The sequence below is a fragment of the Oncorhynchus clarkii genome, chromosome 22 (genome assembly GCF_045791955.1).
Source record: "Oncorhynchus clarkii lewisi isolate Uvic-CL-2024 chromosome 22, UVic_Ocla_1.0, whole genome shotgun sequence".
Classification (NCBI taxonomy): Eukaryota; Metazoa; Chordata; class Actinopteri; order Salmoniformes; family Salmonidae; genus Oncorhynchus; species Oncorhynchus clarkii.
In genome coordinates, this window is record NC_092168.1 from 14,161,953 (window position 1) to 14,234,041 (window position 72,089).

At 38.0% G+C, this 72,089-nt stretch overlaps 1 protein-coding gene across 6 annotated transcripts; it reads left to right on the plus strand.

Moving 5' to 3' along the window:
- Positions 1 to 4,137: 4,137 nt before the first annotated feature.
- Positions 4,138 to 41,142, plus strand: LOC139380559 (extended synaptotagmin-like protein 3). 6 transcript variants are annotated; one of them, XM_071123323.1, is made up of 23 exons: positions 4,140 to 4,700; positions 9,552 to 9,593; positions 9,909 to 10,043; positions 13,111 to 13,187; positions 13,443 to 13,512; positions 13,818 to 13,907; positions 14,157 to 14,212; positions 14,381 to 14,501; positions 14,922 to 15,098; positions 15,283 to 15,365; positions 15,673 to 15,721; positions 16,285 to 16,374; positions 16,588 to 16,650; positions 21,408 to 21,467; positions 23,695 to 23,766; positions 25,657 to 25,764; positions 32,557 to 32,706; positions 33,430 to 33,773; positions 34,361 to 34,459; positions 35,302 to 35,433; positions 35,663 to 35,768; positions 37,429 to 37,478; positions 40,981 to 41,142. In XM_071123323.1, exons 1-23 carry the CDS (start codon positions 4,305 to 4,307, stop codon positions 41,018 to 41,020), a joined length of 2,610 nt encoding a protein of 869 aa, XP_070979424.1. In that variant the 5' UTR covers positions 4,140 to 4,304; the 3' UTR covers positions 41,021 to 41,142. The 6 variants fall into 6 exon arrangements, 4 of the variants coding, with proteins under 4 accessions (XP_070979426.1, XP_070979424.1, XP_070979427.1 ...); XM_071123324.1 differs by having other exon boundaries at positions 4,141 to 4,700; positions 25,657 to 25,743; XM_071123325.1 differs by lacking the exon at positions 23,695 to 23,766 and having other exon boundaries at positions 4,139 to 4,700.
- The last annotated feature ends 30,947 nt before the right edge of the window (positions 41,143 to 72,089 follow it).

Consider the following 72,089-nt stretch of genomic DNA (forward strand, 5'->3'; position numbering starts at 1 on the left):
TCTTTGGAGTATGATCATTTAATTCTGGCTGAACTCCAAACTCCCCCCTCAGCCCTGCTACCTCCTCACATAACTTTTCCAGTGTTGCATGGATTCCAGCCAGAGCCCCAGCATCTACCTCAATGGTAAGTAAATTGTCCGTGTCTGTAGATTAATCTGTTTTTCTTTTTTTTGTCGGGTTAAAGTTATTTTGTGAGGTTGTCGGATCTTTCCATGATGGAGCATGTTGTTCCTCCATAGCGTAAAGCTGTTGGTACTCATCGATTTCCCTCAGGATCTCCTTAGCTCTTTACTGCAACCAGTTGTCTCACGAAAAGATAACAATGAGTCTTTCCCACGACGATGACAGGTGTCTGTAGTACAGCCAGCTAGCACTTGCGGAATCCACACAAAAAAAAGGAACATCAACTTGCAGTCCCAGCCGTAAAGGCTAACCGCGTTGTGAAATCCTTAGCAACAAAACTTTAGTTCAGATTAAAATGTATTTAATGAAAAGGTTTTAATATAAACAACAAACCGTGTGTAGACATTTCTTACTTTTATTTCTTATTCTTATTTTTGGGGGGTATTTTTTATTTTTTTTAACTGCATTTTTGGTTAGGGCTTGTAAGTAAGCATTTCACTGTAAGGTATTTGGTGCTTGTGACAAATAACATTTGATTTGATTCGAAATTCCACTGCAGGGCTACCAGTTAACTTGTTATGGCTACAATCCCCCAATCGGGATAAGGGTCATCAACAACCGCTGAATAGCATAGCGCTACATTCAATAAATATTACTACTAATATTTATATTCACAAGTGCAATATAGGAAAGCAGAGATTAGCCTTTTGTTAATCCACCTGTCATGTCAGATTTTGAAATTATGCTTTACAGCGAAAGCAATCCAAGCGTTTGTGTAAATTTATCGATCGCACGACAAAACATTAAGTACACTTAGCATCAGGAAGCTTGGTCACAAAAAATCAGAAAAGCAATCAAATGAATCGTTTACCTTTGATGATCTTCGGATGTTTTCACTCACAAGACTCCCAGTTACACAACAAATGTTCCTTTTGTTCCCTAAAGATTATTTTTATGTCCAAAATACCTCTGTTTGTTTGTCGCGTTATGTTCAGAAATCCACAGGAAAGAGTGGTCACGACAACGCAGACGAAAATTCCAAATAGTTTCCATAATATCCACAGAACCATGTCAAATGTTTTTTATAATCAATCCTCAGGTTGTTTTTAAAATATATAATCGATAATATATCAACTGCAAATGTCTTTCACAGTAGGAGAGGGAAAAGCAATACCTATCCAAACTCTGTTGCGCGAGCAAAACTCATGTGACCACTTGACGCGATGTTATCGTTCTGGCTCATTTTTCAAAATAAAAGCCTGAAACTATGTCTGAAGACTGTTGACACCTTGAGGAAGCGATAGGAAAAGGAATCTGGTTCATATTCCTTTAAATCCAGCAAAGGGAGGCTATGGAACATGGAGTTTTCAAAATAGAAGCCACTTCCTGTTTTGATTTTCCTCAGGGTTTCGCCTGCAATATCGGTTCTGTTATACTCACAGACAATATTTTGACAGGTTTGGAAACTTTAGCGTGTTTTCTATCCAATACTAATAATAATATGCATATATTAGCAACTGAGAGTGAGGAGCTGGCTGTTTACAATGGGCACCTTTTCATCCAAGCTACTCAATACTGCCCCTGCAGCCATATGAAGTTAAGGGCAACAGACCATGCATACTGTATGCGTTAACCAATCAAGCGCAGTTACACCTGAAATATATGTCTGTGTCTATGTCACAGTCACATGCGATTGAAGGAGCCACAAGAAGTCCAAGTGAAATGCCTGAGTGGCACTCCTTGAGGAGTGACTGCTTCTACTTTTAGGGAAGTCAGCCATGTGAGAGTGCAAAGCACAGCTGAAAACATAGCTGAGAGGAACTAGTCAAATGGCACAGATAAAGAGAATACTGTAAATGGAGACAGAGGTGTTGAGGGACTATTCAACTATGAACAACCTGAACTACAGGAAGTGTGGACTGGTTATCCACCCAAATGCACCATGGCTAGGTGCATCTGTTATATTACCCACTTGAGAGACCTTCATTCGGGCTTATAGAAGAAAAAGGCCCAAATGCAACAAGCTACATTGACTGTAGATACCTCAAAGTTGAGCATGGCACACACAAGTTGAAGGAGCGCCATTAACATTATTGAGTTCAGGAGCAGTTGATTGTCACAGGTATTGAATGGTGGGATTGTGTTGTCCTGTGCCCACAATGACATGTTTGTGGAGCGCATTTACAAAGATACAACTCTCTTCAATAAACTAAAGCAAAAATGTGATACCTTCTTTTACACATATTAAATCTGATTAACATATTACATTTGATTAAATAACAGCGCACTCTTTCACTACACAGCATGTAGGATTATTTTGAAATAAGAATACAAACGGTTAGAAGGCTGGCTAGAGTGACATTAAAATGGCAGAAGCATGGTGTACACTCAATGGCGCTGCCCATGCTAAAATTGCCTTTTGGTCACTAGAGAACTCTATCATTCTCTATGGCGAGTACACACTAGCTATCTAGCTTGTAAACACATGCTACCTAGCTACTACACCCTATCTATCTAGTACAACTCTAGCTAACTAGCTAGTACACCAACAAGGGGTTACGCCTAGATCACACCAACAGCTTGATTGCGCAAAATTGAACACAGCATTGTCTGGATATATGTGCAACAAAGGTTCAACATTCCCCTTCTGCTGCCATTTCTGTCAAGCCATCTACACATACAGTTTGATGCATACTATCGATAAATCCAATATATATGTAACCGATGTGAAATGGCTGGCTAGTTAAGCTAATAGCTTTTCAATTGGTGACATCACTTGCTCGGAGACCTTGAAGTAGTTGTTTCCCTTGCTCTACAAGGGCAGTGGCTTCTGTGGAGTGATGGGTAATGATGCTTCGAGGGGGGCTGTTGTTGATGTGTGCAGAGGGTCCCTGGTACAAGCCCAGGTAGGGTAGAGGGATGGAAGCTAAACTGTTACATTGATGCTGTTGACCTGGATCACTGGTTGCTGTGGAAAAGGGGGGTGAGTGTAACTGGTGTGAAATGGTTAGTGGGGTGTGTTTCAATCAGTGATGTCACTTGCTCTGAGACCTTGAAGTAGTTGTTTCCCTTGCTCTCCAAGGGCTGTGGCTTTTGTGGAGCGATGGGTACCAATGCTTCGAGAGTCACTGTTGTTGATGTGTGCAGAGGGTCCCTGGTTCGAGGAGCGGGACGGAAGCTAAACTGTTACACATAGAACGCACTGCAACTGCCTCTGCAACGCTGCAGGGCGAACACAGTGTTGCATTGAAATTAATGTACTTCTGGTATACCAAAATGGAATAAGTCTGTTGGTGTGATCGAGGCATTAGGCTGTAATGACAGACTACATTTGTGTAGAAATTGCGGGCATTGCAAGTGTGTGCTTGCACGCTTGTAGCAGGTTTTGTACCATTCTTTTTTGGGGTAGTGGGTCAAAAGGTTTGAACCCCACTGGAATACATGATAGTGGAAACAAATGTTGGGTTGGATATATTAATGGTAGGCCACAATATTTTTTATATATGTTTTAGCACATACCCCCACAAGGTCAATGCACAGCCCTTGTGTGACATGTTGCCAAGGCATAGTTACCTAGATTAGACATTGCAGAAAAGAGAGGTCTCTTGAAATGGAAAACCAGTTTTACTACATTCTTTGTCAAGTGAAATCTAAGAGCTATGTTTTTAGACAGGGGCTAGTTTTAATGACTGGCTGCAGGGGCATCAGCTGGATTGCATTCAGTACGTTTGTACGTTTTGAAACGTTCAATTTAACGTAAATGGTGGTGTACTGATCGACCAGTTGAAATTTGGGGAGGGGTTGGGGAACGCTGTCAGCATGGCCACCGCCCTTTAAACACGTCACTCGTTGCTTCAAGACACACCCACCAAACACACATCAAAGTATTTTCAATAACATTTGGTGAAAACGTGTCATTCAGTACAAACTGTTCAGCAACGTAGCAAACTTTCAAGCGAACTGAATGCCTCGAGGTGTCAGGTTAGGAGAGGTTTTTGGGCGTAGCCACCTGTGCAGGTACAAATACGGAAGTTCCCAACTACTAGATTTGACTCAGATATATCAGTCAACAGCCAATGCTACCAAATCAATAGATTTGATTTGACTTCAACAGTCAGGACATTGCAATGCAGCGTAACACATTTTTTTAGGAGCGCAAAAGGACTTCAGTAGGGCCCATATGGCCGAACAGCTACCCGTACCGACTACTACATCCAGAGCTTCACCTACTGACAAAATGTATTCAGGCGATTCAAAAGGAACCGTCCAGGGAGAAGGATTCGGCGAGCGCACTGTCCCGGGAAGCACGGGGACGTTGAGCCCGAGCGTGGTCAACCAACTCTTGATGGAATTTCTGATGTACTTCGGGAGAGCGCTATTGGTCTTTTATCCTGTGTATTTGACAGGGTACCTCGGCCTCAGCGTCATCTGGATCCTCTTGTGTATGATGCTGATCATTTGGTGGAAGAAAAACCGCAAGTGGAAAGATATCCGAATTGGAACGGCTATGAACTTTCTGGATAACGAAACACAAGTGATCCACAACGAGTTGAAAACATTGAATATGGCAACTTGGGTATGTATTGGTATGCTGTTGATGTAGGCAGAGGTTGTCCCCCATATGTGGAAAAAAGTTATGTTATGTGGTACTCTGGCTGGCATAAGATGAAAAATATGCATATACACACGCACTCAGTCACACACACAATGAAATTTGTCCTGCTGGATCAGTAGGCGTTTCTACACATTTTACATAATGAATGAACTCATCTAGGCTACAGCTGTTCATGTCCTTGGGGGAGTTCATGTCTGGAAGGTTTTGTTTGACTTAAAGCAAAGCACTCTTAAGAATAGAGCCTACATAGGCCTATTTTAAATGTGTGTATGAGCATACTAATTACCCACTAAGACCAGATGCTCAGCACTAGCCTACTTGTATGATTGTTATAGCAATATAGCGTTATGGTCAAACCTGTAGAATAGTAATTTGTCATCATCTTCCAGCCAGTTTCTGCCTCAATAATAGTAATACCTAACATTGCATTCCATTGTTGGGAAATAACAAAGTAGTGGCAGTGGCTGTATTGTTTGGGAGTGTAATATGCAAGTGCAGAAGCTTTCACCCCCGTATTCTTTCTTGCGTTTGAATCAAGCTGTGGTTTATTGCCAAATTGCAGTGAATGTTGGGCCTCTGTGTTTTGCCAAAGGCAGTCGTCAGTGCCACATTGACTACTGTGTCCCCAAATAACTGTAGGCTATAGAGCAGTGTTCTTAATCCATTCCTGTGGACACATTAATATTTAGAGACATCATGGGAATATTTTTGGTGATTTGAAGTGTTGACATCATAGTTGTGTGATTATGCTGCAGGAGGTTTCATTCATCCATGCCTTACCACACCCATGCCTAATAGGAAACATTGACAAAGATAATAAAGTGCCACTGCTGAGGCTGTTGTACATTTAGAATAGTATTTTGTGAACATGTTGAGTAAAGTTGAAGTAGTAGTTGTCATTGTTAAAACAATATAGTGGCTATTTTGTATTTCGCAATGTTCCCGTTTTGTTTTTGGGGTTGTGACCTTCATCTCCTGCTCTCCCACAAGGTTTGGGATTACAATCCCTTGATTAGTCATCAGGTCCTGCCAAACCAGTATTTTTCATTTCAATATCAGAACCCCACACTGTGGTAGATTAAGACGACGCAGTTCTATATTCAACCACTCTGACTGGTCCCAGATCTGTTTGTGCGGTCTTGCCAACTCATATTCTTTGTTTAGCATTACAATAGCCATAAGAGTTGGCAATACGGCACAAACAGATCTGGTACCAGGCTACTCTGACACAAAAAAAATATTAAAAAGGGAAGTTTACAGTGCCTTCAGAAAGTATTCACACCCCTTGACTTTTTCCACATTTTGTTATAGCCTGAAATAAAAATGGACTAAATGTTTTTTCTGTTGTCCTACAAACAATACCCCATAATGTCAAAGTGAAATTATGTATTTTAAAATGTATACAAATTAATTAAAAATGAAAAGCTGAAATGTTTTGAGTGAATAAGTATTCAACCCCTTTATTACTGCAAGTCTAAATAAGTTCAGGCGTAAAACATTGCTTAACAAATCACATAATAAGTTGCATGGACTCACTCTGTGTGTAATAATAGTGTTTAACATGATTTTTTTAAATTAGTAACTCATCTCTGTACCCCAAACATACAATTATCTGTAAGGTCGATCACAGATTCAACCTCAAAGACCAATGAGGTTTTCCAATGCCTCGCAAGGGCACCTATTAGTAGATGGATAAAAATAAAGCAAAGATTGAATATCCCTTTGAGCATGGTGACATTATTACACTTTGGATGATGTATTGATACACCTAGTCACTACAAAGATACAGGCGCCCTTCTTAGGAAGGCTCCCTTCTCAATTGCCAGAGTGGAAGGAAACTGCTCAGGGATTTGACCATGGTGGCCAATGGTGACTAAATCAGTTACAGAGTTTAATGGCAATGAGAGGAGAAGACTGAGGATGGAGCAAAATAACCTAATTGAAAGGGTGAAAAGAAGGGAGCCTGTACAGAATTTTTATTTTCCAAAACATGCATCATGTTTGTAACAAGGCACTAAAGTAATACTGAAAAAAAAGTGGCAAATCAATTAACACTTTTGCGTTCAGGACAAAAAGTTATGTTTGGGGCAAATCCAATACAACACCTTAGTACCACTCTCCATATGTCCAAGCATAGTGGTGGCTGCATAATGTTTTTGGGTATGCCTGTAATCGTTAAGGTCTGGGGAGTTTTTCAGGATAAAAAATAAATGGAATGGAATGGAGCTAAGCACAAGCAAAATTCTAGAGGAAAACCTGGTTCAGCCTGCTTTCCACCAGACACTGGGAGATGAATTTTCCACCAGACAGTGGGAGATGAATTTTCCACCAGACAGTGGGAGATGAATTTTCCACCAGACAGTGGGAGATGAATTTTCCACCAGACAGTGGGAGATGAATTTTCCACCAGACAGTGGGAGATGAATTTTCCACCAGACACTGGGAGATGAATTTTCCACCAGACACTGGGAGATGAATTTTCCACCAGACACTGGGAGATGAATTTTCCACCAGACACTGGGAGATGAATTTTCCACCAGACACTGGGAGATGCATTTTCCACCAGACACTGGGAGATGAATTTTCCACCAGACTCTGGGAGATGAATTTTCCACCAGACTCTGGGAGAGGAATTTTCCACCAGACTCTGGGAGAGGAATTTTCCACCAGACTCTGGCAGAGGAATTTTCCACCAGACACTGGCAGAGGAATTTTCCACCAGACACTGGCAGAGGAATTTTCCACCAGACACTGGCAGAGGAATTTTTCACCAGACACTGGGAGAGGAATTTTCCACCAGACAATTTTTCACCTGCCTCTGATTGAGAACCAATTCAGACAGCCATAGACTTTGCTAGAGAACCCCACTAAACCACAATCCCAATACCTACGAAAACCCCAAGACAAAACACACCACATAAATATACCCATGTCACACCCTGGCCTGACCAATATAATAAAGAAAACACAAAATATAAAGACCAGGGCGTGCGTGACACAAGGGGTATTAATACTTTCTGAAGGCACTATACAGTGGGGCAAAAAAGTATTTAGTCAGCCACCAATTGTGCAAGTTCTCCCACTTAAAAAGATGAGAGAGGCCTGTAATTTTCGTCATAGATACACTTCAACTATGACAGACAAAATGAGAAAAATCCAGAAAATCACATAGGATTTTTAATGAATTTATTTGCAAATTATGGTGGAAAATAAGTATTTGGTCAATAACAAAAGTTTATCTCAATACTTAGTTATATACCCTTTGTTGGCAATGACAGAGGTCAAAAATGTTCTGTAAGTCTTCACAAGGTTTTCACACACTGTTGCTGGTATTTTGGCCCATTCCTCCATGCAAATCTCCTCTAGAGCAGTGATGTTTTGGGGCTGTTTCTGGGCAACACAGACTTTCAACTCCCTCCAAAGATTTTCTATGGGGTTGAGATCTGGAGACTGGCCACTCCAGGACCTTGAAATGCTTCTTACGAAGCCACTCCTTCGTTGCCCGGGCGGTGTGTTTGGGATCATTGTCATGCTGAAAGACCCAGCCACGTTTCATCTTCAATGCCCTTGCTGATGGAAGGAGGTTTTCACTCAAAATCTCACGATACATGGCCCCATTCATTCTTTCCTTTACATGGATCAGTCGTCATGGTCCCTTTGCAGAAAAACAGCCCCAAAGCATGATGTTTCCACCCCCATGCTTCAAGTTAGGTATGGTGTTCTTTGGATGCAACTCAGCATTCTTTGTCCTCCAAACACGACGAGTTGAGTTTTTACCAAAAAGTTATATTTTGGTTTCATCTGACATTCTCCCAATCTTCTTCTGGATCATCCAAATGCTCTCTAGCACACTTCAGACGGGCCTGAACATGTACTGGCTTAAGCAGGGGGACACGTCGGGCACTGCAGGATTTGAGTCCTTGGCGGCGTAGTGTGTTACTGATTGTAGGCTTTGTTACTTTGGTCCCAGCTCTCTGCAGGTCATTCACTAGGTCCCCCTGTGTGGTTCTGGGATTTTTGCTCACCGTTCTTGTGATCATTTTGACCCCCTCGATTTGGTGCGTGGAGCACCAAATCCAGGGAGATTATCAGTGGTCTTGTATGTCTTCCATTTCCTAATAATTGCTCCCACAGTTGATTTCTTCAAACCAAGCTGCTTACCTATTGCAGATTCAGTCTTCCCAGCCTGGTGCAGGTCTACAATTTTGTTTCTGGCGTCCTTTGACAGCTCTTTGGTCTTGGCCATAGTGGAGTTTGGAGTGTGACTGTTTGAAGTTGTGGACAGGTGTCTTTTATACTAATAACAAGTTCAAACAGGTGCCATTAATACAGGTAACGAGTGGATGACAAAGGAGCCTCTTAAAGAAGTTTACAGGTCTGTGAGAGCCAGAAATCTTGCTTGTTTGTAGGTGACTAAATACTTATTTTCCACCATAATTTGCAAATAAATTCATTAAATATCCTACAATGTGATTTTCTGGATTTTTTTTCTCATTTTGTCTGTCATAGTTGAAGTGTACCTATGATGAAAATTACAGGCCTCTCTCATCTTTTTAAGTGGGAGAACTTGCACAATTGGTGGCTGACTAAATACTTTTCTGCCCCACTGTATATGTCAAACCAAATGTGCCTCTGATTTGTTTCTTTGTCTAATATGTCCATCTCCCTGCATACAATGTTGACCTATTCAAAGTTCAAAAGTAAGTCTTAAATGAGGATGTCTTCATTATCTGGACTCCTGCCAACTCACAGAACCACAAGGGTTTGTGTCAACCAAACTCTCTTGTAAAGTTGTGTCTTCTCTTCCCAAAGGTACACTTTCCCGAAGTTGAGAAGGTTGACTGGCTCAACAAGGTAAAATGTTTTTTCCATTCATGCAGGTCACTCTTTGTCTGTTGTGCTGTTGTCACCTCAGCAATGGAGTTGGCCCGACGGCACAAACAGATCTGTTTAGTGTAGTCTTGGGGATGGTCTGGCCATGAACTGCTTTAAACATTGACATGTTGCCCGCAAAGCTTTCAAAACAACATTGTTTTCAATGACATATCACATACACAACCTCTCAATGTTATGCTCTACATTTGTTTATCCACACAATGATTTGGTTATGCTGATCGCAACTAGTTCTCCTGTCATTCTTTGGTCATATGTCTGTCTGTATGTCTTTAGATTTTGCTGCAGGCGTGGCCTTTCTTTGGCATGTTCATGGAGAAGCTCCTCAAAGAGAAGATCCAGCCATCCATCAGATTGTCCAGCCCATACCTCAAAACATTCACCTTCACAAAAGTCCACTTTGGTCATACAGTGAGAGAGCTTTTGTTGTGTTAGCATATCAGGTTTCACCTCGTGGTTCTAGGTTTGTATAAGTTCTAGTACCTGGGGCCTCATTTATCAACCGTGCTTAATTCCTCACAAAATGTTGCCGTATGTGGAGATCATAGGATTTGTATTCTCAACAAATTTTTCTGATCAAAGCCACATGTAGCAAATAAGCTGTTACATTTTTTGTTAACCAAACTTGAAACGTTCTCATTGAACTCCATACAAAAACTCCATGCTTGGTGAATACAAAACACTACCTGCTGGAGAAGACTGATTATGTGGCCTTTTGTCCCTCTCGTTTTGCCTCTTCCTCTCTGCTAAACTTCAAAACCATTCGATTTTGGGATTGGGGTAAAATTCAAAATTGTGCTATATATTCATTGGTATTGTCATGGATAATTTGTAAGCGATAATTATTAATGCATTACAAGCTCAAACACTTAATCCGCAAAAATAACAAGTTAATTACTGGGCGATAGGTTCTAAAAAATCCCTAAGTGCGGGGCCCACCCTAATCTGATAGTGGAAGTGGGGTGGTAGATGCCTAGTCTCCCTTATGGCTCAAATCAGGTGCCTACATAGTATACACCATAGGCATACATAATTTACACACACACAGTACATACCCCATAGACATACATTATTCTCTCTCTCTCTCTCTCTCTCTCTCTCTCTCTCTCTCTCTCTCTCTCTCTCTCTCTCTCTCTCTCTCTCTCTCTCTCTCTCTCTCTCTCTCTCTCTCTCTCTCTCTCTCTCTCTCTCTCTCTCTCTCTCTCTCTCTCTCTCTCTCTCTCTCTCTCTCTCTCTCTCTCTCTCTCTCTCTCTCTCTCTCTCTCTCTCTCTCTCTCTCTCTCATGACCCTCCATCAGCAGCAGATTTTAATTTAGAATGAAAAATGAATGTGTTTATGCAACATGTTAGTGCATCGCATCGATTTGTTCTCTAATCAAACCGAATCACACCGAATTGTTTCAAACTAAAACGTATTGTTCCTGTATCGTATCAGAGGCCATGCATGTATCTTGATATGTATCGAATCATCTTGAAAGGGAATGATGCACATTCCTAATGAATGGTAAGATTTGTTGTGTAGTAGCGGGAATAAACCAATCAGGAGATAATTAGAATATGAAATAAACATATTAGGCCTACATAAACATATTAGGCCTATTAGCGCCCAGTTATGCAATCTCCTTGCTAACAGCAAATGCATTTTTTTATTACCATTTATGTATTAAATGAATGTTAACAAACACCTCCATTTCCCCAAAAAAACTATATTTGCATGCAAAGCAATTCTTCAAATTCCCATACTATAAAACATATTTTTGCTACTATTTAACACACAAGTATGATTATTCAGACACAGCCAGCATATATTTTTTATATATATACAGTGCCTTGCGAAAGTATTCGGCCCCCTTGAACTTTGCGACCTTTTGCCACATTTCAGGCTTCAAACATAAAGATATAAAACTGGATTTTTTTGTGAAGAATCAACAACAAGTGGGACACAATCATGAAGTGGAACGACATTTATTGGATATTTCTAACTTTTTTAACAAATCAAAAACTGAAAAATTGGGCGTGCAAAATTATTCAGCCCCCTTAAGTTAATACTTTGTAGCGCCACCTTTTGCTGCGATTACAGCTGTAAGTCGCTTGGGGTATGTCTCTATCAGTTTTGCACATCGAGAGACTGAAATTTTTTCCCATTCCTCCTTGCAAAACAGCTCGAGCTCAGTGAGGTTGGATGGAGAGCATTTGTGAACAGCAGTTTTCAGTTCTTTCCACAGATTCTCGATTGGATTCAGGTCTGGACTTTGACTTGGCCATTCTAACACCTGGATATGTTTATTTTTGAACCATTCCATTGTAGATTTTGCTTTATGTTTTGGATCATTGTCTTGTTGGAAGACAAATATCCGTCCCAGTCTCAGGTCTTTTGCAGACTCCATCAGGTTTTCTTCCAGAATGGTCCTGTATTTGGCTCCATCCATCTTCCCATCAAGTTTAACCATCTTCCCTGTCCCTGCTGAAGAAAAGCAGGCCCAAACCATGATGCTGCCACCACCATGTTTGACAGTGGGGATGGTGTGTTCAGGGTGATGAGCTGTGTTGCTTTTACGCCAAACATAACGTTTTGCATTGTTGCCAAAAAGTTCAATTTTGGTTTCATCTGACCAGAGCACCTTCTTCCACATGTTTGGTGTGTCTCCCAGGTGGCTTGTGGCAAACTTTAAACAACACTTTTTATGGATATCTTTAAGAAATGGCTTTCTTCTTGCCACTCTTCCATAAAGGCCAGATTTGTGCAATATACGACTGATTGTTGTCCAGTGGACAGAGTCTCCCACCTCAACTGTAGATCTCTGCAGTTCATCCAGAGTGATCATGGGCCTCTTGTCTGCATCTCTGATCAGTCTTCTCCTTGTATGAGCTGAAAGTTTAGAGGGACGGCCAGGTCTTGGTAGATTTGCAGTGCTCTGATACTCCTTCCATTTCAATATTATCGCTTGCACAGTGCTCCTTGGGATGTTTAAAGCTTGGGAAATCTTTTTGTATCCAAATCCGGCTTTAAACTTCTTCACAACAGTATCTCGGACCTGCCTGGTGTGTTCCTTGTTCTTCATGATGCTCTCTGCGCTTTTAACGGACCTCTGAGACTATCACAGTGCAGGTGCATTTATACGGAGACTTGATTACACACAGGTGGATTGTATTTATCATCATTAGTCATTTAGGTCAACATTGGATCATTCAGAGATCCTCACTGAACTTCTGGAGAGAGTTTGCTGCACTGAAAGTAAAGGGGCTGAATAATTTTGCACGCCCAATTTTTCAGTTTTTGATTTGTTAAAAAAGTTAGAAATATCCAATAAATGTCGTTCCACTTCATGATTGTGTCCCACTTGTTGTTGATTCTTCACAAAAAAATACAGTTTTATATCTTTATGTTTGAAGCCTGAAATGTGGCAAAAGGTCGCAAAGTTCAAGGGGGCCGAATACTTTCGCAAGGCACTGTATATATATATTCTCCTAATTTCAGCCCCTCCGAATCACTGGACTTAAAGTGTACACCCATGAAGTGGACAAGAGGCAGGTGGTTATGGACCTTCACATAAGGTAATAGTAGTAGTCAAAATCGAATCAATAACACACAGTACAGCACAATAAAGACACAATAGGCCTACAATGGCTAGTAGAATCAAGATACATGTTGTAGTTAGGAGTACAGCAGAAGTAGTAGTTTTATTGTCCCAGAAAATCCATAACAAGGTACTGTAGTCCGTTCTATGACTCCCTGTAAACTATTAGGGCTTTGGATTTAGCTTGGTCCCAGATATGTTTGTGCTGTTGACAGTGCTTTTTGCGTCACAGTTACGATGGGGATGTGGACATCGACACAGAGGTGAAGCCGCCCATCACTGCTGGGGTCAAAAGTATTCGGGTAGGCATCCGATGTTCTTGTGTGGCATCCAGCTTGGCTCCATGTCCTACTGGCACATGCAACCACCCTATGCTAGCCTAGGATGACTGTGGTTCAAAATTGAACATTGTTATCATGACAAACAGGTTACGTCACATTATTCCTCTCACATCAAGCCGTGTGTTCAATTTGCATTGTGTGTAATTAGCTTTTTTGGTTTGAAGAGAAATTTCCCCTCTTGAGGAACTGTTTTAAAACTGGTTTTGATCTTTAAATTGATCTATATCAGCCCTTTTCTAATCATGTCAGAATGTTTTATTTTTCAGCTTCAAGGCATGTTGCGTGTCATTCTGGAACCTCTGATTGGAAATGCCCCGTTGGTGGGAGGAGTCACTATGTTCTTCATTCGTCGGCCGGTGGGTTCTGAAAGATGGCTCTGTTTGTTATTTATACCTATGACACCCAGAGATAAAAAAAAAAAAACTTTAGCTACCTTCGTTCACCCTCTTTATTATTGTTATTTAACTAAATGTTATATATTTTTGTTTTCAGGAGGACCAAGGCTAGTAGTATAGGCTATAACTTTTTAAACCCTACCATGTCACTAATGAGTATGGGACCTGTTTCATTTAAAGTTATCAAATTCAAAATGGTTTAATTTTCAGACCCTACAAATCAACTGGACAGGGTTGACCAACCTCCTAGACACTCCAGGTCTAAGGTAATATTTTTTTTGTATGTTTCCATACAAGTACAAAATACATTTTAGCATTTTTTTCCTTGAAAAAGAGTTCTACAAATTCAGATTTTTTTAGGTCTGAATGTATCAGTTTCAAAATCACTATTTTAGATTGAAGTGACTTCTGCCCTTCAACCTTCACCTCCACAGTCACCTGTCTGAGCCAGCCATCATGGACATCATCGCTTCCCTTATGGTCCTGCCCAACCGCATGTGTATCCCCCTCATAGACCAGGTCAAAGTGGACCAGATGAGGTTCCCCCTGCCTCGTGTGAGTACAGTAAACTGATGCTCCACTGTGTTGAGACCTGTGTCAGTGCCAAAGGCCCAGTACAGTAGGTGTTCTGGTCGGACAACACAGGAGAATGGATAGACACAATTTGGGTGTATGGCACATCTATGGCACAGTTCCAATGATTGGAAGTGGCTCCATTAAATTGTAATTTTCTATGAAATGTCAGAACAAGATTTGACACCAAACATTGGTTTTAATGGGGTCTTCAAATATTTCTATATCTCTAAAAATCTGTTAATCAAATCTGGTTCCTGTGTTGCTGGCTAACTTGTGTTCATATTTTGGGGGTCTAAAAATATGCTAGTTCTGTTAAATTTGTATTTTAGTGGGTGTGTGCAGTAAGATCTTGCGTGTTTTGTACTTTTTTTGTAACTACAGTATTTTTTGATGTTTTAGGGAGTTGTGAGGGTACACTTGCTGGAGGCCCGGGATCTGATAGCGAAGGACACTTATATGATGGGAATGGTGAAGGGCAAGTCTGACCCCTACGCGGTGCTTAGGGTCGGCAATATCCACTTTCAAAGCAAGACCATCCAGGAGAACCTGCACCCACGCTGGAACGAAGTTTATGAGGTAGGGACTCCTGAAAATCCTCCTACTGTAAATGTAGTCACACACACTCACGATCGTGCAGTCAACCCATTCTCTCTCCCCTTTGTCTATACAAACTTTGTTTTTATTTATTACCATATAATATATATTTGAATATATGATTTCTTACTCTGTTGTTTTTTATCCCCTTTTTTGTCAACTGCAGTTTGTGGTACACGAGGCCCCTGGGCAGGAGTTAGAGGTGGATGTGTTTGACGAGGACACTGACAAGGATGACATCCTGGGAAAGTGAGGAAACTACTTACTATGTGCACGAGAATAGACACAACCTCCCCATTCTGATTTCTTACGCCCACTTGTCACTGACTGCTGACCTATGTCAAACAGTCAGTAGTGCACAAGTAGGTTGTGGAATGTTCATATAGAAATATGTCATGTAGAACATATGCCTCTGACAATGTAGAGTAAGGTATCATTCCGGCTCTATTCATGACGTTATCTGGAATATTTTCCACAACATTTGTGTGACAAAGCCTATTGAACATGGCCCTGGTTAGATACTTTGACCATTTGAGGGCTTATTTATCCATTGTAGGTTTCGCTTGGACTTTGGAGAAGTGAAGAAGGAAAAAGAGATGGATAAGGTGAGAAGGTCACATTGAATGTTTAAGTTGTGGGATAGGCAACTCAGGTCCTGCAAGGCCAAAATACTTCTGGTTGTCTTTCTCTACCTCTAATTAACTGAGGTGAATGAACCTACAGCAGCTAAGGTGATAATGGATGGGGTCATTTTTGCTGTTCTCCAAATAGAATTTTAACATTTTTAATTGTGTAGAAATGCAGTAAATGAAATTCAACTTTCAAAAAATGTCCAGGGAGGACCTCACTAACTCAAACCCTGGTTATGGCCCTTCACACAACGGAACACATTTTTAAAATGTGGATACAAATAGAAATTATTGTTATTAGCTAAGGTAGTCTCCCGGTTTCAGTGTGTTTTCTACTTTTTGGTATCTAAAGAATGGAATGAGAAGACTCTCTTGCCAATCAGTGATATAAATCAATACATCAACTATCAGGTAGAAAAGAAAACTAGCAGAACTTTTGGCCCTCCATGTCTGGAGTTGACTAGCCTTATTTTGAGAGGTTCTGAGGGTGATAACATCTCGGTTCAGATGAATAAACTCTTCCCATTTCGTTGTCATAGTGGTTCCCCCTGGATGATGTGACGAGTGGAGAGGTTCATCTCAAACTGCAGTGGCTCTCTCTACAAACTGACCCGGGACTCCTAGTGGAGGTAAGCGCTCTTAAGCAGTTTATAACCACTCTTAAGCAGTTTATAAGCATTCTTAAGCGGTTGAGCTGACTCACCCAAACCGTGTTGTGGAAGCTCTGATATGTCTTTTCATATTGTACAGCCCGGGGCGCTAAAGGAAAACAACAAATGTGCTTATTAACCGTATACAACCTTTGACGAATATTGTATATTTCTTTTATTTTTCCGTTATAGAAATCTGATGGCTGTGCTTGTGCTATGCTTGCTGTGTACCTAGACAATGCCTCAAATCTACCAGTAAGTACCTCTGTCAAGCCTGTACAGCCACGGAGACTCACATGTTAACTAGCACAAACAGTCTGCGATGTGAATATAAGATGCGATAATCAAGTTTATTCGGTTATGAAAACATTAGTACACATTCGCTGAGCACTAACAAGACACTCTCCACTCAATCGGAATGCCCCAGGGTGCCTTAGCACATGCATATAACAAAGAGTTAGCAATTTTGCATAAACATCATGTGATAGGCCGATGACAATCAAATATAAATGTTACAATGTAATCCCCTTATTGAAGATTATCATCACCAGTACCATCATTCGTAACCCATCGCAATTGACCCTTCGCAAAGATCTGCCTCAGAATTTTGGGCAACCATTCACAGCGCTCCAATGGATAACAACTGTCGTCGAGTCCTCGGACAAGCTCACATTTAAATCGCATGAAAGCCAGTGAAGGCTATGGCAAATACTGAGAATTTTCTTCAAAAAATACATGTTCAATTATTTAGCCATTTAAACAGTGCACCAGGTGTATTTGCTACTGTGATTCCTGAAATGCAGAGCTTGTTGATGGAGTATTTTTCTAATCTGAAATTAAACCTTTGTTACATTGTTTGCTAGCTCAGCTGGTTATTAACTAGCTCTCAGTTTCTCAAAATGAATGTTAGCTAACTAAGTTAGCAATGTTATGAATACAACTCCCATCTGCTGTCGGCATTAGGATACGATTTGAGCGCACTAGTTATCTCTAAAAGTTGTTATAGCTTTGACTGCATGCTGACAGTGAATTCAGAGCCGTTCAGTGGCTAGCTACACTACAAACAGAACATTACTAGATTCCTGTGAAGCAATTGTAATGACAGTCAATCAGGAAACTATTGGGTGTCTGTTTTAATTTCATTGTATATAAGAAACACAGTTTGAAATCATTGTGGGGATTTCGCCAGTGATGGAATGGGTAATTAGGCTTCCCTGGAAAATGTGACCCATTTCAGGAAGCTAGGTGTATGTCACACTCTTTTTATTTGTATTTTTTTTATATATACAGTGGGGCAAAAAAGTATTTAGTCAGCCACCAATTGTGCAAGTTCTCCCACTTAAAAAGATGAGAGAGGCCTGTAATTTTCATCGTAGGTACACTTCAACTATGACAGAAAAAAATGAGAAAAGAAATCCAGAAAATCACATTGTAGGATTTTTAATGAATTTATTTGCAAATTATGGTGGAAAATAAGTATTTGGTCAATAACAAAAGTTTATCTCAATACCCTTTGTTGGCAATGACAGAGGTCAAATGTTTTCTGTAAGTCTTCACAAGGTTTTCACACACTGTTGCTGGTATTTTGGCCCATTCCTCCATGCAGATCTTCTCTAGAGCAGTGATGTTTTGGGGCTGTTGCTGGGCAACACAGACTTTCAACTCCCTCCAAAGATTTTCTATGGGGTTGAGATCTGGAGACTGGCTAGGCCACTCCAGGACCTTGAAATGCTTCTTACGAAGCCACTCCTTCGTTGCCTGGGCGGTGTGTTTGGGATCATTGTCATGCTGAAAGACCCAGCCACGTTTCATCTTCAATGCCCTTGCTGATGGAAGGAGGTTTTCACTCAAAATCTCACGATTCACGGCCCCATTTATTCTTTCCTTTACACGGATCAGTTGTCATGGTCCCTTTGCAGAAAAACAGCCCCAAAGCATGATGTTTCCACCCCCATGCTTCACAGTAGGTATGGTGTTCTTTGGATGCAACTCAGCATTCTTTGTCCTCCAAACACGACGAGTTGAGTTTTTACCAAAAAGTTATATTTTGGTTTAATCTAACCATATGACAGTCTCCCAATCTTCTTCTGGATCATCCAAATGCTCTCTAGCAAACTTCAGACGGGCCTGGACATGTACTGGCTTAAGCAGGGGGACACGTCGGGCACTGCAGGATTTGAGTCCCTGGCGGCGTAGTGTGTTACTGATGGTAGGCTTTGTTAATTTGGTCCCAGCTCTCTGCAGGTCATTCACTAGGTCCCCCCCGTGTGGTTCTGGGATTTTTGCTCACTGTTCTTGTGATCATTTTGACTCCACGGGGTGAGATCTTGCGTGGAGCCCCAGATCGAGGGAGATTATCAGTGGTCTTGTATGTCTTCCATTTCCTAATAATTGCTCCCACAGTTGATTTCTTCAAACCAAGCTGCTTACCTATTGCAGATACAGTCTTCCCAGCCTGGTGCAGGTCTACAATTTTGTTTCTGGTGTCCTTTGACAGCTCTTTGGTCTTGGCCATAGTGGAGTTTGGAGTGTGACTGTTTTGAGGTAGGAGCCTCTTAAAGAAGAAGTTACAGGTCTGTAAGAGCCAGAAATCTTGCTTGTTTGTAGGTGACCAAATACTTATTTTCCACCGTAATTTGCAAATAAATTCATTAAAAATCCTACAATGTGATTTTCTGGATTTTTTTTCTTCTCTTTTTGTCTGTCGTAGTTAAAGTGTACCTATGATGAAAATTACAGGCCTCATCTTCCTCAAAATTTGCACAATTGGTGGCTGACTAAATGCTTTTTTTGCCCCACTGTAACTACACAAGATGTCTTACTTAGTTAAAGTGGTTCCAGTCTGCCGTGAAACGTTCATCCCATGTAAGAGTCTAGCTACATTTTCAGAAATTATACATTTCTAATTTTGTCGGAAAGTCATTTTCATTTCAAGTCAAGCTAACAAACATTAGCTTGCTGGCTCGCTAGCTAAGGTGTATGATCTGTGTAGTAATATTATTTCTATCTCAGAAACCCATTTGCATTGCCTAATGTTAGCTAGCTAGCAAACGTTGAACCTAGTTGGTTAGCTTTAGCTACCTGCAGATTCATACTACAGCATTTCATGCATGGTGGCTAACTATGACAATCAGTTTGTACTGTTTGGGGGTGATTTTACAGCCATCTATTGTATTTCATGAACATGTGTACATGTCTAGACAATAGTGACCCATCTACTTAGTTTGATGTGTCTGGGGGTTATAGCATTTCTTTCACATGACCCATCAATTTAGACAAGTGTCTCGGGAAGCGTCATCTAATAATTATAAAAACATTTATCTGTACCCTTTCTATTTGTGATATTGCTACTATGCAAATTTTCAAGTTACCATTCCACTGTACCGTTTATAGCTGTATCATGTGCTTGTGACAAATACATTTTGATTGGTAAACACACACTATATCAAATACAGAGACTGTAATGTGAAGAACAACATGACCTGCACCGAAGTCAGATTAGGATATAGGCCAAGAACTAGATAAAGTGTATTTTTACCTGGCGGTTTCCTTATTGTAGGTTACTTATTTCACTATTTTTAGTTTTTGAAATCTTTGGTTGTTCACTACTCTACACTACTCTGTTTAGCACATGGCCTCACATGTGAATCCTTAGAGAGATGGGTGGGACTAAGGCTTAAGAGGGTGTGAACAATGCCGAATTGGTGTAGACAAAGATGTTGGTCGGTCAAATTTTGCAGATGTTGTCCGAGGTTGCAACAGTACCAAGAGGGGCGGGGCTTAGCGAAAGGTCAATTGTGCTCAAGTTTTCTGTCATAAAACGTGGCCTTCTGCATTGAACATTTTAGAGCTCTATTTTATCAAACCTAACGCAATGGTAAATATTAGCACTGGCTGGGTCTGGGGGTGTGTCAGAAATATTGTTGCTATTTTCACTGCAGTAATTGAGTTTATTAAATAGCATAGGCTACAGTAACATGTAATAGCAACATAACAAAAACAATGTTTTCTCAAGATGTTTGGAGTGTTGACAGTCAACATTGTTGTAATTGGCTTCAACGACTATAGGCCTTTACGCATCGCACTTCTCCTCAAATAAAAAATACTAGGCTCCCGTAATATGTTCTCAATAAGCATGATGTAGCCTAGGCCTACCGTTGATATGGTGTTATAGCACTGAATAATTTGAATACAAGAGGCGCTCTTTGGAAATCAGGATGGATATAAACCGACTGGAGTAGCCTATGCGCTGCAGGTAGACCTATGTGAATTGTGAATAATGCAAAAGCATGATGGCAAAAGCCTCACGAGTAGACCATTTAGAAACCTTTTATGGATAGCCTACTTGGCTAATGCATGGCTAGGATAAGAAAGACACCAGATTAATTGCTGTTGAACCTTCTTTCATTATAGTAGGGTAGTTGTAGCCTGTAAGGGCTTTTTTTCTTTATCAAATGAAATGGAAAACAAGCAATTATTACAGGAAAATAAATACCAGTGTCACCAGATCATGTCATCTCTCGTTCCATGATGGGCATATAACCTACATGGAGGGTTTTTTTACGCACATCCAAAATAATAACAGGAACTGGCTCAAATAATGTACAGTAGCCTACATAGATTAGGGGATACTCACAAACTTAATATTTTAATAAAGCTTTGGTGATTTAAGATGTATTTCAAAGCGGTCTCACGAGCCAAAGGACACACCTCAGATATTACCACTTCTCCCACCTCTGCACAGGCGTGCTCATGTACAAAGTAAATTACTAATCCTGGCTCGAGCCCGCTTTAACAGGTCAAAATTGCAAAAAATGTGCATTTGACAACTGCTTAACGCCAGCTGAAAATAGAGCCCTTAAATGTGTTATTTTGATACATGCACTACATTTATTTGTTTTGCTCTATACATGCTCTTCATTCTACTTCATTGCAGGCATATGCCAGTATTTGTTTTTCTATCTGAAATATATATTGTATACTATTAATGTCCATTTATTTGCCTACCACAGAAAGACCACAGTGAGTTCAGCCACTTTAAAAAGGATGGGAAGCACGCCAAAGATGCCAGGGTAAGATTGACCACATGCATGGGTCGTATTTAGTAGGGCACATAAAGGACAACATTTTGAATCATTTTGCAATGGAAACTAAAATGTTTAGTTTCTTATTGGACATGTCCAGGTAGTTCCTCCCTGTTTCAGTCTGTTTTCCATTTGGTGCCTAATGAATATGACTTAGGCAGAGTTGAATGGCCTGCTACTGGTACTCCAGGGTTGTGTTCACTAGAAACCAAATGGAAGCCAACAGCAGCAAACAGAACAAAACAGGGAGGGACCTACATGAATTTGTCCAACAAACTCTTTTCTGTTTGGAGTAAATGGTTTCCGTTGTGCACAATACCTGGTACAGCACTAGTGTTTCCTGTTTTTCTGGAGAAGGCAGGTCATGAGGGTGTGACCTGTTGTATTCATTCCCATACCTGCTTTGTCTGCCCTGTCTTGATCTTTTTGATTCTGCTTCCCCTCCTCTGCTCCCCCTCCTGGTCACTCTGTGACACAGCTGTGAGAATCTTCAGTTTCGCTGATGTCACTCTTTGGGGAAAGTGTTAAACACTGTCATAGAAAATGCCTTTTGCATAAGTAAGGTCCCTTTCTGGACCGTAGGCAGCGAGTTCTGTCTTTGACCTGTGGTAATGCAGAACTTTTTCTGAAGGTTGATTAGTCAGAGGACAATCTCCACTGTCTGTATGTTGTGATGATTAGTCTAGAGCTCCTCTCTCTCTAAAGCATGAAAACATTAACAAGCTGCCAGGTGTAGCACAGTTTATATTATTTCATCTGTTTGTGCATTTGTGTCCTTTTATACAGTATAGTGTAGATCCCCGTGTTAAAGAAGTATTGACATTTCCCTCTCTGAAGTCTGCTAACACTATAGGCTCCCCTCTCTAGGTCATATAGTGTGCGAGCAGCTAGTGTGTGTGTATATACACAGAGAGCACCTTTTCTCTTATGAGCTGATGCATTCCTCTGTTTGCTCACGTGAGCCTAGCTCATATTATTCTCATGTGAGTGGAATGCAGACTCAAGGCAACCAATATGGGAGCTGCATGCAGGTAAACTAGAACATTCCAGAGCGCTCCGCCACTCATAAACCAGACATGTCAGACCTGGCTGAAGCTTGTTTACCTAACTTTTGTGAAATCTCTTGTTTTTCCGCTGAGTGTTCCTGACATTGAAATCTCTGATTTGGAGTTGGACAAGTACAGGTTCTAAGTAATGAAGTGAATATTATGCAGGTTAATTTAAAAATACAGTGAGCTCAAAGTATTGGGACAGTGTTTTGGCTCTGTACTCCAGGACTTTGGATTTGAAATGATACAATGACTGAGGTTAAAGTGCAGACTGTCAGGTTTAAAAAAAAAAAAAAAATGACAGCACTTTTTATACATAGTCCCCTCCATTTTAGGGGAACAAAAGTATTGGGACAAATTCACTTATACTGTACAGTATGAAAGTAGTCAAAAGTTATTATTTGGTGTCCAATAGTAAATAAATAATAAATAATATATATTGTGTTATTTTGGAGTCACTTTTATTGTAAATAAGAATAGAATATGTTTCTAAACACTTCTACATTCATGTGGATGCTAGCATGATTACGGATAATCCTGAATGAATCGTGAATAATGATTCATAACCCCCCAAAAATGCTAACAGCCCCTGTTAATATAATGGTGAGAGGTTAGCATGTCTTGGGGGTATGATATTTGTGCGTCTAACTTTCTCACTCATAATTTATTCATGATTCATTTAGGATTATCTGTAATCATGGTAGCATCCACATTAATTTAGAAGTGTTTAGAACACAGGAGGTTGGTAGCACCTTAATTGGGGAGGACGGGCCCGTTGTAATGGCTGGAGCGGAATCAGTGGAATGGTATCAAATACGTCAAACACATGGTTTCCATGTGGTTTCCATGTGTTTGATGCCATTCCATTTGCTCTGTTCCAGCCATTATTACGAGCTGTCCTCCACTGGTTTAGAAATATATTATAATTTACAATTAAACTAATTTCATTATTTACCATTCAATTCTATTGGGCACAAAATAATCTGAAACACAACCAAAATTTACAGCAAATGCACTTTAACCTCCATTGTATCATTTCGATTCCAAAGTGCTAGAGTACAGAGCCATACCAATAAATACTTTTGGAGCTCACTGTACACACACACACTGACACACTCATATCTGAGCCTCTTTTATATCAATGTTAATGTTCTTTTAATCTATAGTTCACAAGGAGACACAACAATCCAAACTCTTATGTGGAGTTCTCCATTGATGAACAGAATCTGAAAAGCAAGGTATGTTAATACTGAATGCTGCTGCATTGTAGGGATAGTCATGCCAGGTGGATGTGACTTCTATTAATTAAATATAGTATATCCCCCACTGATACGTTTTGGCCATTGCATCATTCAACTGACTGTATCTGCCGTTAACCATTCTATATACAGGTAACTGCCAAAATAATGCAAATACTTTAGTAAATGAGGGATGCAAAGTATATATTGAAAAAAGGTGCTTCCACACAGGTGTGAGTTAATTAAGCAGTTGACATCCCATCATGCTTAGGGTCATGTATAAAAATGCTTGGCTACCATGCCTATGCCCCCATAGGATGACAATGCCATGCGTGGTCTCTGAATGGTTTGAAGAGCATGAAAACTATGTAAACCATATGTCATTGGCTGTCTCAGTCACCAGATCTCAACCTAATTGAGCACTTATGGGAGATTCTGGAGCGGTGCCTGAGACAGCGTTTACTACCACCATCAACACAATTATGGAATTTCTCGAGGAAGAATGGTGTTGCATCCCTCCAATAGAGTTCCAGACACTTGTAGATTATATGCCAAGGTGCATTGAAGCAGTTCTTGCTCATGGTGGTCCAACACCCTATTAAGACAATTTATGTTAGTGTTTTATTTATTTTGGCAGTTACTTGTATCTTACAGGTAGGGCCCCTAAAATCCCCGAAATCCTGAATTTAAGGATTTTCTGCTTCTCCTAGAATTTCCTGCTTCTCCTATCCTGATTCCAGGAATCTTCAGACCTGGGTTTTCTGGGAAAACTTTTTTTTTTTTTTTTTTTTTTTTACTTCCTGGAATTTTGCAATTTTGTAACAGGTGTTTTTCTTCGATTATTTTTTTCCTCAATTGGGTAAAAAATCTGTTCACTCCTCAACTCCTCCTCTCCTCCGTGACCCGGAAACCAATAAGTGGTCACCATATGTAGGAGTTTAAATTCTTTAATAGGTGAAATGAGGAGTTTCCTTGTTTGCCCCCTCCGGCAAAGGATGTTAAAGGTGTGTCCTACCACGGAAGAGTTTTGAAATCAGCCACACCCCCTTTGAAACAGCTGTTTTCTCAGAGGAGAAAACTTTGCACATCTTAAAAAAGTAATACATTACTTATCCTTTTATCTGTAAAATGTATAGTGCAGCTAGTTACATTTATTTTCACCACTTCACACATGTATACTGAGTGTACAAAACATTAGGAACACCATCCTAATATTGAGTTGCACTCCCTTTTGCCCTCAGAACAGGTTTTGAAATCATTCCACTGGGTTGCTGGCCCATGTTTACTCCAATGCTTCAGTTGTATCAAGTTGACTGGATGTCTTTTGGGTGGTGGAACATTCTTGATACACACAGGAAATTGTTGAGCGTGAAAAACCCAGCATCGTTGCAGTACTTGACACTCAAACTGGTGTGCCTGGAACCTACTACCATACCCCGTTCAAAGGCATTTAAATATTTTGTCTTGCCATTCACCCTCTGAATGGCACAATCCTTATTTAACCTGTCTCCTCCCCTTCATCTACACTTATTTAGTTGGATTTAACAGGTGACATCAATAAGGGATCATAGACAGACCAGATGAATCCAGCTGAAAGCTGTGTCATGGAAATAACAGGTGTCAACAGGTGTCACGGAAAGAACAGGTTTTGTACACTGTGTATTTTGGGATTCCACTCCTGTAAACGTAATTTGCCTGATGAGACACTAGAGAAGAGACAAAGTAATTTCTTACAAGCGCATTTGTTTCCACATTTCCTCGCTTCCCTCTGATGTTTTCAAAAAGAGGCACGGAGAGGACGAGGAGGACATGAGGAGTCGAGGAAATCCAATTGAGAAAAGGGCTCCATTGTGCCCCCTCTTTATTGTCATTCCCCTCTCCTTCCTATAGGTGGTGTTTGCATCCAAAGACCCTGTGTGGGAGGAGTGCTTTACCTTCTTTGTGCACAGCATAACAAACCAGCGACTGAATATTCAGGTATACAACCCTCATGATAAAGTAAGGAAGAAACCTTCACACTGGCAGTAGTCAGTGCACACATAAACCTGATCATGTCATATAATGGGCAAATAGTCTGTAGTCTTTTAAATTTAATTTTCTGTTTTTATGATTTCAGGTCTACTTTATTTTTCTACTACTACTATTTTTTTTGTTTTTTACTACATTTCTCTGTTGTACTACTGTAGACATCAGACCTGGGATAACTATAGTATCAAATATGCTTTGTGAATAGTAACATCTTTTTTTAAAAGAAGTTTACTACCATTTAGAGGTGACTACAAATATCTGAATACAGATCGCACAAAGTGACTACTTTTCGGAAACATTTGGATTTTCCACCTTCAACTACGATTAGTTAAACTAGTAGATTATCAAACCAACCAATGAGATTTACTCCTCGAACTACACACACGTACAGATAAAGTGTCTTGTTTCAAACAAATGTACCAATTTTAAAGGGATAGTTTACTCGCAATACAAATTAACATTATTTTCCACCTGTACCTTGGCTGTTGTCGATTTTCAACAAGGCAAGTTTGGATATTTCCTTACTTGGATACTTAAAATTCATATTTTGTTTGCAAGTGACTTATGCCGCTTTGATTAACAATGTAATAACTTGAGTAACATTTTATTAACATTGTTATATAAGTTGTGTATTTTAATTCCATAGCAATGGAGATGAGCTTTTTAAAATGTTTATTAAAAGAGGAATGGTAACTCAAATCAAATTTATTTATATAGCCCTTCGTACATCAGCTGATATCTCAAAGTACAGTACAGAAACCCAGCCTAAAACCCCAAACAGCAAGCAATGCAGGTGTTGAAGCACGTTGGCTAGGAAAAACTCCCTAGAAAGGCTTAAACCAAGGAAGAAACCTAGAGGAACCAGGCTATGAGGGTTGGCCAGTCCTCTTCTGGCTGTGCCTGGTGGAGAATATACCAGAACATTGCCAAGATGTTCATAAATGACCAGCATGGTCAAATAATAGGTCTGGGACAGGTAGCATGTCCAGTGAACAGGTCAGGATTCCAAAGCCGCAGGCAGAACAGTTGAAACTGGGGCAGCAGCATGGCCAGGTGGACTGGGGACAGCAAGGAGTCATCATGCCAGGTAGTCCTGAGGCATGGTCCTACGGCTCAGGCCCTCAGAGAGAAAGAGAGAATTAGAGAGAGCATACTTCAATTCACACAGGACACCGGATAAGACAGGAGAAGTACTCCAGGTATAACAAACTGACCCTAGCCCCCCGACACATAAACTACTGCAGCATAAATACTGGAGGCTGAGACAGGAGGGGTCAGGAGACACTGTGGCCCCATCCAATGATACCCCCGGACAGGGCCAAACAGGAAGGATATAACCCCACCCACTTTGCCAAAGCACAGCCCCCACACCACTAGAGGGATATCTTCAACCACCAACTTACCATCCTGGGACAAGGCCGAGTATAGCCCACAAAGATCTCCGCCACGGCACAACCCAAGGGGGGGTGCCAACCCAGACAGGAAGATCACATCAGTGACTCACCCCTCCTAGGGACACCCCTCCTAGAGACGGCATGAAAGAGCACCAGTAAACCAGTGACTAAGCCCCTGTAATAGGGTTAGAGGCAGAGAATCCCAGTGGAAAGAGGGGAACCGGCCAGGCAGAGACAGCAAGGGCGGTTCGTTGCTCCAAAGCCTTTCCGTTCACCTTCACACTCCTGGGCCAGACTACACTCAATCATATGACCCACTGAAGAGATGAGTCTTCAGTAAAGACTTAAAGGTTGAGACCGAGTTTGCGTCTCTCACATGGGTAGCAAGACCATTCCATAAAAGTTGAGCTCTATAGGAGAAAGCCCTGCCTCCAGCTGTTTGCTTAGAAATACTAGGGACAATTAGGAGGCCTGCGTCTTGTGACCGTAGCGTACGTGTAGGTATGTACGGCAGGACCAAATCAGAGAGATAGGTAGGAGCAAGCCCATGTAATGCTTTGTAGGTTAGCAGTAAAACCTTGAAATCAGCCCTTGCCTTGACAGGAAGCCAGTGTAGGGAGGCTAGCACTGGAGTAATATGATCAAATGTTTGGGTTCTAGTCAGGATTCTAGCAGTCAGGATTCTAGCAGCCGTATTTAAGCTAACTTTAGTTTATTTAGTGCTTTATCCGGGTAGCCGGAAAGTAGAGCATTGCAGTAGTCTAACCTAGAAGTAACAAAAGCATGGATACATTTTTCTGCATCATTTTTGGACAAAGTTTCTGATTTTTGCAATGTTACGTAGATGGAAAAAAGCTGTCCTTGAAACAGTCTTGATATGTTCCTAAAAAGAGAGATCAGGGTCCAGAGTAACGCCGAGGTCCTTCAGGTTTATTTGAGACGACTGTACAACCATTAAGATTAATTGTCAGATTCAACAGAAGATCTCTTTGTTTCTTGGGACCTAGAACAAGGATCTCTGTTTTGTCCGAGTTTAAAAGTAGAAAGTTTGCAGCCATCCACTTCCTTATGTCTGAAACACAGGCTTCTAGCGAGGGTAATTTTGGGGCTTCACCATGTGTCATTGAAATATACAGCTGTGTGTCATCCGCATAGCAGTGAAAGTTAACATTATGTTTTCGATTGACATCCCCAAGAGTTAAAATATATAGTGAAAACAATAGTGGTCCTAAAACGGAACCTTGAGGAACACCGAAATTTACAGTTGATTTGTCAGAGGGCAAACCATTCACAGAGACAAACTGATATCCTTCCGACAGATAAGATCTAAACCTGGCCAGAACTTGTAGACCAATTCCGGTTTCCAATCTCTCCAAAAGAATGTGGAGATCGATGGTATCAAAAGCAGAACTAAGGTCTAGGAGCATGAGGACAGATGCAGAGCCTCGGTCTGATGCCATTAAAAGGTCATTTACCACCTTCACAAGTACAGTCTCAGTGCTATGATGGGGTCTAAAACCAGACTGATGCATTTCGTATACAGTGTTTGTCTTCAGGAAGACAGTGAGTTGCTTTCTAATAATCATGATCTTTTCCTCAAAGAAGTTAATGAATTTATTACTGCTGAAGTGAAAGCCATCCTCACTTGGGGAATGCTGCTTTTAAGTTAGCTTTGCGACAGTATCAAAAATAAATTTAGGATTGTTCTTATTTTCCTCAATTAAGTTGGAAAAATAGGATGAACGAGCAGCAGTAAGGGCTCTTCGAGACTGCACGGTACTGTCTTTCCAAGCTAGTCGGAAGACTTCCAGTTTGGTGTGGCGCCATTTCCGTTCCAATTTTCTGGAAGCTTGCTTCAGAGCTCGGGTATTTTCTGTATACCAGAGAGCTAGTTTCTTATTAGAAATGTTTTTTGTTTTTAGGGGTGCAACTGCATCTAGGGTATTGTGCAAGGTTAAATTGAGTTCCTCAGTTAGGTGGTTAACTGATTTTCTGTCCTCTGACGTCCTTGGGTAGGCAGAGGGAGTCTGGAATGACATCAAGGAATCTTTGGGTTCAGTTTTGTAGATTATTTGAAAGTAGTCCAATTTAAGATGGTCAACTAAAGGCAATTATTTCCTTTGATATTAAATAACTAATTGTATTTTTAATATAGGACAATTATTTAAAAATGAACATAAAATGTAAAAAAATATTCCATAAACATTTGAAGAACCAAAACTAAACCAGTGAGTTTAATTACTCAAAAGTATATAATTAAGCCATGGTTTGGAGGGCTTTCAGATCGTAGTAAATTAAAGATTGTCTGGAACCACTTTTGCAGATTTAAAACATCTAACAAAACACATTTTCAGAATTAATTATACCAGTTCATAAAGTTCTTCTTTAAGAAGCTCCTCTGTCCTCCACTCGTTACCTCTATTAATGGCACCTGTTTGAACTTGTTATCAGTATAAAAGACACCTGTCTACAACCTCAAACAGTCACACTCCAAACTCTACTATGGCCAAGACCAAAGAGCTGTCAAAGGACACCAGAAACAAAATTGTAGACCTGCACCAGGCTGGGAAGACTGAATCTGCAATAGGTAAGCAGCTTGGTTTGAAGAAATCAACTGTGGGAGCAATTATTAGGAAATGGAAGACATACAAGACCACTGATAATCTCCCTCGATCTGGGGCTCCACGCAAGATCTCACCCCGTGGGGTCAAAATGATCACAAGAACGGTGAGCAAAAATCCCAGAACCACACGGGGGGACCTAGTGAATGACCTGCAGAGAGCTGGGACCAAAGTAAGAAAGCCTACCACCAGTAACACACTACGCCGCCAGGGACTCAAATCCTGCAGTGCCCGACGTGTCCCCCTGCTTAAGCCAGTACATGTCCAGGCCCATCTGAAGTTTGCTAGAGAGCATTTGGATGATCCAGAAGAAGATTGGAAGAATGTCATATGGTCAGATGAAACCAAAATATAACTTTTTGGTAAAAACTCAACTCGTCGTGTTTGGAGGACAAAGAATGCTGAGTTGCATCCAAAGAACACCATACCTACTGTGAAGTATGGGGGTGGAAACGTCATGCTTTGGGGCTGTGTTTCTGCAAAGGGACCAGGACGACTTATCCGTGTAAAGGAAAGAATGAATGGGGTCATGTATCGTGAGATTTTGAGTGAAAACCTCCTTCCATCAGCAAGGGCATTGAAGATGAAACGTGGCTGGGTCTTTCAGCATGACAATGATCCCAAACACACCGCCCGGGCAACGAAGGAGTAGCTTCGTAAGAAGCATTTCAAGGTCCTGTAGTGGCCTAGCCAGTCTTCAGATCTCAACCCCATAGAACATCTTTGGAGGGAGTTGAAAGTCTGTGTTGCCCAGCAACAGCCCCAAAACATCACTGCTCTAGAGGAGATCTGCATGGAGGAATGGGCCAAAATACCAGCAACAGTGTGTGAAAACCTTGTGAAGACTTACAGAAAACATTTGACCTCTGTCATTGCCAACAAAGGGTATTGAGATAAACTTTTGTTATTGACCAAATACTTATTTTCCACCATAATTTGCAAATAAATTCATTAAAAATCCTACAATGTGATTTTCTGGATTTTTTTTCTCATTTTGTCTATCATAGTTGAAGTGTACCTATGATGAAAATTACAGGCCTCATCTTTTTAAGTGGGAGAACTTGCACAATTGGTGGCTGACTAAATACTTTTTTGCCCCACTGTATATGTGTGGTGTACAGAGATGAGGTAGTCATTCAAAAATAATTTCAAGCATGATTATTGCACACAGAGTAAGTCCATATAGCTTATTACGTGGCTTGTTAACCTTTCTGGCGCAGGCGTTCCGCTAGCGACCCACCTCGACAACATCCGGTGAAATTGCAGAGCATCAAATTCAAAATACTGAAATAGTCATAATAAACATTCATAAAAAATACAAGTGTTATACATCGGCTTAAAGATTTAACTTCTTGTTAATCCAGCCGCTTTGTCAGATTTCAAAAAGGCTTTACGGCGAAAGCATACCATGTGATTATCTGAGGACAGCGCCCCGCTTCAAAAGCATACAAACATTTTACAACCAAGTACAGGAATTACGTAAGTCAGAAATAGCGATAAAATTAATCACATACCTTTTGAAGATCTTCATATGGTTGCAGTCACAAGAGTCCCAGCTACACAATAAATGTTTGTTTTGTTCGATAAAGTCCCTCTTTATGTCCCAAAAACTCAGTTTTGTTGGCACATTTTGTTCAGTAATCCACTGGCTCAAAGGCGGTCAAAACATGTAGACAAATACATCCTAATATTAGTGGTAAAGTTTGTCGAAACATGTCAAACGATGTTTATAATTCATCCTCCGGTTGTCAATTGTCTAAATAATCGATAATATTTCAACCGGACAATAGCTTATTCAATAGAAAGGAAAAACAACGAAGGGCGCGCACTCGGTCACGCTAGCAAACCAGCACTGCATGATTCTACAGTCCACTGACAGAAAGGTCTCATTCTTCTTCATTTTTCAGAAAACAAGCCTGAAACATTATCTGAAGACTGTTGGCATCTAGTGGAAGCCATAGGAACTGCAATCTGGGTCCTCACCCATTAGATACTAATTGAAAACTACCCACGTAAAAAAATCCCACTCCCTGGATGGATTTTCCTCAGGTTTTTGCCTGCCTTATCAGTTCTGTTATACTCACAGACATTATTTTTACAGTTTTGGAAACTTTAGAGTGTTTTCTATCCAAATCTACAGATATATGCATATCCCAGCTTCTGGGCCTGAGTAACAGGCAGTTTACTTTGGGCACGCTTCTCATCCGGATGTCGAATTACTGCCCCCAAGCCATAAGAAGTTTAAAGCAAATTTTTACTCCTAAACTTATTTAGGCTTTCCATAACAAAGGGCTTGAATACCTTTTGACTCAAGACATTTCAGCTTTTTATGTCATTCATTTGACATTATGGGCTATTGTGTGTAGACCAGTGATGACATCTGAATTGAATCCATTTTAAATTCAGACACACCAAAAATGTGGGAAAAGTCAAGGGGTGTGAATACTTTCTGAAGGCACTGTAGAAACAGAAATAAAGTACACAATTACCATTGTAATCAGTGATGGGATTGTTTTTAAAACAAAAATAATTCTGGATGAGGCAAATATTTAGATCGATACTGAATATTTGATATTTTTCCATACCGCTCTAACACATGTAGGCTACTCAGGTAACTATATGCTCGTATCACATTGTACATAGCACATGGAATGGGATTTGATCCTTTGTTTCTGTGTGTGAGAGTGCCACTGTGTCTTATGGCCATAAAAATACAATGACAAAAGTATAATTATATTTCTATACAGGTCAAAGAGCACGATAAGAAGACGTTACTAGGCACACTCAATGTGCCCCTCAGCCGGCTCCTCAACACGTCAGATATGACCTTGGACCAGCGCTTTCTGCTGGAGCGCTCTGGGGCCAACAGCCAGATCAAGATGAAGGCCACTCTCAGGGTGAGGGAAAACTGCTCACATATCAGTGTTCTGCTTCAGGGGTTGGGTAAATGGGGCGAAATGTGAGGTGAGACTGGATCCGTGTTGCAGGCTTAGACTGGATTGGTGCCCTATAGTCTCACATGGAATGGTTAGGTGTGATGTATGTAAATCTGTTCTCAGACCAGTCTCTTTGATTTGTGTCAAGTTGGGTTGGGCGTCAGGTGGATATTGTGGTCTGCAATTATTATTTGGACTTGTTTGAGCTAGAACAATGACTTGCAGGTCACTTCTGTTGCAGATTAACTTTTTTTATTTGGTTCAAATTATAGGGATTGGGCTAGATTTGACTGCCACATCCATTTGCGATATTACAACAAAGAAGTTACTTGAAACAACAAGCAATTTTTTTATTTATTTTTGCCTCGGACATCATTGCATGCGTGCTAGAAAAGCAGAGTTTATTATATATATTTATGTATATTTATTTATTTTTTACCACGATGCTGGATGATCCTCCTCTTTTTCATCAAACAAAAACAATAGTATATGTGCTGCGGTGAACAGTGGTGCTGTTTCACCTTATGTGGATTTCAGCTTTAACAGTGGTTGACGAGAGATGTGCTAATGTGACAGGGCTATTGCAAGCTGTACACTATCTAGCTGTAAGTGGCGAATAGCCGTATTTTTACTGTCTGCCTTTTAGTGTCCTTGACATTGTCCCTACCCTCTATTCAAACACAGATCCTGACCCTGGAGAAACCAGAACCAAAGATCATTCTCAATCCTCCACCTCATCCTCAGCCCCAGCCCTTACAAAACCCACCCACCACATCTCCTACTCCTTCTCCCTCCCCGTCCCCCTCATTTTACACCACCCCTACTGCTGCAGCTCTGGACAGTTCCACCAATGGGTTCCATGGAGATTACGTGCGCGACCTCCATGGGTCTTTCCTGGCCGCCGACGGCCGGAGGACAGTCCCTTCCACCCCAGCACACATTCGGCGCTTCGACTCCCAAAGCCTCCTGTCGGAGAACTCCATCGCCTCATCCCGTTTTGACTTGACTGAAGGGGCCCCCTATCCTGAGTGAGTCATTAACTTACTATCAACAGTTCATTAGGATCCAAATGGGCCAAAACGGAAAGAGATTAACATAAAAAAAATATTGGTTATCGTTACACTTTGCTATGGTGCACACTAATGAATGCACCACAGTTGGGTTCATTGGTTGGTAGTTACGTATAATATTGAAATAAATGTCTTAAGATTCAAACAGTCTTATTTGTGTATATTGTTTGTTTTTATATATATACTCAGTGATGTGTGGTGATGAGTCCTGACTTTGTACACTAAAAATAAAGTATTGCCATTTTAGAGTCACACCTCATCTGTGCTTGTTTGATTCTGGAAAGTTTCTCATCTGGTGTAGACTAACTCAAACATATTGTTGAGTCTTAGGTCCTAACTTTGTACAGAAGCAGTCCAAATGAATGAAAAGATGAGCACTGGAAATTACATGGTGCTTATCTTTTCCATTCATTGTAGAATGTGGGATATTGCTGGATCTACAAAACAGATGGCTAGGGATCTTGACAGAAGACTACTTTTGAGGTCTGAAAACATCTGGCAAAATGTGATTTTGATGTGTAATGTCCCTTTAACAATGACTCCAGCTACATCATGAACCACCAGGGGACCTTTGGGGAGATACAGCTGACAGTGCGCTATGTCACCCTGAGGAGCCGTCTCATCATCCTGGTCAACTCCTGCAGGTACTGTGCCTGGGAAACCTACTATCATGCCACACATCCCCACTCTATCTGTGTACTGTCTTTATCACTCACACTCACACTCACACAGGCACGTGCACAGATAAGGTTCTAGGGGTGTCTGAGCATCTGACCTTTTGCCCTCCTATGAGGAGTCTCTTTTCAGATTGGTAGTGTTTTAAAAATGAACATTATTTTTCTTTTAGTCTCTTTTCTCGCCTGTTCTGCAATTAATTGCCCATGAAACTAGCTAATAATTTAAAAAAAATGTATCTTGAAAAACTCCGGCTCCTCTGAGCGCGCACACTGCACTTGTCCTCCTACTGCTGCTGCACAAGCAGAAGCTACCGGCGCCTAGCGCTAGTATGAGTAGTGGCACACAGGGTACTTTTTTCATTTTATGTCGTCTTTCACGGTCACGGACAGAGAAGGATTCAATTTGACTGTTTTTAAGTAGGCATACAATGCAGATGTCAGCAGCAGAACAAACTTTTTTTTCACTTTGACCACCTGCCCCTCCAAAGATATGTACATGGCCCTACACACACACACACACACTTATCATATCTTGATGGACACTCATATGGACACTCATATGGACATGTATTTCCAAATCACCGTTAGCACCCAGTCCATTGTGTAAACGTGTTATGATCTTTACTCTGTAATACAATTGACAACTCTTAACGTTGTTTAGAATGGCACTCCTGAGGACGAGCAGACATTCAGAATAGAACATGTTCTCTGCCCTACGTCCTTCTCTTCACTTGGTTCCTTCATATAGAGCCATACTCTGCTAGGTCCTTCTCACCCAAGCCTTACTATTTTTGCTCTTTACTCCACAGGAACTTGTTTGCCTGCAGCAAGGACGGCTCAGATGCTTACGTCCGCCTTTACCTCCTCCCCGACCAGTCCTGGAAGCATCGCATGAGAACACAGGTGAAGAAGAAGACGGTGACTCCTGTCTTCAATGAGAAGTAAGGGCCTTACCTCCTTTGACCACCAGAGGGCATTCATTTTTGTGTCCATGGGTAGCCTGGAATCTAAGCTGCTTCTCCGAGCATAGTGAAACTGCATATGAGTTTCGATTCCAGGCTTATGAACATAAGGCCAATTCCATCTAAACTCTGTAAATTTAAGAAATACATTCAGGGCACCCTTCTGAATGCGAGTCTCTGACAAACATGTTGTTTTTACATCTCTCAGGTTTGAGTTTGACATGTCCCTGGAGGAAGCGGGGACTAGGAAGCTGGACGTGGCGGTCAAAAACAACCGGATGTTCCACACGCGGGAGAGGAAAGAAATTGGAATGGTAGGTAGCAATTAAGGAGGTTTAGGAGGTTTACTAGGGAGGTTTAGGCTGCTGTCACTGTGGAAGCTCTAGTCTAGAGTTTAGTCTAATCTGTGTTTAGAAGCATTTTTTTTAACTTTTTCCATTATTAATTAGTAATACATATATGTAATTGTTGTAAATAATCTGTGTGTGCTTCATTCACTATCATCCTAAATCAAAATATATAATTATTTTGACATTGAATTATTTCATATTACGCTAATTCCCCTATACCGGAAAGAATGTTTTACTACATTACACCGACTAACGTTTTCACCACACACTATTTACAGGAAATACACATTCCTTTTACCTCAGATGAGGATAGTATAAAAGTTTATAGTCATCAAGATTACACAAAATCGATTGCTTAAGGATGCCTGTAGCTCTGGACCTGAAGCAAAGGATATGTATATTCTTGTTACCATTTGGAAGGAAACACTTTGAAGTTTGTGGAAATGTGAAATGAATGTAGCAGAATATAACACATTACAAAAAGTTTTTTTTCATCTTTGAAATGCAAGAGAGAGGCCATAATGTATTATTCCAGCCCAGGTGCAATTTAGATATTTGCCACTAGATGGCAGCAGTTTGTGTGCAAAGTTTTAGACTGATCCAGTGAACCATTGCATTTATGTTCAAAATGTTGTATCAAGACTGCCCAAATGTGCCTAATCGGTTTATTAATAACTTTTCTAATTCCTAACTGTGCTCACTCCTAAAACACTCCTAAAACAATAGCATGGTGTCCTTTCACTGTAATAGCTACTGTAAATTGGACAGTGCAGTTAGATTAATGAGATTTTAAGCTTTCTACCAATATCAGATATGTCTATGTCCTGGGAAATGTTCTTGTTACTTACAACCTCATGCTAATTGCATTAACCACCAATCCTGTAGAGGTTAACCTTTTTAAACTGACTATCATATTTGTTGATTCAATTTGACTAAATTAGTATAATGAGTAATCCAGCAATGTCACAAGTTAATTAACATGAGAAAACTCAAGAAAATAGCAGCTCTACAGTGAATGGCTAAATTAGTTCTGGACAAAAAGGGTCCACGGAGCTCCTCCTCCTCACCACTCTCTATTTAGAAATCCATGTGAGAATATGATTCGCCAAAAATACGAAAAATAAAAACTTTTTTTTTGACACTTTGTTCCATTGAAATCAACCCATATCAATGTGAGTGATTTAATTTATGTGCGTTATCAGTAGAACAGTAGAACAAGCTAATCAATTCCAGTCTAGAGTGACCACTTGGTAAATATTGGTGTGCGAGCAGTTTTAAAAGAATTTTACTAAATACTGTATTTTACTACACTAGTACATCTGAACACGTGTTTTACGTGTGTATGGGGGGAGGTGCAATTTGTATGTCTTGGCCTTCAGCATATTGATTATGCTGAACCAGTGTTTGCCACTTGGCTATAAATTTAAAAAATCATAACAACAGGAAGCAGCAACCGTATCATATTCAATTTGTTTTAGGAATATACATTGTACTGTTAACATTTTCCGACAGGATTCTTCAAAAGGTTTTTAAATTGTTTTAAAATTGCGATATCTTGTGTTTTATAAATCTAGGCAAATCTTGTTGAGTGTATTAACAGATCTGCTGTTCATTTTGTCCACAGGTACTAATAGATCTTTCTCAGATGGACCTGGTAAAAGGTTTCACAGAATGGTAAGCAAGGAACTTCATCTTCTTTTCTATAATTGGAGCAGTCTCCATTTCCTCCTTCTCTATTAATCTAATGGTGTGGTCAGCATTTTCTGTACTATAAAGGGACTGATCCCTTAGCTCTGCAATTGAGTGCTTCTTCTCTTCTAAAGGAGGCAGTGTAGCACCTGGAGTCTTGAGGTATATCCAGTAACCTGATAGGTCAGCATTCATGACAATGTCATACTTTTTCTAAAACTGTGATTGAATGAATGTGTGTGGGCTGTTGATATTGCCTTCTGGGAACGCTATAATGTCCAAAAGTTATGGGCAGAGTTAGAAAGTTGGCTGGCAGAAGGATTACAATGTAAATGTACTTTTAATCCATCTGTCTGCATATTTCAAGACATGGCATATGAGGGTGCAGTAAGATACCCTCATGGTTTGGACAATACTTTTCTCGTCAATCTTCTTGGAAAAATGTATAATTAACTGTAAATCAACCAATCCTCCATTGTTAACACAATAGAAAGGTCAACTTCGACAGAGAGAAACGAAATTGTGCAGTTGTAGGCCATGTGGCGGTGAGTGATGGTAGGTGGGTCTGGGCAGGGTTGATGTTGTGGATGTGTGTGCGTCTGTATGCTGTTCAATCAATGAAATGTAATAAGGGCTTTATAAATACATCAGCTGATGTCACAAAGTGCTGTACAGAAACCCAGCCTAAAACCCCAAACAGCATGCAATGCTGTTGCTTGTATATGTATGTTTTGTATTGTTAAGAAGAAAAAAAAAAGTAAAATATGCTGGCTAAAGAATTCAGAACATAGTCGGTAAAGGTAAATATGCACAATTACCACCCTGTCTCTCTTGCTTGTGGTTCTGGGAATAACAGCCCATAAAAATTCAGTTCATCATAAAAGATGACTCATAACCACAGGACCTATACACAGTCTTTGCTGATGTTTATTGTCAACATTTCTGTTGACTGTCTTGATGGCTACTAACCGAAACATTGACAATCAATGTGCAGAGATAAATTGTGTGTATGGGAGTCATCTCATGGCCAAAAGTTTTGAGAATGACACAAATATTCATTTACACAAAGTTTGCTGCTTCAGTGTCTTTAGATATTTTTGTCAGATGTTACTATGTAATAGTAACTGAAGTATAATTACAAGCATTTCATAAGTGTCAAAGGCTTTTATTGACAATTACATGAAGTTGATGCAAAGAGTCAATATTTGCAGTGTTGACCCTCAATATTCAATATTTTTTATTCAATATTCAATATTGCAGTGTTGACCCTTCAAGACCTCTGCAATCCGCCCTGGCATGCTGTCAATTAACTTCTGGGCCACATCCTGACTGATAGCAGCCCATTCTTGCATAATCAATGCTTGGAGTTTGTCAGAATTTGTGGGGTTTTGTTTGTCCAGCCGCCTCTTGAGGATTGACCAATGGGATTAAGGTCTGGGGAGTTTCCTGGCCAAGGACCCAAAATATTGATGTTTTGTTCCCCGAGGCACTTAGTTATCACTTTTGCCTTATGGCAAGGTGCTCCATCATGCTGGAAAATGCATTGTTTGTCACCAAACTGTTCCTGGATGGTTGGGAGAAATTGCTCTCGGAGGATGTGCTGGTACCATTCTTTATTCATGGCTATTCAAATTGTGAGTGAGCTCACTCCCTTGGCTGAGAAACAACCCAACCCATGAATGGTCTCAGAATGCTTTTACTGTTGACATGACACAGGACTGATGGTAGCGCTCACGTTCTTTTCTCCGGACAAGCTTTTTTCCGGATGCCCCAAACAATCGGAAAGGGGATTCATCAGAGAATATGACTTTACCCCAGTCCTCAGCAGTCCAATCCCTGTACCTTTTGCAGAATATCAGTCTCCCTGATGTTTTTCCTGGAGAGAAGTTCTTGGCTGCCCTTCTTGACAACAGGCCATCCTCCAAAAGTCTTTGCCTCACTATGCGTGCAGATGCACTCACACCTGCCTGCTGCCATTCCTGAGCAAGCTCTGTACTGGTGGTGCCCCTATCCCGCAGTTGAATCAACTTCAGGAGACGGTCCTGGCGCTTGCTGGACTTTCTTGGGCGCCCTGAAGCCTTCTTCACAACAATTGAATCGCTCTCCTTGAAGTTCTTGATGATCCGGTAAATGGTTGTTTTAGGTGCAATCTTACTGGCAGCAATATCCTTGCCTGTGAAGCCCTTTTTTGTGTTTCCTTGCAGGTAACCATGGTTGACAGAGGAATAACAATGATTCCAAGTACCACCCTCCTTTTGAATCTTCCATTCTGTTATTCGAACTCAATCAGCATGACAGAGTGATCTCCAGCCTTGTCCTCGTCAACACTCACACCTGTGTTAACGAGAGAATCACTGACATGATGTCAGCTGGTCCTTTTGTGACAGGGCTGAAATGCAGTGGAAATGTTTTTTTTTAAATCAGTTCATTTGCATGGCAAAGAGGGACTTTGCAATTAATTGCAATTCATCTGATCACTCTTCATAATATTCTGGAGTATATGCAAATTGCTATCATACAAACTGAGGCAGCAGACTTTGTGAAAATTAATATTTGTGTCATTCTCAACTTTTGGCCAAGACTGTATACATACTCCTACTAGTTGTACTAAGCTACCTCTTCTCTGAGATCTCCCTCTTTATCATTAGTGTGTCCTCTGTCCCTGCAATTGAACCTTCTGTAACTAGTTCTGGTGTCAATCACTATCAACAGATCTAAAAACAAATGTTAATCATTTTCAGAAACTGTTGTCGCTGTCTGATGAAAACCTCGTCGCCAAAACAGAAACTTTCCAGGAAATTATTTATTTTCCCATTTCGAACATACAATTATGGAACTTCAGAAGATATTTTCAATAAATGTTCTTGGTCCTAGAGTACATTGAGGGGAGTTAGTGCATTCAGTAAATTTATTTTAAAAAGCATGCTAGATATACACTGAGTATACCAAATATTTGTAACACCTTCCTAATATTGAGTTGCACCCCGCCCCGTTTGCCAATTTGTTGGGGCATGGACTCTACAATGTGTTGAAAGCTTTCCACAGGGATGCTGGCCCATGTTGACTTCAATGCTTCCCACAGTTGGCTGGATGTCGGGCCATTCTTGATACACATAGGAAACTGTTGATCGTGGGAAAAACCCAGCATCGTTGTTGCAGTTCTTGACACAAACCGGTGTACCTAGCAACTACTAAGATACCCCATTCAAAGGCACTTAAATCTTTTGTCTTGCCCATTCACCCTCTGAATGGCACACATACACAATCCATGTCTCATGGCTTAAATATCATTCTTTAAACTGTTTCCTACCCTTCATCTACTCTGATTGAAGTGGATTTAACAAGTGACATCCATAAAGAATCATCGACTGACCAGGTGAATCCAGGTGAAAGCTATGTCATGGAAAGAGCAGGCACACTAAATCACACTAAATCTAAATATATGGGCCTTTGTGATCTGAAATGTTCCCATTACATTCTCCAACAGGTATGAACTCACTCTGCCCAGACTGAAGAAAATCGCCTAGAGGGAAGACATTTACTCATCAGCCACATCAATGGGTGCTGCGTGTGTGTAGTTCTCAATAAAAAGATAACTGCAGTGGATATAGCCACTTTGAATATATATATATATATATATATATATATATATATATATATATATATATATATATATATATATATATATATATATATATATATATATATATACTGTAAGGAAACAAAACCAGTGTCTACAGTAGCAACTTCTATGCTCATTCCTCTCAGGGTCTGAATTGTGCTGTGATTCACACCAAAGTTCAAAGGCACAATTAATTTGCTATTAAAATAGTTATTTTACTTATTAGAAGTCAAAATGCCCAATCTGCACATACTATGTTTTAATTTAAATACGATACGGGTGCTCTTTATATAAATGTAGATGTTAATGTTACTTTTTTAAGACAGGCTTGGGGTTTAAATCTTCTTTGTTTAAACATTTTTAAAAATCCCGAACCAAAGCAATATAATCAACTTTTCTAGTGCCTTGTGAAAGTATTCACTATACCTTTTCCCAGTTTCACGTTTGCTTTAAATTAATATAATTTCCAAATAAAAAAACAAAGCTGTCTTGATTGCATTGGTATTGAGTTTGAGTTCATTTTTACAGGGACGTTTTTTTTACAGGGACATTAATCAACGTTTCAGTAAAAGTACCAGTTTTTTAGCCAGCCGGCTAATTTTCAACCACAGTTCCTGGGCAGGTTATTAAAAACAATTACAATGACAATACAGACAAATAATGAGCAGTGAGCACATGCAGAGCAACATGAATGGATGGAGCCCATCTGTGTGCAATAACAGTGAGTATGTTAACATGCACGCTAATAATTTGATTATGATTATGGCTATAATCTGACTCAACACAGGCAAGGAAGGCTCCAAGATCCTGCTGCTTCCTCAGTGCGCTGACATCCTTTTTCCTCCCTGGGCACATGTTATCCTTCCTCCCTGTGACCTGAGTGATGCCAATGCAGCTGCTAAGGGTACAAGTAGCTCACCACGCATCGACACAGGCAAGGAAGGATCCAAGATGCTGCTGCTCCCTCCCTGAGCACGTACCTTCTTTCTCCCTGTGTGACCTGAGTGAAGCTTAATGCATCTACTCGGGTTGCAAGTACAGTAGCTCATCAAACATCAACGCAGGGAAAGTCCTCCTTCCTCCCAGGGTGAGCGTCCTCCTTCCTCCAATGTTTGGTATTTTATTAGGATCCCAATTAGCTGTTGCAAAAGCAAACAATGACATAATATAGAACATTAATAGACAAGAACAGCTCAAGGACTCAAGGACTCCATCAATAAAAAAACCAACACGTCTACATTTCAATACACACACAAAATATCTAGGCCAAATAGGGGAGAGGTGTTGTGCCGTGATGTGTTGCTTTATCTGTTTCTTGAAACCAGGTTTGCTGTTTATTTGAACAATATGATATGGAAGGGAGTTCCATACAGTAATGTCTCTATATAATACTGAACGCGTTTCTTGAATTTGTTCTGGATTTGGGGACTGTGAAAAGACTCCTGATGGCATGTCTGGTGGGGTAAGTGTGCAGGGGTCTGAATACTTTCCGAATGAACTGTAGAGTGAAGTCGGTAGGTAAAGGATATTAGTCTTTATTTTTTCAAGTATTCTTATTTTGCTTGTTTCTAGTGGGGTCTTGTTGCTATCTTGTAGCTACGTTGCCAGCTAATAACCAGTCCCTTTAACAGCACAGACCCTCATGATTTTTGCAATTATTTATTATTTTGTCAATTACTGACAATGGATTGTATTCATGTAGCACTTTCCATTAGGTCTCAAATCACTTTTATCGTATTTTGGAGTTGCCGACTCACATGACCCAACACTAATCCTTTACAGCTAGCACTCAACAGTTTTTAACAATAACATAATACATTTCCCAGTACTATAATGAGGATTTGAATTGTACACAGTACTTTAAGTATTGTCACTTTGAACCCTGGGTCATATTCATTAGGCACCCAATGGAAGAAAATGGATTGAAACGAGGAGGGACCACCTCCAATATGAACTGCTTGTTTTTGTTTTCTGTTCAAAAAACGCGTGTTAATGTTTCGATACGTTGTGTGCTAATATGATCCTGATGTGTTCACTCATTTCTGACTACGGACGTATCTTATCCGTGTGTGTGCTCAAGCATGTGTGCGTCTTTGTGCGAGTGTTTACCTGTTTTGGACTTGGCTGTCTGAAGAACTAGATGGGTTGTTCCATTTCATTTCAGCAAGCCATGACACCCACCATCTCAGACTGCTCTGAAGTTGTTTCTGTAGTAGGAAACAGATAGGATTAGCATTCCTGCAGCATTATTTTTTTTGTCATTTGATCTTTAAGAAATCAAACAAGTTGATTGCACACAAATTGGCCATTTTACTTCATAGGATTCATATAATATTCAATATAGTGTATTTTGTATCTTACATCAGTTTTTTCGAACAATGAGTAAGACATGGAATCCAAAGGAATGGTCAAAAGCCACCTTACGGACCATCCCACGCCAATCCCAACCCAGCAAGTATACAGTATCCGGTCTCTATTTCTGAAAAGTAGTATGGAGCTGCGGCTCGGAGTATTGTTTCTTGATTGTATGTTATGTACTGTATTTTCAGTGAATATAGTGATGTTTTTTTTCCCCTGTTCAGAGAAATTAGTAATTGAGGTTAGGTTTATGTTCCGTCTGACATCCTGATATTACCATGTTCTGACCGCCTAGATGGTGCTGTTGCTGCAAAAACGATTTCAGAACAATGTGAGATGGTGGGTGTAAAACTAATTTATTTTGCTTTTTGAGGTGGAACGACCCTATAGCTATGTAAAGGATGAGAGGCTAGTCTGGTTATGGCGGCCCCACATGTTTAAATAAGCACCGGCCCCTTTTGTTGCCCTTGACACACACACACAACAATAGTTCTACCCTAGAGATTCTCCAAAGGGTAATTGGCGTCCTCAGCAGAACCGAAATGAAACGCATCAATGTCAGCCCAGCGTCCTCCAGAAACCCGGCTGACTGCACCATCAAATAGAAATGATGGATTTTGTCTCTGCCGGGTGAAGTCACAAAGAAAATGAGGTTACAAAGGGAGAGCCTACAGTCTCAATGTCTTTTGTGTCGTTTGGGACTGTGTGGTGTGATGTTACTGTATGTGTACAGAGAGAAGGGAGGTTTTCAGAGAAATGACCATTGATGAAATGAGGCCTATTTGTTTACACTCAGGAGAGTGGAGGGGCAATTTTGTCAAAGTAGCAATCATACCAGCATCAATGAAAGTGCTACCTCAATACAAGCTCAATCAAAACAACTTTATGGGGGAGCTGTGTTTCTAAAATAAATAGCTGACAGCATTACGCATCAACAACAATAATACAGTGCCTTGCGAATGTATTCGGCCCCCTTGAACTTTGCGACCTTTTGCCACATTTCAGGCTTCAAACATAAAGATATAAAACTGTATTTTTTTGTGAAGAATCAACAACAAGTGGGACACAATCATGAAGTGGAATGACATTTATTGGATATTTCAAACTTTTTTAACAAATCAAAAACTGAAAAATTGGGCGTGCAAAATTATTCAGCCCCCTTAAGTTAATACTTTGTAGCGCCACCTTTTGCTGCGATTACAGCTGTAAGTCGCTTGGGGTATGTCTCTATCAGTTTTGCACATCGAGAGACTGAATTTTTTCCCATTCCTCCTTGCAAAACAGCTCGAGCTCAGTGAGGTTGGATGGAGAGCATTTGTGAACAGCAGTTTTCAGTTCTTTCCACAGATTCTCGATTGGATTCAGGTCTGGACTTTGACTTGGCCATTCTAACACCTGGATATGTTTATTTTTGAACCATTCCATTGTAGATTTTGCTTTATGTTTTGGATCATTGTCTTGTTGGAAGACAAATCTCCGTCCCAGTCTCAGGTCTTTTGCAGACTCCATCAGGTTTTCTTCCAGAATGGTCCTGTATTTGGCTCCATCCATCTTCCCATCAATTTTAACCATCTTCCCTGTCCCTGCTGAAGAAAAGCAGGCCCAAACCATGATGCTGCCACCACCATGTTTGACAGTGGGGATGGTGTGTACAGGGTGTTGCTTTTACGCCAAACATAACGTTTTGCATTGTTGCCAAAAAGTTCAATTTTGGTTTCATCTGACCAGAGCACCTTCTTCCACATGTTTGGTGTGTCTCCCAGGTGGCTTGTGGCAAACTTTAAACAACACTTTTTATGGATATCTTTAAGAAATGGCTTTCTTCTTGCCACTCTTCCATAAAGGCCAGATTTGTGCAATATACGACTGATTGTTGTCCTATGGACAGAGTCTCCCACCTCAGCTGTAGATCTCTGCAGTTCATCCAGAGTGATCATGGGCCTCTTGGCTGCATCTCTGATCAGTCTTCTCCTTGTATGAGCTGAAAGTTTAGAGGGACGGCCAGGTCTTGGTAGATTTGCAGTGGTCTGATACTCCTTCCATTTCAATATTATCGCTTGCACAGTGCTCCTTGGGATGTTTAAAGCTTGGGAAATCTTTTTGTATCCAAATCCGGCTTTAAACTTCTTCACAACAGTATCTCGGACCTGCCTGGTGTGTTCCTTGTTCTTCATGATGCTCTCTGCGCTTTTAACGGACCTCTGAGACTATCACAGTGCAGTTGCATTTATACGGAGACTTGATTACACACAGGTGGATTGTATTTATTATCATTAGTCATTTAGGTCAACATTGGATCATTCAGAGATCCTCACTGAACTTCTGGAGAGAGTTTGCTGCACTGAAAGTAAAGGGGCTGAATAATTTTGCACGCCCAATTTTTCAGTTTTTGATTTGTTAAAAAAGTTTGAAATATCCAATAAATGTCGTTCCACTTCATGATTGTGTCCCACTTGTTGTTGATTCTTCACAAAAAATACAGTTTTATATCTTTATGTTTGAAGCCTGAAATGTGGCAAAAGGTCGCAAAGTTCAAGGGGGCCGAATACTTTCGCAAGGCACTGTATGTTCTTGTTTGTGGCAGTTTACGATTTCAGAACATGTTTTTGCTTCACACTCTTTTAGTGTCTCCCTTGGTGGCCTCTGGTTAAAAAAAAGTATAGACATTTTTTTTTATCATGATTATGTGCATAGGTCTCAATCAAGATATGACTAATGCCTAATAAACACAGTTAACCCACTGTGCATGAAAGGTGCTGTTTGTCATTCTACCATTCCTCTATCATACCAGAAGATTGTGTCACTGTACAATGTAATACACCACAGTAAACACTTCTGTAGACAGAGGTCAATCAATGTTTGAGAGACGTGAAATCAAAATCAACCACAGGAGTGCGCTCAAGATTCACGAACCTCACAACAGCCTCCCCAGCACATCTCAGGTATCCCAGTCATTATTTACTAACCACTTTAATGTGTCAATTATGATCTCCTGTGGACAAAATCAGAGAGAGCAAATTAATTGAAAAGACATGCGTCTGTGGACCTGCTTCTTTTGTAATTACACTTGCACTCCTCACCCTCAGAAACGCCCAGTTTGCCCTCCAATGCAGATGGGAGTGGAGCTCTTTCAATTTCTTTCAGTGTTTCTTCCAGTTTGGCCCCCTGCCCTTCTTTCCTTCCTTTTTCAAGGTAAAATGCTTTCACCCTCCACATATTTCATTTGAGCAGAAAAATGGAGAAGTGCATGGAGGAATGGATGGGGGATATTGAAGGTGAGGTGTGTGTGTGTGTGTGTGCCTGCTTGCATGTGAGGGTTTGTATGTGTTGGGTTGGGTGGTGACGAGTATATACAATACAATGTTTTTAGTGTTTCAGGTCAGCAGTACCACATACTCTACAACTCTTGGTAGTGTAGAGACCTTGTCAATTCAACTCCCATGCAGAAGGATTTCATCTGTTTGGCAATTAAATACCACAATGACATTAAACATACCTTATGGCATTGTCAACCATTCAGTGTATCCAGTCTTCAGTCTTTCTGTTCACAGACTGAATGGAGAAGTCCCCTTTTATAGTCTTGTATTATACCAAAAGATGTGCAAGAACTGAGTCTGATTGTGAGAGCTGCTATTTTTCTGAATGCCACAATGGCTAAGTCATCTGGCCTGAAAAAGGAATTAAAAAGTTACAACAATCACCCCATTCAAACTGATCAAATCAGCTCATCTGTTCATTTATTTTTGCTCGTCAAATGAGGTTGATTATTTGATTTAGCCTTTTGTCGTGAGTTGGTTACAGTAACCGGAATGTCGCTAATAATGTGATTTTGAGAAAGGAAACTATTGCCCATAAAATCCAAATAAAAAAATGCATTTAATCTTAGAAAATGGAGTCTCCCTTTTCTTCCATTAGGATAATCAAATGACAAAATTTCATGGATACAAAAGGATATTTGGTGAGAAGGCTTATTACCACTTCTCCCATTACATGCTTAGTTTTCAGAAAAAGGTTATTTTGGTATGAAACACATTGTTAAAGTTCATTTTCCAGCCACTGCCTCAACTTCAGTCACCACAGATAATAGGAAATCAATAGCAATCAGGGGAAGAGGAAAAAGGCATTTTTTTTATATCTCTTTCTAGACGATGTGTGGTTTCGATACTTTGTATGTGAGGGAAGAAGGAGAGGATCAAACAAAATAAAAGGCTGTTTTAAATCCCCCCCCCCCCCCATCCTCCACCCAAACTCCCCACCCAGCTTCAAGAACTTGGACATCTCCAGTACAACCCTTAGAGCAATACGTGATACTAAGATCAAATACCACACACTCTTCTGTGCCCTTTTTTCACCATAGAATTACATACTGTATGGAACTCAATTAATATGATCTCTGTTGGAATTGGTCTGTACTGTACAACTAATGTATAGATTACAAAAAGGCTAGACTAGAGTCATCTCTCTAGCCTTCAGTCTACAATGGGAATGATGTCAATTTCACACTCCAATATGCTTCCTTGTACTGTACTACTTTTGCTCTCAAATTGTGTGATGTAGGGAAGACTGAGGCTAGTTTGGTTGGTCTGATTTATTTGTCATTTAATATACCCAGAGATATAGAGATGGAGATCTATTTTGGTATTACACGGTAGTTTAGATCTTTTCTCAACATGTTTTGCTTAAAGGAAGCGCACACACTGTTGATCGCAACAAATTGGTTTAGTTTCGTGTCAGTAATATTGATATATTTAAACCTTTTCCCTGTCATCGACAAGAAAATTGTTCATTCCATGATTCAACTCTTATGAGTTATGTTTCTCCATGTATTATCTCTTAATTCCGTCTCAGTGCTCCTCATATTATATCAGCATGATAGTATCCCTCAGAGCCGTGCTCATGCATTCCCCATCTAACCTTGGAAGATTAGCCCTTCCACGGAAGTCTAGAGCCAACATGTTAAATTAGTCCACAGCTGAGAACAGATCAGACCTGAATAATATAGCAGGCCTTAGGACAAGTCTTTTTTATCCTAGTTTTAGGTTTGGATGTAGGCTTGAATGAGGATATTGGAGTTTTGGTTGTAGACTCAGAACATGGATGCTGTACATATGGATGGAGAGGATTTGCAGAATACAAACTTGAGACACCCTGGGACTTTCGTGTATGTCATGCAATGTCAATGCTAGATTTGCACTCATGTTAGAATTTCACAAGCATATCACAAGTAATATTATATGAATATGATACAGCAGAGGTGTTGCTAGTAGAATAAGAATGACTGCAATATCGCAGTCGGCCATTTTCCAACATGAGATCCCAATGTTGCTGGCTAACTCAATGTTGCTGAGCCTTCACAACTTGTTAGGAAGGACTAAACTGTATTAGGCTATTGTATTTGTGTGTGTGTGTATGATCTTAGCTATATCAGGCAAGGAATCGCTATAGCTGTCAATTGTTATGTGTTGGATATCTCTTTGGTTGCATTGTAAATGTGATATGTGTCTAATTTTAGGGTTAAACAATAGATGCAGTGTAGTGGTTGGTCATACAGTATGTAGAGGAAGTATTGGTGGCATTTGAGTTCCATAGTGAGGTATGTTGTAGTATTGACAAATGTAGCAGGTTTATGTCACAGCTGCTCAGAGAATAACCTCCCAAAGTCAGATTTGAACAGAAAACACAAATTTGGCCTCTGCACGCTGCAGACAATTCATTCAGCAAATATTTTTCTTCTTCGCCACCTTATAAAGAGGGCATAAAAGAGAGCTTTTAAAAAAGCAATTTAACTCAGTTGGGGCTTTGAAAAACGAATTTCAAGCCTTGAAAATCATGCACTTACTGTGGGAATTTAATTATGGAATGTCTTCTTCTCCCCATGACACTCTGCCCTACTTACTCCACTGTGGCTCCCCGAGCAGGCGCATGGCTGATAAGCCTTGTCTTACTTACTTCACCCAAGGTGAATTTGTTTCATAATGAATGTGATTTCAGACAAAGGAGGCTCAATTCTTTACTCTTCTTTGCTTTCTTTTTTTCACCTTCTCTCTTTAATGCTCAAACTGCCATGAATTTCATCAGCGACATCCCGCCTTGTGCAGTCACTGACTTTTCTGAAAAGACAAATGTCCACTCGCCTACAGTATCTTGATTTTGGCGAGTCGATGAATCCATTGCCAAGCTGAATAGGACCTACTGTGCCATCTTTAATACCCTGTTGAGCAAAGATGCACCAGTTGCCCATCTGAAGAGCTTCACTATAGTCCTTTCCCTATCAAAGTTTTGCTAGGCTGTCCCTGACAACCCACACAACCTTTTTTTATGGTTGCTTTATAATTTGTTTTTGTAGTTTTCCCAAGTATTCTACTTCAATCCAACACAACATAACATATTACAAAGTAATTAGTCACAGGAAGCCTAACAAAAGGCTTAGGTGTGGTGTTTTGTGTGTGCGTGTGTGCGTGTGTGTCGTTCCCCGACTGGTGGTTCGACAACAATCAATAACTGATTATCTTTGGGATTTAGGACAGATACAAGAGTTTGAATGCTGTGTGAATAACAAAAATTTTGATTTTTCCGGACAAACCCTTACATGCAATAAAATAATCACAAGCAGCCGACCTATATGATATGCTCCTACCGTGAGATAGGGAAAGGAAGTCATGCGTTGAAAGCAAGGAACTTGCCACCCGGGGGGAGAGATAAATAGGCTACCTGTTTACAGTTAGATTCTGCCTGGTATTAAAGGGATGATTAATCTTAAAATTGAAAGTTTGTTAGTTCTGTGACCTGGGATGATCTAGTGGTCTAAGCCACTGCATCCAGAACACATATATCGCAGTATGGGTTAGAATCCAGCACACTTCTAATTCAGCACATTGGCTTTCGTCTTTCTCTATTTTATACAATAAATAAAATAAAAATACAAAGAGGAGTGGGACTGCCGCACTCCTACATTTTTTTGGTCAGTTTTGATACTTTAAAAGTGGTCTGAAGTCCAAACTCTGTCCATGTAATCTGTTTTGTGCATCCGGCTATAGTAGGTGTACAGTGCATTCAGAAAGTATTCACACCCCTTGACTTTTTCCACATTTTGTTGTTACAAGGGGGGATTAAAATGGATTTTATTGTCTTTTTTTGCACACCTGGATTGTACAATATTTGCACATTATTAATTAATTAAACTCTGTCAAGTTGGTTTGTTGATCATAGTAACACAGACATTTTCAAGTCTTGTCATAGATTCTCCAGATTACTTTAGTCAAAACTGTAACTAGGCCACTGTGCAAGTTTATGAAAGGGGGTGAGAACCAAGAGCCTCCTAGGTTTTGTATTGAAGTCAATGTACCAAGGGGAGTACGGACGCTAGCTACCATGGTGCAATCCTACAGAGTGCTGTTGAGGCTACTGTAGACATTCATAGCAAAACAGTTTGTTTTAATCAACAATTTGGTGACGTGAATACATTTAGTATAGTTTAATCTAAAAATAATAACTTTTTAAATGTTTCACAATTTTTATTTTTATAATTCACTGAGTATGGTCCCTCCCCTTCCTCCTCTTAGGAGCCTCCACTGAACTTCACCATGCTCAAAGGGGTGTTCAATGTCCTTTTTTGCGAGGCATTGGAAAATCTCTGTATGTGTGGGGTACAGAGATGAAGTAGTCATTTAAAAAATAATGTTAAACACTATTATTGTACACAGAATGAGTCCATGCAACTTATTATATTACTTGTTAAGCATATTTTTACTCCTGAACTTATTTAGGCTTGCCATAACACAGGGGTTGGATACACAGGAGGTTGGTGGGACCTTAATTTGAGGAGGACAGGCTCGTGGTAATGGCTGGAGCAGAATAGGTGGAATGGTATCAAATGCAACAATACAAGGTTTGATGCCATTCCATTTCCTCCGTTCCAGCCATTATTATGATCAATGCTCACCTCAGCAGACTCCACTGGTGGAACACTTATTGACTCAAGACATGTAGGCGTTTCATTTTCTATTAAGTTGTAAACATTTCTAAAAACACAATTTCACTTTGACATTATTCCCCCAATTACACACAATCTTAATTTAATCCATTTTAAATTCAGCCTGTAACCACAAAATGTGGAAAAAGTAAAGGGGTATGAATACTTTCTGAAGGCATTGCTCCAGACAAACTTTAGGTTGGGGTGAACTAATGCCCATATTTTTTTTTGACTACTTCATGCCCCTTTGAAGTTGCTACAAATGTGTGGTAGTAACGTGATAAGAATTATCCACACAAATATATAAATCCCAGTTAAATTGCGCTACATAAATGTAATCCGTTATTGTCCTCCCTCTCCCCCTCTTTCAATAGAGTGCTGCCTCATCTGATTTGAGGGCATCAATGACATGGTGTTCAGAGACATGCTGGTGGACATCACACACATGAAGAGCAGCGAGGGAGAGGTGGTGGAGCTCCTAGACATCCTTTCCAACTCCAAGGCCTGCGGCCCGGTGGAGAAATGGCTCCTGGAGCTAGGAGAGGGGCAATTATCAGTTACCTGCTTAAGGTACAATTCCAGTACTAAGTGCAACTCCATTGGCCTTCTAACAACATATCTACGATCAGTGTCTAAGGGCAGTGTTATCTGCTTAAAAACAAGATTTAGCTTGATTGGAAATATGACCCTGGACCAGTACACTCTTAAAAAAAGGTGCTTCATCAAATTCTGTCTCCGCAGACTCCATCTAGCCCAGCTAATTGTCTAAATAGCCCATGTAACAGTGTATTGTGGGTGAAAGTTGATGACACTGTACATTCTCACAAAATACCCTCTTCCAAAAGGGTTCTTTGGCTGTCCCCATAGGTTCCAGGTGCAAAAGGGTTTAACCTGGAACCAAAAGGGTTCTCCTATGGGGACAGCCAAATAACCGTTTTGAAACCCTTTTTTCTAAGAGGGTATATTGCAAGATAATGTACAGTTACATCAACATCACCCACAACACACTGTACCACTTTAAAATGTGCAGTTTTGTCACACTGCCACAGATGTCTCAAGTTTTGAGGGAGCATGCAATTGGCATGCTGACTACAGGATTGTCCAGCAGAGCTCTTGCCAGAGAATTGAATGTTTGCTAAGGCCACTTACATATTTACAGCTGCAGCTGATAACTTGATGTCTAGGATGCATCACTTCTTTAGTGAATAATCATTCAAAGCTCATACCAAATTGCTATAATCAGCTCGTGCTGTGTTCTGGCTGGTCTAGTTGAACTTCACCATTGCAGCGTGGTGATCTTCACCTCCACATTGAAATTTGCCCTTTTTAAATGTTTGGTCACCAGTCAACACGTCGTCTGGAACTAAATACTAATTTCATTAGGTTGTAGTTGAAATTAGCCCTTTTTAAAGTCTTGACACCAGTCTTCACATCGTCGGGAACTGAGTTTGACTTGCGTCAACAGGCTTTTGTACAGTGGGAGAGAAGGGCGTGTTTCATAGTTCTCAACCGATGTTCACTTGGGTGTGGCTACTGAGTGAGCAAAGTTTACTTATGAAAACAATTTTCTAATTTAGAAGCTACATTTACATGTTATCTTTTCACAAATAATTTCATATTTAAACATTTAAATTGCAAAACAATTCCACGTGACTCTGATAACTAGAATGTGTAGACTATCCAAGACATTCCAATATTGTTCCATTCCCCAACCTTTTGATGTTACCATACTCTATGTTTAACCAAGGGCTTTCCAAGATTCCATTCTGTAGATTGGAGAGAAAAGGGGGAAAGGAATTTAATGGGGGGGGGGGGGGGGGGGGCTAATAAAGCCTCACCCAGAAGGGCAACGTCATGACAATGTTAATTCCTGTGAATTCACACAACCTCAAGTGATGTCACATATAAAAGCAAATCAAGTCTACCAGAATTAGATTCAAAACTATTCGATCCTGTTTTCTGGTTTGGCAGTTTGCACTGCTTCTGTTCTAAGAGTGACTGTTGAAGCTATGTTTATGTTATGTTTATTAATGGTGTGTGTCTGATTTGTACGAGTGAATGGATGCATGTGTGTCTATCAGTGTGTGTGTGTAGTATGTATGTGTGTGTACAGTACCAGTTTGGACACACCTACTCATTCAAGTTTTCATCAAAACTATGAAATAAAACATATGGAATCATGTAGTAACCAAAAAAGTGTAAAACAAATCTAAATATCTTTTAGTAGCCACCTTTTTCCTTGATGACAGCTTTGCACACTCTTGGCATTCTCTCAACGAGCTTCATGAGGTAATCACCTGGAATGCTTTTCCAACAGTCTTGAAGCAAATAAATTAAGAAAAACCCTGGAAAGAGTAGGTGTGTCCAAACTTTTGACTGGTACTGTATGTATTGTATGCAATTGCGAGTGTGTAAGCGCACATTGCTGGTCTCTGTTATGCCTTCTCTTCAACACCCATTTGCCTCCATATTCTCACCATAATCTCTACGTATGCATCTTCCCAGGGCATCATCTCTGATCTGTTCCCAGTGGTCGTGCACCAAAACCGGACTATTGTCTCCTTGCTGGAGGCCATCAAGGAGAACAGCGACAATAATTTTATTTTACCTTTATTTTACTAGGCAAGTCAGTTAAGAACAAATTCTTATTTTCAATGACGGCCTAGGAACAGTGGGTTAACTGCCTGTTCAGGGGCAGAAGGACAGATTTTGTACCTTGTCAGCTCGGGGATTTGAACTTGCAACCTTTCGGTTACTAGTCCAATGCTCTAACCACCTAGGCTACCCTGAATTTGCAGGTGACAGACTTCTTTGCGGCTTTATGCTCGTGGTGGAGCCCATTGGAGGAAAGACATGTGGCTACCAGGTACTGGCAGCAGCCTTACAGGACATCTGTGAGAAGGTAACCTTAATTTCTTATATAGGCCCATATAATATTAAATTCAAATCAAGTCTAAACCCTTTTAATCCCTCTTGTTTTAATAGAAATGTAGGGTATAGAGATCAAATGTCACACTTCAGTGCCATGGTTGACTGGCTGGTGAACAAATTGCTGTTTTAGGATGGGTGATATTGAATTTTTCAAGGCTTTTCATTCAATATTTTCTTAGGGCTGAATCCTGAATTAAGATTCACTCGTAAACCCTGGTACCAAATCCAATTGACATCGATGCATGAGTTTGTGGAAGTTCATATTAGCCAATCATAGCTCTATTAATCTGCTTAAAGGCCCAGCATAGTGAAAGATCTGTTTTACAGGTTTATGTTTTCCCCACGATGAGTTCGAAATAATACTCTGAAATTTTGAAAATTATGATGATGCACTTTTTGTTTAAGAGCTGTTGAAAAAATGTATGAATATCAGCCTGTTCAGGTGGGATGGAGTTTTTGTCTCCCTCTCCGATGGCTCCTACCTCAAGTTCAGATCCTCATAGCTCCCACCCTTATCAGACTGTAAAACTGTCTGAGACTCCGGCCAATTGATCATCCATGATGGATACTACAGCTGGCTGGGGGTCCATTGGGCCCCACCGCTCTTCACAGGCCTCGTGTGGTTTGCAAAAGAACTACCAGACCTCCTCAGCTGTCGTCATCGGCAGTAGTATTGTAAGAATCATAAAAACCCTGTGCTTATCTGGGAGCTTGAGTACAGGACATTACAAGGCTGCTTCCGAACATTCAATGACAGCTGCTGGGAGCTGAAGTTGTCGTAGTCAAGGTGGGGTCAAACGACATTAAGGAGGGCTAGCTCGGAACTTCTGAAAATGGATTTTAACGAACTGATTCTAGCACTGAAAGATTCTCATTCGTCAAAAAACCTATTAATATTGGCAACTACTTTAATGATTTTTAATTGGCAAGATTAGCACATTTAGGCATGACACGCTAGCAACAAGCACCAACACTACACATCCAAGTATAACTGATAAAATGATGGAAGACATGCACTGAATTCCATAAAGTGATTGTGGAAGAGGTGAAACAATTATTGTTGTCTGTCAACAATGACAAGCCTGACACCTTGGAATGACAATTGCTCAGGATAATAGTGGACGATACTGCACCTCCTACTTGAAAGCTTGTGCCCTCAGCCCTGGAGGGAAGCAAATGTAATTTTATAGCTCAGTTTACTGGCTCAAATAGCTGACCGATCAGCCTGTTACCTGCCTTTAGTAAACTTTTTGGGGAAAAAATTGTTTGACCAGATCCAATGCTATTTTACAGTAAAACAAATTGAAATACATTTGTGTTAGCTGTGTTGTTGGCTAGCTCCTCTGAACAACAGTGTCCTGATGAGAGAACACATTTTTTGTCAGGCGAAAATGCGCATCATTAGCGCATTTGTTATGGATGTATCCAAATAAATAGCACTAGAAAGCGGTTTAAACAAACACAAATGCAGCTACCTTGCTGTTATTCTGGCTGTTATTCTGATGTGACTGAAAATTAGCCTTATTTGGCTAGCTAAACAAGGGATAAGAACATTGCCAGCCAGTAGGGCAATAGAATATTTAGAACGAACGACTGAGTCATATCATAGATTCAGAAAAAAAAGTCTTAATGATATGTTCGGGAAAGACTTTTATTAAATACATTTTAGAATAAGGCTCTGGCATCGAAACTGATAGAACGAGCGACCAGCCGGCTTGGGTAGTAAGTAACCTTTAGTTACGTGTTTGCATTATATCTCGTGGAAGGATGAAATATATCCTCCAAACACCAGCTCGAGCATTGACAATTAATAAATGAGTTATAACAAATTGGTCAAAATTGTGCTGTTTTTTTCCGATTTTTTCCCGATTTTTTTTCCGATTTTTTTCCAATTATTTCCAATTTTTTTCCGATTTTTTTTTCCATTTTTTTCCGATTTTTTTCCATTTTTTTTCCATTTTTTTCCGATTTTTTTCCATTTTTTTTCCATTTTTTTCCGATTTTTTTCCGATTTTTTTTTTTTCCGATTTTTTTCCGATTTTTTTCCGATTTTTTCTCCGATTTTTTCGATTTTTTTCCGATTTTTTTTTTTTCCGATTTTTTTTTTTTTCCGATTTTTTTCCGATTTTTTTTTTTTTCCGATTTTTTTCCGATTTTTTTCCGATTTTTTTCCGATTTTTTCCGATTTTTTTCCGATTTTTTTTTTTTTCCGATTTTTTTCCGATTTTTTCCGATTTTTTCCGATTTTTTTCCGATTTTTTTCAGATTTTTTTCAGATTTTTTTCAGATTTTTTTTCAGATTTTTTCCGATTTTTTCAGATTTTTTTTCCGATTTTTTTTCCGATTTTTTTCCGATTTTTTTCCGATTTTTTCCGATTTTTTCCGATTTTTTCCGATTTTTTCCGATTTTTTCCGATTTTTTTTCCGATTTTTTTCCGATTTTTTTCCGATTTTTTCCGATTTTTTCCGATTTTTTCCGATTTTTTTCCGATTTTTTCCGATTTTTTTTCCGATTTTTTTCCGATTTTTTTCCGATTTTTTTCCGATTTTTTTTCCGATTTTTTTCCGATTTTTTTCCGATTTTTTCCGATTTTTTCCGATTTTTTCCCCGATTTTTTCCGATTTTTTTCCGATTTTTTTCCGATTTTTTTCCGATTTTTTTCCGATTTTTTCCGATTTTTTTTCCGATTTTTTTCCGATTTTTTTCCGATTTTTTCCGATTTTTTCCGATTTTTTTCCGATTTTTTTTTTTCCGATTTTTTTTTTTTCCGATTTTTTTTCCGATTTTTTTTCCGATTTTTTTCCGATTTTTTCCGATTTTTTCCGATTTTTTCCGATTTTTTTCCGATTTTTTCCGATTTTTTCCGATTTTTTTCCGATTTTTTTCCGATTTTTTTTCCGATTTTTTCCGATTTTTTTCCGATTTTTTTCCCGATTTTTTTTCCGATTTTTTTCCGATTTTTTCCGATTTTTTCAGATTTTTTCCGATTTTTTTCCGATTTTTTTTCCGATTTTTTTCCGATTTTTTTCCGATTTTTTCCGATTTTTTTTCCGATTTTTTTCCGATTTTTTTTCCGATTTTTTCCCGATTTTTTCCGATTTTTTTTCCGATTTTTTCTGAGATTTTTTTCCGATTTTTTTCCGATTTTTCCCGATTTTTTTTCCGATTTTTTCCGATTTTTTTCCGATTTTTTCCGATTTTTTTCCGATTTTTTTCCGATTTTTTTCCGATTTTTTTTCCGATTTTTTCCGATTTTTTTCCGATTTTTTTCCGATTTTTTTCCGATTTTTTCCGATTTTTTCCGATTTTTTTCCGATTTTTTTTTTTTTTCCGATTTTTTCCGATTTTTTTTCCGATTTTTTTCCGATTTTTTTCCGATTTTTTCCGATTTTTTTCCGATTTTTTTTCCGATTTTTTTCCGATTTTTTTCCGATTTTTTCCGATTTTTTCCGATTTTTTCCGATTTTTTCCGATTTTTTTCCGATTTTTTTCCGATTTTTTTTCCGATTTTTTTCCGATTTTTTCCGATTTTTTCCCGATTTTTTCCGATTTTTTTCCGATTTTTTTCCGATTTTTTCCGATTTTTTCCGATTTTTTTCCGATTTTTTTCCGATTTTTTTTCCGATTTTTTCCGATTTTTTTCCGATTTTTTTCCGATTTTTTTCCGATTTTTTTTCCGATTTTTTTCCGATTTTTTCCGATTTTTTCCGATTTTTTCCGATTTTTTTCCGATTTTTTTTCCGATTTTTTTCCGATTTTTTTCCGATTTTTTCCGATTTTTTTTCCGATTTTTTTCCGATTTTTTTTCCGATTTTTTCCGATTTTTTTTCCGATTTTTCCCGAATTTTTCCGATTTTTTTTCCGATTTTTTCCGATTTTTTTCCGATTTTTTTCCGATTTTTTCCGATTTTTTCCGATTTTTTTCCGATTTTTTCCGATTTTTTCCGATTTTTTTCCGATTTTTTTCCGATTTTTTCCGATTTTTTCCGATTTTTTTCCGATTTTTTCCGATTTTTTCCGATTTTTTTTCCGATTTTTTCCGATTTTTTTTCCGATTTTTTCCGATTTTTTTCCGATTTTTTCCGATTTTTTCCGATTTTTTTCCGATTTTTTTCCGATTTTTTCCGATTTTTTCCGATTTTTTTTCCGATTTTTTTCCGATTTTTTCCGATTTTTTTTCCGATTTTTTTCCGATTTTTTTCCGATTTTTTTTCCGATTTTTTTCCGATTTTTTTTCCGATTTTTTTCCGATTTTTTCCGATTTTTTCCGATTTTTTCCGATTTTTTTCCGATTTTTTCCGATTTTTTCCGATTTTTTTCCCGATTTTTTTCCGATTTTTTCCCGATTTTTTCCGATTTTTTTTCCGATTTTTTCCGATTTTTTTTCCGATTTTTTTCCGATTTTTTCCGATTTTTTTCCGATTTTTTCCGATTTTTTCCGATTTTTTTCCGATTTTTTTCCGATTTTTTCCGATTTTTTTCCGATTTTTTCCGATTTTTTTTCCGATTTTTTCCGATTTTTTCCGATTTTTTTTCCGATTTTTTCCGATTTTTTTTTTTTCCGATTTTTTTCCGATTTTTTCCGATTTTTTCCGATTTTTTTCCGATTTTTTTCCGATTTTTTTTCCGATTTTTTTTCCGATTTTTTTCCGATTTTTTTTTTTTTCCGATTTTTTCCGATTTTTTCCGATTTTTTCCGATTTTTTTTCCGATTTTTTCCGATTTTTTTCCGATTTTTTCCGATTTTTTTTCCGATTTTTTCCGATTTTTTTCCGATTTTTTTCCGATTTTTTTCCGATTTTTTCCGAATTTTTCCGATTTTTTTTCCGATTTTTTTCCGATTTTTTTCCGATTTTTCCCGATTTTTTCCGATTTTTTCCGATTTTTTTCCGATTTTTTCAGATCTTTTCCGATTTTTTCCGAATATTTTTTCCGATGTTTTCCGATTTTTCCCGATTTTTTTCCGATTTTTTCCGAATTTATATTTTCCGATTTTTTCCGATTTTTTCCGAATTTTTTTTCCGATTTTTTTCCGATTTTTTCCGATTTTTTTTCCGATTTTTTCCGATTTTTTTTTCGATTTTTTTCCGATTTTTTTCCGATTTTTTCCGATTTTTCCCGATTTTTTTCCGATTTTTTTCCGATTTTTTCCGATTTTTTTTCCGATTTTTTCCGATTTTTTTTCCGATTTTTTCCGATTTTTCCCGATTTTTTTCCGATTTTTTTCCGATTTTTTTCGATTTTTTTTCCGATTTTTCCCGATTTTTTTTCCGATTTTTTTCCGATTTTTTTCCGATTTTTTCCGATTTTTTCCGATTTTTTTCCCGATTTTTTTCCGATTTTTTCCGATTTTTTCCGATTTTTTTCCGATTTTTTCCGATTTTTTTTCCGATTTTTTCCGATTTTTTCCGATTTTTTTTCCGATTTTTTTCCGATTTTTTTTCCGATTTTTTTCCGATTTTTTCCCGATTTTTTCCGATTTTTTTCCGATTTTTTTCCGATTTTTTTCCCGATTTTTTCCGATTTTTTTTTTCCGATTTTTTCCGATTTTTTCCGATTTTTTTCCGATTTTTTCCGATTTTTTTTCCGATTTTTTCCGATTTTTTCCGATTTTTTTTTTCCGATTTTTTCCGATTTTTTTTCCGATTTTTTTCCGATTTTTTCCGATTTTTTTTCCGATTTTTTTCCGATTTTTTTCCGATTTTTTTCCGATTTTTTTCCGATTTTTTCCGATTTTTTCCGATTTTTTTCCGATTTTTTTCCGATTTTTTTTCCGATTTTTTCCGATTTTTTTTCCGATTTTTTCCGATTTTTTTTCCGATTTTTCCGATTTTTTTCCGATTTTTTTCCGATTTTTTCCGATTTTTTCCGATTTTTTTTCCGATTTTTTTCCGATTTTTTCCGATTTTTTCCGATTTTTTTTCCGATTTTTTCCGATTTTTTCCGATTTTTTTTTTTTCCGATTTTTTCCGATTTTTTTTCCGATTTTTTCCGATTTTTTCCGATTTTTTTCCGATTTTTTCCGATTTTTCCGATTTTTTTCCGATTTTTTTCCGATTTTTTTTTTTCCGATTTTTTCCGATTTTTTCCGATTTTTTTCCGATTTTTTTTCCGATTTTTTCCGATTTTTTCCGATTTTTTCCGATTTTTTCCGATTTTTTTTCCGATTTTTTTTCCGATTTTTTTCCGATTTTTTCCGATTTTTTTTTTTTCCGATTTTTTTCCGATTTTTTTTCCGATTTTTTTCCGATTTTTTTCCGATTTTTTTCCGATTTTTTCCGATTTTTTTTCCGATTTTTTCCGATTTTTTCCGATTTTTTTTCCGATTTTTTTCCGATTTTTTCCGATTTTTTTCCCGATTTTTTTCCGATTTTTTCCGATTTTTTCCGATTTTTTTCCGATTTTTTTCCGATTTTTTCCGATTTTTTTCCGATTTTTTTCCGATTTTTTCCGATTTTTTTTCCGATTTTTTTCCGATTTTTTCCGATTTTTTTCCGATTTTTTCCGATTTTTTTTCCGATTTTTTTTTTTTCCGATTTTTTTTCCGATTTTTTCCGATTTTTTCCGATTTTTTTTCCGATTTTTTCCGATTTTTTCCGATTTTTTTTCCGATTTTTTCCGATTTTTTTTCCGATTTTTTTCCGATTTTTTCCGATTTTTTCCGATTTTTTTCCGATTTTTTTCCGATTTTTTTTTTTCCGATTTTTTTCCGATTTTTTTTCCGATTTTTTTTCCGATTTTTTCCGATTTTTTCCGATTTTTTTCCGATTTTTTCCGATTTTTTCCGATTTTTTTCCGATTTTTTCCGATTTTTTTTCCGATTTTTTCCGATTTTTCCGAATTTTTTTTCCGATTTTTTTCCGATTTTTTCCGATTTTTTTCCGATTTTTTTTTTTTCCGATTTTTCCGATTTTTCCGATTTTTTTCCGATTTTTTTTCCGATTTTTTTTTTTCCGATTTTTTTCCGATTTTTTTCCGATTTTTTTCCGATTTTTTTCCGATTTTTTTTCCGATTTTTTCCGATTTTTTCCGATTTTTTTCCGATTTTTTCCGATTTTTTCCGATTTTTTTCCGATTTTTTCCGATTTTTTTTCCGATTTTTCCGATTTTTTCCGATTTTTTTTCCGATTTTTTTCCGATTTTTTCCGATTTTTTTTCCGATTTTTTCCGATTTTTTTTCCGATTTTTTTCCGATTTTTTCCGATTTTTTCCGATTTTTTTCCGATTTTTTCCGATTTTTTTTCCGATTTTTTTTCCGATTTTTTCCGATTTTTTTCCGATTTTTTTCCGATTTTTTCCGATTTTTTTCCGATTTTTTTCCGATTTTTTTTCCGATTTTTTTTCCGATTTTTTCCGATTTTTTCCGATTTTTTTTCCGATTTTTTCCGATTTTTTTCCGATTTTTTTTCCGATTTTTTTTCCGATTTTTTCCGATTTTTTTCCGATTTTTTTCCGATTTTTTTTCCGATTTTTTCCGATTTTTTTCCGATTTTTTTCCGATTTTTTTTTTCCGATTTTTTCCGATTTTTTTTCCGATTTTTTTTCCGATTTTTTTCCGATTTTTTTTCCGATTTTTTTCCGATTTTTTCCGATTTTTTCCGATTTTTTCCGATTTTTTTTCCGATTTTTCCGATTTTTTTCCGATTTTTTCCGATTTTTTCCGATTTTTTTTCCGATTTTTTCCGATTTTTTCCGATTTTTTCCGATTTTTTCCGATTTTTTCCGATTTTTTTTCCGATTTTTTCCGATTTTTTTCCGATTTTTTTTTTTCCGATTTTTTCCGATTTTTTCCGATTTTCTCCCGATTTTTTTCCGATTTTTCCGATTTTTCCCGATTTTTTCCGATTTTTTTTCCGATTTTTCCCGAATTTTTCCGAATTTTTTTTCCGATTTTCTCCGATTTTTTTCCGATTTTTTTTCCGATTTTTTCCGATTTTTCCGATTTTTTTCCCGATTTTTTCCGATTTTTTCCGAATTTTTTTTCCGATTTTTTCCGATTTTTTTCCGATTTTTTTCCGATTTTTCCCGATTTTTTCCGATTTTTTCCCGATTTTTTTCCGATTTTACCCAATTTTTTCCGATTTTTTTCCCGATTTTTTTCCGATTTTTTTCCGATTTTTTTCCGATTTTTTCCGATTTTTTTCCGATTTTTCCCGATTTTTCCGATTTTTTTTTTTTTCCGATTTTTTCCGATTTTTTTTTTTCCGATTTTTTTTCCGATTTTTTCCGATTTTTTCCGATTTTTTCCGATTTTTTCCGAATTTTTCCAATTTTTTTTCCGATTTTTTCCGATTTTTTTCCGATTTTTTTCCGATTTTTCCCGATTTTCTCCGATTTTTTTCCCGATTTTTTTCCGATTTTTTCCGATTTTTTTTCCGATTTTTTCCGATTTTTTCCGAATTTTTTTTCCGATTTTTCCGATTTTTTTCCCGATTTTTTTCCGATTTTTTTTCCGATTTTCTCCGATTTTTTTCCGATTTTTTTCCGATTTTTTCCGATTTTTTCCGATTTTTTTCCGATTTTTTCCGATTTTTTTTCCGATTTTTTCCGATTTTTTCCGATTTTTTCCGAATTTTTCCGATTTTTTTTCCGATTTTTTCCGATTTTTTTCCGATTTTTTTCCGATTTTTTCCGATTTTTTCCGATTTTTTTCCGATTTTTTCCCGATTTTTTCCGATTTTTTTCCGATTTTTTCCGATTTTTTCCGATTTTTTTCCGATTTTTTCCGATTTTTTCCGATTTTTTTTCCGATTTTATCCGTTTTTTTCCGATTTTTTTTTTTTTCCGATTTTTTCCGATTTTTTCCGATTTTTTTTCCGATTTTTTCCGATTTTTTCCGATTTTTTTCCGATTTTTTCCGATTTTTTCCGATTTTTTTTCCGATTTTTTTCCGATTTTTTTCCGATTTTTTTCCGATTTTTTTCCGATTTTTTCCGATTTTTTTTTTCCGATTTTTTCCGATTTTTTTTCCGATTTTTCCCGAATTTTTCCGAATTTTTTTTCCGATTTTTTTTCCGATTTTTTCCGATTTTTTTCCGATTTTTCCCGATTTTTTCCGATTTTTTTCCGATTTTTTCCGATTTTTTCCGATTTTTTTTCCGATTTTTTCCGATTTTTTCCGAATTTTTTTTCCGATTTTTCCGATTTTTTTCCGATTTTTTTCCGATTTTTTCCGATTTTTTCCGATTTTTTTCCGATTTTTTTCCGATTTTTTCCGATTTTTTCCGATTTTTTTCCGATTTTTTCCGATTTTTTTTCCGATTTTTTCCGATTTTTTCCGATTTTTTTCCGATTTTTCCCGATTTTTTTCCGATTTTTTTTTCCGATTTTTTCCGATTTTTTCCGATTTTTTTTCCGATTTTCTCCGATTTTTTTCCGATTTTTTCCCGATTTTTTCCGATTTTTTTTCCGTTTTTTTCCGATTTTTTCCGATTTTTTTTCCGATTTTTTCCGAATTTTTCCGATTTTTTTTCCGATTTTCTCCGATTTTTTTCCGATTTTTTTCCGATTTTTTCCGATTTTTTTCCCGTTTTTTTCCGATTTTTTCCGATTTTTTTCCGATTTTTTTCCGATTTTTTCCGATTTTTTCCGATTTTTTCCGAATTTTTTTTCCGATTTTCTCCGATTTTTTTTCCGATTTTTCCCGATTTTCTCCGATTTTTTTCCGATTTTTTCCGATTTTTTCCGATTTTTTTCCGATTTTTTCCGATTTTTTCCGATTTTTTTTCCGATTTTTCCGATTTTCTCCGATTTTTTTCCCGATTTTTTTCCGATTTTTTCCGATTTTTTTTTTTTCCGATTTTTTTCCGATTTTTTTTCCGATTTTTCCGATTTTTTTCCCGATTTTTTTCCGATTTTTCCCGATTTTTCCCGATTTTTTCCGAATTTTTTTCCCGATTTTTTTCCGATTTTTCCCGATTTTTCCCGATTTTTTCCGAATTTTTTTTCCGATTTTTTTTCCGATTTTTTTCCGATTTTTCCGATTTTTTTCCGATTTTTTTCCGATTTTTTCCGATTTTTTTTTTCCGATTTTTTTTCCGATTTTTTCCGATTTTTTCCGATTTTTTTCCGATTTTTTCCGATTTTTTCCGATTTTTTTTCCGATTTTTCCGATTTTTTCCGATTTTTTTTCCGATTTTTTCCGATTTTCTCCGATTTTTTTCCCGATTTTTTCCGATTTTTTCCGATTTTTTTCCGATTTTTTCCGATTTTTTCCGATTTTTTTTCCGATTTTTTCCGATTTTTCTCCGATTTTTTTCCCGATTTTTTTTTCCGATTTTTCCCGATTTTTTCCGATTTTTTCCGATTTTTTTTCCGATTTTTTCCGATTTTTTCCGAATTTTTTTTCCGATTTTCTCCGAATTTTTTCCGATTTTTTTCCGATTTTTCCCGATTTTCTCCGATTTTTTTTCCGATTTTTTCCGATTTTTTCCGATTTTTTTTCCGATTTTTTCCGATTTTTTCCGAATTTTTTTTCCGATTTTTCCGATTTTTTTCCCGATTTTTTTCCGATTTTTCCCGATTTTCTCCGATTTTTTTCCCGATTTTTTTCCGATTTTACCCGATGTTTTCCGATTTTTTTCCCGATTTTCTCCGATTTTTTTCCGATTTTTTCCGATTTTTTCCGATTTTTTTCCGATTTTTTCCGATTTTTTCCGATTTTTTTTTCCTATTTTTCCGATTTTTTCCGATTTTTTTTCCGATTTTTTCCGATTTTTTTCCCGATTTTTTCCGATTTTTTCCGATTTTTTTTCCGTTTTTTTCCGATTTTTTCCGATTTTTTTTCCGATTTTTCCCGAATTTTTCCCAATTTTTTTCCCGATTTTCTGAGATTTTTTTCCCGATTTTTTTCCGATTTTTCCCGAGAAAACTCCGATTTTTTTCCCGTTTTTTCCCGATTTTCTCCGATTTTTTTCCCGATTTTTTCCCGATTTTATCCGATTTTTTCCGATTTTTTCCGAATTTTTTTTCCGATATTCTCCGATTTTTTTCCCGATTTTTTCCGATTTTTTTCCGATTTTTTTCCGATTTTTTCCCGATTTTTTCTGATTTTTTCCCGATTTTTTCCGATTTTTTCCGATTTTTTTTCCGATTTTTCCGATTTTCTCCGATTTTTTTCCCAATTTTTTCCCGATTTTTTCCGATTTTTTTTCCGATTTTTTTCCGATTTTTTTTCCAATTTTCTCCGATTTTTTTCCCGATTTTTTTCCGATTTTTCCGATTTTTCCGATTTTTTCCGATTTTTTTCCGATTTTTTTCCGATTTTTCCCGATTTTTCCCGATTTTTTCCGAATTTTTTTTCCGATTTTTTTTCACGATTTTTTTCCAATTTTCTCCGATTTTTTTCACGATTTTTTTCCCGATTTTTCCCGATTTTCTCCGATTTTTTTCCCGATTTTTTCCGATTTTTTTCCGATTTTTCCGATTTTCTCCGATTTTTTTTCCGATTTTTTCCGATTTTTTTTCCAATTTTCTCCGATTTTTTTCCCGATTTTTTTCCGATTTTTCCCGATTTTTCCCGATTTTTTCCGAATTTTTTTCCCGATTTTTTTCCGATTTTTCCCGATTTTTCCCGATTTTTTCCGAATTTTTTTTCCGATTTTTTTTCACGATTTTTTTCCAATTTTTCCGATTTTTTTCCGATTTTTTTCCGATTTTTCCCGATTTTTCCGATTTTTTTCCCGATTTTTTCCCGATTTTTTCCGATTTTTCCCGATTTTCTCCGATTTTTTTCCGATTTTTTCCCGATTTTTTCCGATTTTTTTTTCGATTTTCTCCGATTTTTTTCCCGATTTTTTTCCGATTTTTTCCGATTTTTTTCCCGATTTTCTCCGATTTTTTTCCCGATTTTTTCCGATTTTTTTTCCGATTTTCTCCGATTTTTTTCCCGATTTTTTTCCGATTTTTCCCGATTTTTCCCGATTTTTTCCGATTTTTTTTCCGATTTTTCCCGAATTTTTCCGAATTTTTTTTCCGATTTTCTCCGATTTTTTTCACGATTTTTTTCCGATTTTTCCCGATTTTTCCGATTTTTTTCCCGATTTTTTCCCGATGTTTTCCGATTTTTTTCCCGATTTTTTCCGATTTTTTTCCCGATTTTTTCCGATATTTTTTCCGATTTTTTTTCCGATTTTTTCCGATTTTTTTTCCGATTTTCTCCGATTTTTTTCCGATTTTTTCCCGATGTTTTCCGATTTTTTTCCCGATTTTCTCCGATTTTTTTCCGATTTTTCCCGATTTTCTCCGATTTTTTTCCGATTTTTTCCCGATTTTTTCCGATTTTTTTTTCGATTTTCTCCGATTTTTTTCCGATTTTTTTCCGATTTTTTCCGATTTTTTTCCCGATTTTCTCCGATTTTTTTCCGATTTTTTCCGATTTTTTTTCCGATTTTCTCCGATTTTTTTCCGATTTTTTTCCGATTTTTTCCGATTTTTCCCGATTTTTTCCGATTTTTTTTCCGATTTTTCCCGAATTTTTCCGAATTTTTTTTCCGATTTTCTCCGATTTTTTTCCGATTTTTTTCCGATTTTTCCCGATTTTCTCCGATTTTTTTCCCGATTTTTTCCCGATTTTTTCCGATTTTTTTCCGATTTTCTCCGATTTTTTTCCCGATTTTTTCCGATATTTTTTCGGATTTTTTTTCCGATTTTTTCCGATTTTTTTTCAGATTTTCTCCGATTTTTTTCCCGATTTTTTCCCGATGTTTTCCGATTTTTTTCCCGATTTTCTCCGATTTTTTTCCCGATTTTTTCCCGATTTTCTCCGATTTTTTTCACGATTTTTTTCCCGATTTTTCCCGATTTTCTCCGATTTTTTTCCCGATTTTTTCCCGATGTTTTCCGATTTTTTTCCCGATTTTCTCCGATTTTTTTCCCGATTTTTTCCGATTTTTTCCGATTTTTTTTCCGATTTTTTTCCGATTTTTTTTCCGATTTTCTCCGATTTTTTTCCCGATTTTTTTCCGATTTTTCCCGATTTTTCCCGATGTTTTCCGATTTTTTTCCCGATTTTCTCCGATTTTTTTCCCGATTTTTTCCCGATTTTTTCCGATTTTTTTTCCGATTTTTTCCGATTTTTTTTCCGATTTTCTCCGATTTTTTTCCCGATTTTTTCCCGATTTTTTCCGATATTTTTTCCGATTTTTTCCGATTTTTTTTCCGATTTTTTCCGATTTTCTCCGATTTTTTTCCCGATTTTTTCCCGATGTTTTCCGATTTTTTTCCCGATTTTCTCCGATTTTTTTCCCGATTTTTTCCGATTTTTTTTCCGATTTTTTCCGATTTTTTTTCCGATTTTCTCCGATTTTTTTCCCGATTTTTTTCAGATTTTTCCCGATTTTTCCCGATTTTTTCCGATTTTTTTTCCGATTTTTCCCGAATTTTTCCGAATTTTTTTTCCGATTTTCTCCGATTTTTTTCACGATTTTTTTCCCGATTTTTCCCGATTTTCTCCGATTTTTTTCCGATTTTTTTCCGATTTTTTCCGATTTTTTTTCCGATTTTTTCCGATTTTTTTTCCGATTTTTTCCGATGTTTTCCGATTTTTTTCCGATTTTCTCCGATTTTTTTCCGATTTTTTTCCGATTTTTTCCGATTTTTCCGATTTTTCCGATTTTTTCCGATTTTTTTTCCGATTTTTCCCGAATTTTTCCCGATTTTTTCCGATTTTTTTTCCGATTTTTCCCGAATTTTTCCGATTTTTTTTCCGATTTTCTCCGATTTTTTTCCGATTTTTTTCCGATTTTTCCGATTTTTCCCGATTTTTTCCGATTTTTTTCCCGATTTTCTCCGATTTTTTTCCCGATTTTTTCCGATTTTTTTTCCGATTTTCTCCGATTTTTTTCCCGATTTTTTTCCGATTTTTCCCGATTTTTCCCGATTTTTTCCGATTTTTTTTCCGATTTTTCCCGAATTTTTCCGAATTTTTTTTCCGATTTTCTCCGATTTTTTTCACGATTTTTTTCCGATTTTTCCCGATTTTCTCCGATTTTTTTCCCGATTTTTTCCCGATGTTTTCCGATTTTTTTCCCGATTTTCTCCGATTTTTTTCCCGATTTTTTCCGATATTTTTTCGGATTTTTTTTCCGATTTTTTCCGATTTTTTTTCAGATTTTCTCCGATTTTTTTCCCGATTTTTTTCCGATTTTTCCCGAATTTTTCCGAATTTTTTTTCCGATTTTCTCCGATTTTTTTCACGATTTTTTTCCCGATTTTTCCCGATTTTCTCCGATTTTTTTCCGATTTTTTCCCGATTTTTTCCCGATTTTTCCCGATTTTCTCCGATTTTTTTCCCGATTTTTTCCCGATTTTTTCCGATTTTTTTTTCGATTTTCTCCGATTTTTTTCCCGATTTTTTCCGATTTTTTTTCCGATTTTCTCCGATTTTTTTCCCGATTTTTTTCCGATTTTTCCCGATTTTTCCCGATTTTTTCCGATTTTTTTTCCGATTTTTCCCGAATTTTTCCGAATTTTTTTTCCGATTTTCTCCGATTTTTTTCACGATTTTTTTCCCGATTTTTCCCGATTTTCTCCGATTTTTTTCCCGATTTTTTCCCGATGTTTTCCGATTTTTTTCCCGATTTTCTCCGATTTTTTTCCCGATTTTTTCCGATATTTTTCGGATTTTTTTTCCGATTTTTCCGATTTTTTTTCAGATTTTCTCCGATTTTTTTCCCGATTTTTTTCCGATTTTTCCCGAATTTTTCCGATTTTTTTTTCCGATTTTCTCCGATTTTTTTCACGATTTTTTTCCCGATTTTTCCCGATTTTCTCCGATTTTTTCCGATTTTTTTTCCGATTTTTTCCGATTTTTTTTCCGATTTTTTCCGATTTTCTCCGATTTTTTTCCCGATTTTTTCCCGATGTTTTCCGATTTTTTTCCCGATTTTCTCCGATTTTTTTCCCGATTTTTTCCCGATTTTTTCCGATTTTTCCCGATTTTTCCCGATTTTTTCCGATTTTTTTTCCGATTTTTCCCGAATTTTTCCCGATTTTTTCCGATTTTTTTTCAGATTTTTCCCGAATTTTTCCGAATTTTTTTTCCGATTTTCTCCGATTTTTTTCACGATTTTTTTCCCGATTTTTCCCGATTTTCTCCGATTTTTTTCCCGATTTTTTCCCGATTTTTTCCCGATTTTTCCCGATTTTCTCCGATTTTTTTCCCGATTTTTTCCCGATTTTTTCCGATTTTTTTTTCGATTTTCTCCGATTTTTTTCCCGATTTTTTTCCGATTTTTCCCGATTTTTCCCGATTTTTTCCGATTTTTTTCCCGATTTTCTCCGATTTTTTTCCCGATTTTTTCCGATTTTTTTTCCGATTTTCGATTTTTCTCCGATTTTTTTCCCGATTTTTTTCCGATTTTTCCCGATTTTTCCCGATTTTTTCCGATTTTTTTTCCGATTTTTCCCGAATTTTTCCGAATTTTTTTTCCGATTTTCTCCGATTTTTTTCACGATTTTTTTCACGATTTTTCCCGATTTTCTCCGATTTTTTTCCCGATTTTTTCCCGATGTTTTCCGATTTTTTTCCCGATTTTCTCCGATTTTTTTCCCGATTTTTTCCGATATTTTTTCTGATTTTTTTTCCGATTTTTTCCGATTTTTTTTCAGATTTTCTCCGATTTTTTTCCCGATTTTTTTCCGATTTTTCCCGATTTTTTCCGATTTTTTTTCCGATTTTTCCCGAATTTTTCCGAATTTTTTTCCCGATTTTCTCCGATTTTTTTCCCGATTTTTTCCCGATTTTTTCCGATTTTTTTTCCGATTTTTTCCGATTTTTTTTCCGATTTTTTCCGATTTTCTCCGATTTTTTTCCCGATTTTTTCCCGATGTTTTCCGATTTTTTTCCCGATTTTCTCCGATTTTTTTCCCGATTTTTTCCGATATTTTTTCGGATTTTTTTTCCGATTTTTTCCGATTTTTTTTCAGATTTTCTCCGATTTTTTTCCCGATTTTTCCCGAATTTTTCCGAATTTTTTTTCCGATTTTCTCAGATTTTTTCACGATTTTTTTCCCGATTTTTCCCGATTTTCTCCGATTTTTTTCCCGATTTTTTCCCGATTTTTTCCGATTTTTTTTCCGATTTTTTCCGATTTTTTTTCCGATTTTTTCCGATTTTCTCCGATTTTTTTCCCGATTTTTTCCCGATGTTTTCCGATTTTTTTCCCGATTTTCTCCGATTTTTTTCCCGATTTTTTCCCGATTTTTTCCGATTTTTCCCGATTTTTCCCGATTTTTTCCGATTTTTTTTCCGATTTTTCCCGAATTTTTCCCGATTTTTTCCGATTTTTTTTCAGATTTTTCCCGAATTTTTCCGAATTTTTTTTCCGATTTTCTCCGATTTTTTTCACGATTTTTTTCCCGATTTTTCCCGATTTTCTCCGATTTTTTTCCCGATTTTTTCCCGATTTTTTCCCGATTTTTCCCGATTTTCTCCGATTTTTTTCCCGATTTTTTCCCGATTTTTTCCGATTTTTTTTTCGATTTTCTCCGATTTTTTTCCCGATTTTTTTCCGATTTTTCCCGATTTTTCCCGATTTTTTCCGATTTTTTTCCCGATTTTCTCCGATTTTTTTCCCGATTTTTTCCGATTTTTTTTCCGATTTTCTCCGATTTTTTTCCCGATTTTTTTCAGATTTTTCCCGATTTTTCCCGATTTTTTCCGATTTTTTTTCCGATTTTTCCCGAATTTTTCCGAATTTTTTTTCCGATTTTCTCCGATTTTTTTCACGATTTTTTTCCCGATTTTTCCCGATTTTCTCCGATTTTTTTCCCGATTTTTTCCCGATGTTTTCCGATTTTTTTCCCGATTTTCTCCGATTTTTTTCCCGATTTTTTCCGATATTTTTTCGGATTTTTTTTCCGATTTTTTCCGATTTTTTTTCAGATTTTCTCCGATTTTTTTCCCGATTTTTTTCCGATTTTTCCCGATTTTTTCCGATTTTTTTTCCGATTTTTCCCGAATTTTTCCGAATTTTTTTCCCGATTTTCTCCGATTTTTTTCCCGATTTTTTCCCGATTTTTTCCGATTTTTTTTCCGATTTTTTCCGATTTTTTTTCCGATTTTTTCCGATTTTCTCCGATTTTTTTCCCGATTTTTTCCCGATGTTTTCCGATTTTTTTCCCGATTTTCTCCGATTTTTTTCCCGATTTTTTCCCGATTTTCTCAGATTTTTTTCACGATTTTTTTCCCGATTTTTCCCGATTTTCTCCGATTTTTTTCCCGATTTTTTCCCGATTTTTTCCGATTTTTTTTCCGATTTTTTCCGATTTTTTTCCCGATTTTTTCCCGATGTTTTCCGATTTTTTTCCCGATTTTCTCCGATTTTTTTCCCGATTTTTTCCCGATTTTTTCCGATTTTTTTTCCGATTTTCCCGAATTTTTCCGAATTTTTTTCCCGATTTTCTCCGATTTTTTTCCCGATTTTTTCCCGATTTTTTCCGATTTTTTTTCTGATTTTTTCCGATTTTTTCCGATTTTCTCCGATTTTTTTCCCGATTTTTTCCCGATGTTTTCCGATTTTTTTCCCGATTTTTTCCGATTTTTTTCCCGATTTTCTCCGATTTTTTTCCCGATTTTTTCCTGATTTTTTCCGATTTTTTTTCCGATTTTTTCCGATTTTTTCCGATTTTCTCCGATTTTTTTCCCGATTTTTTCCCGATGTTTTCCGATTTTTTTCCCGATTTTCTCCGATTTTTTTCCCGATTTTTTCC

Excerpts from the sequence above, each read along its gene's own strand:
- LOC139380559 (XM_071123323.1), top strand. The coding sequence starts at position 4,305 with ATGGCCGAACAGCTACCCGTACCGACTACTACATCCAGAGCTTCACCT. Across the intron at positions 10,044-13,110 it reads AAGTCCACTTTGGTCATACA|CCCCTCCGAATCACTGGACT; the intron begins GTGAGAGAGCTT and ends TCCTAATTTCAG. Across the intron at positions 37,479-40,980 it reads GTAAAAGGTTTCACAGAATG|GTATGAACTCACTCTGCCCA; the intron begins GTAAGCAAGGAA and ends ATTCTCCAACAG.